Consider the following 52,262-nt stretch of genomic DNA (forward strand, 5'->3'; position numbering starts at 1 on the left):
TCGTGATTAGACACGAAACACTGTGTAAGGCGGCCTATAACAAAATTGGTCGTTTTGACCGAATAAATTTCCATATTCTTAACCTACCTTTCCCCATAGTAACATGGATAAAATTTCATTTTTCGCTGATGATGGACATGAGGACTACGACGAATTGTTGGAGGAAATCGATAGAACTACAGGATCCTCCGCCACGGTAACTACTGCCACCACTGATTCGACTATTATAGTTCAGGAAGCTATGGACACATCTGAAAATGATGCAGTTCCTCGATCTCCGATGCCGGTACCTAGGCCCACCAAATCGCTCGATGCTCCTGCTGTCACTAAAGCGGCACTGGTTGCATCTGATCCAGTGATTTATCGCAGCAAATTGTGCGACGGCAGACATCCACTTCGCTTTTGCGACAAATTTTTAGAGCTGCCTATAGATAAGCGACACAGGGCAGTCGTACTGCATGGTTACTGCATACGATGTCTGGCACGGTCCCACCTGGCGAAAGATTGCCGCAGTAGAAGCACTTGTTGCATGTGCAATGAACAACATCATACATTGCTTAGTAAATTCTAATACGCCCATCCCTGTCCGCGGAATGATCAACCAATGTGCCAGGCAAAGTCAAATATGTACATCCTTGGTACATAGTCTTCGACTGCCATGTTCGAAAGTGGATGGTATTTCGTTTTGCAGATTTACCATTCACTCAACGTATGATTCCGAACAATCCGTCGCAGTGACAGTTCGAGTTTGTGACATGGCGCAGGTTTACGCCCCTCCTGAAGCGGTACCGGAAAAAATTAAAGATTCCTATCTTGGCCTCCCTCTAGCGGATCCTCAATTTTATCAAGTTGGACGGGTGGCATTAATATTGGGTCCGGAGCTGTATTCAAAGATTATGACCAGCCGTGTCCAGACCTTCCCCGGATTACCGATGGCTCAGTACTCCATATTTGGATGGGTACTATCTGGGGTGTGCAGTACCTAAAAGGATCCCTAATGATCCTATATTCCGCGGGGTCCCTAATGGCCCGATCGTTTCGCGGGTCCCTAATGGCCCAATCGTTGCCCAAAAATATGGCTCATACGTCTTAGTTTTATGGAACCATTTAAAAAATGAAATACAAAAACGGAAAGAAAATAATAATAAATATAATGAATTAAAAAAAAAAACAAAAAAAATATAAATAAAAAAACAAAAAATATATATTATATGGTGATACTTATATTATAAATGTATCTTTTCGGTTTCAACATCCCGATAATGTTGAAAGGTGGGCGCCAAATGTTTAAGTTAGACATTAATTTTGGTAAAAATAAAGGTCGTTAAAATCTGCCCACACCGTAATATTACATCCTTGTGATAATTACATTGCAGATTTTAACGATAATTTTTCGTTAAGTTTATGACGTTTCCCACCTCTCATCATCTTATTATTCTCACACTCTTTTTTTTGGGATCGTTGAACGCCAGCAGCTTTTTTGTAAGCATACGCAGATCGTGCGAACTTTCAGGTAAAATTGTTACCATTTATTTTCATTTAATAAATATTTAGCTATTTGACTAATTGTCGAATAGAAATATAACAAACCAAAAAACTATTGTGTTATTATTGATTGGTTTCCCTTGTTTTATTTTTATTTACATTGACGTAAACAATAGTTATATATTCAGGAATATAATCACTTATATAAACAACCGTTATATCAGTGATAATTTATAAATTATTGTATTGTTGTATCTTTTTCTATAATATTTCATCCTAAAGCTAAATTTTATTTAAAAATATTTTATTGATAATAAAATATTTAAGTTTTAAAATTAAATTTATGATTTTGAAGAAAGCAATAAGCATATATTTAATTATTAATAGGCAAAATCCATTCATTCATAATAACGGAAATAGTTTTTGAGAAAAAAAATCAAGAAGTAGTAAAGTTGGGAAAATTACCAAAAAAAATTCAGTTATATTAGAACTGATTTACCTAATTTCAATAAATCAACAATCCGTTATATACCCAATTAATCACCATTGTGTTTTAGTTCCTTTTTTCTACATTCTTCATTGCTCGAAATAAACATGTGGTCGAATTGGGTCGAATTTTCGTACATGGCATTGGAGATGTATAGTACAGTACCTTTGCAATGACATTCACAAGATGCTATCAAGTCATGCCACTAAATAATTAGGTGCAACTCGAATATTCGAGTTGAATCAATAAGGATTTTATTCAGTATTTTATATAACAATCCGACTCTGTTATATCTTTGAACAGCCGTAAAATAAAGGCCTTAAATTATAACATGGATGATACGATTTCGTACATTTTGGAAGATAATATTTAATATTTAGATGTATGTTCTGAAAATTTGATGACTGATTAATCAATAATGTATGTAGTTACTAAAATATATGAAATATGTTGTTTTTAATGAAAATAACAATACAAATATAGTGGTAAATTGTCAAATGGTATAGAATAGTTATATATTAAGGAATATAATTACTTATTAAGGGTCCTTTGTATGGTAAGAGTTCTAAAACGTCAACTAACGACTAAATTGCAACACTTATTACTGCCTTCGCCGTTGTTAATATGAACTCGCGACAGAGTGCGTCGTTGGTTTATTTGTAGTAATTATACTACCCCCGTAGCTAACAATTCATTCCGATTTTTTTAGAAATTTCCAGATTTTTCTAAAATTTTCTTAGAAATTAGACCGATTTTCCTACAAATTTCCTTTAGAATTTCTGCACTTTTTCCTGTGCATTTTGACGAAAATCGTATGAACTTCGAAAGAAAATATCCCAAACGGAGAGTAGACTCTCTGTATTTGTAGCATATTCTCTCCCACATCAATAAATGGTGGTGGGTTTTATTGTTGTTGTGATGTTCATACGAACTAAAATGGACTATTTCTCTTTCGTTGTAAACAATTAAAACAAAATAAAAAATCAGTGTAGCGGTTTTGCATTCTTTTATATTTTTAGTTGTTTTTCAGAAGAGGAAGTAAAAGCGTGCATGGATTCAAGTGTTTACAAATAAAAAGTGATTTTAAATTCTGTAGAAGATCCGATAAAAAATTATATAGGTAAGACAAATGGAAATTCAAACAAACTTCAAGATCTTATTCTATTTTTACATATTTCATTTTTAATATAGGTATGGTATGGCTGCAAGAACAATATACATTATTTCTTTAATTCGGTCAAACAGTGTAAAGGTAAAAGAAAAGAAAAATTGAAATACGCCCGTAAATTTTTAATTACTAATTTATTGTTATTTTTAAATTATATAGGTATTTTTTGTGGCAAAATTGTTCACAAAAAAATTAAATAAATAAAATAAATTGAAAAATTTAAAGAAATAAAAAACATTTTTCCCAAGAACTTTTTTGAGAAGATCTTAATTTTTTAATCAGAATTCGGTATTATTTCTGCCAGAAAATCTAAAGTTTTTACCAAATTTCACAAGAATTTTCTTCCGAATTCGAACCGATTTCTCTCAGAAAATATAAATTTCCCTCAGACTTTCCCAATAATTTCTATCCGAATTCGGAAACTTTAATATTTTGTCAGAATTCCATCCGATTTCGTTGATCTCGTCCATACGGCATCAGAATCGGCAATTTGTTCAGAGATTCGGAACGAAATTGCACAAACTTGTTTGCTGGGTAATTCCATACTTCCAACTAACGACCCTGTAGGAAGAACTACGACCCTGAGATCAGAACACAGCCACACAAAAGCGGGGTATCTATTTTATAAGTACTAGGTGTTGGAGATCCTTTGCCTAAACACCTGCATATTTTCAATTTTGTATAACGAGTTACCCAGTCTCCGTACTACTCTCCATTTAACAAACTTTCGGAAGAGCTTAGTATTAAGTTGTCTCGAACCGTCGCTAAGTACAAAATTTCGCCACAGGATTTCCTGACCTGCCTTATTGCTGCCTTTTCATAAGAATCATGTAATTTCTCTTTAATCGCGTTTCGAACAACATCAATCATGTCGTGTTTCGGTGTGACTTCAACAGAACTGTCTTCGAGTATACCTAGTTTATCTGCCAAGTTGTAGGTGCTTGCATGAATAACCGTCGAAGTGTGCTTCGGTGAACACTCCATGGCCGATTAACTTCGGTCCCAATTCTTTTGATCTTCGTACACATAGGACCTTAATGCGACTATTTATTCAGAAAATTGATGAAATCGGCTGAATTGAACTGTTTTTCATCATCTGAATGGACTGTTTGCGGTACACCAAATTTCTCGCTTTCAAGAAATTAATAACGTTCTTAGAGTTAGCTTTCGCTAAAGGCTTCAATAAAACAAATTTAGTTAAATGATCCAACACAATAAACACATAGGCGTTACCTAACTTTGACCGCTTGAAAGGTCGGATGAAGTCAATAAATATTTTCTGCCATGGTCTATGTGTGACGGAGCTTTAGTTTCTTTGCACAAAATGCATGAAGTAATAACGACTCGGACTTGTTTTACCATTTTGAGCCAGAAAAAATATTGTTTTCATCCACAAACATATTGATCTCATACATATGTAAGCGCAATGTATCGGCGGCAACATTTTGAGAACCCTTGCGGTGTTGGATGTCGAAGTTGAATACTTGGAGTTTCAAACTTCATCTCGCCAACCGACCACTGAGATCATTCTGTTACCACGGTAAAATGCATCAATTCAATGAAGGGTCTGAACTTTTTGATTGCACTTACAACGGTTAAGCATTCTCGCTCAGTTACGCTATAATTTCTTTCACTCTTGGATAATTCAGCGGAATGAAAGGCGATGGGACGTTCCAGACCTTCAGCGTCTAGTTGGTACAACACTGCAGCTATATCTAGGTTGGAGGCGTCGATTGTTCATAAAATGGTTAATGGTTAGATTCGCTCTGGACAACATCTCGCTCAACGGATTGACAAGAGTCTCAAAATCTGGAGTTTCAACCAAAACGTCGTCAATGTACAGGAACACTTTTTTCTTCAGGTCCGGCGAGATCACTTTATCCATTAACCGACATAACCGCTGAGCGCTTTGCCAGTTAACTAATAATGTAGTCTCCCCGGCACCGTGAACGCAGTTTTCGGACGGCTGGCTACTGCCACAGGGACCTGCCAAAACGCATCTTGCAAATCAATACTCGAAATGAAGTACGTGTCCTGTAAACGTCTAGAAGTGCATCAATAAACGGTAGCGGATAAACAGCTTTAATAATGACCTCGTTCAATTTACGCGCGTCTAAGCAGAGCCTGTTCTTTTCGCCTCTACGTACGAGTGTGGCTGGCAGATTAAATGGTGATGTAGGGTAGACTGGGGCACCTTCAGCACTTTTTGTTCAGAGTTCTATATCTCAGTACTTATTCAGCATATATAAACATTTTATTGCTGATTATTGTCCTCTGATAATTATAAAAACTAGTACCAAAAATATATAATAAATTAGTATTATTTAAACATTTTTACAGTTTTGTAAAAAAAGTCAAATTCGCCGAATGTGCCCCTACCCGGGGTAGCTTCGGCATTTGATGGGGCACATTCGGCAAACATAGTCATATCCTGTTAATTAGCATCGCTATCAGTGTGGTTGACATTAAGGTCCTCTAAATGTTCCATTTTGTTTTAATATGCGACTCAAAGTTTGAATTTTAAGGATATATTTTCTAGCGGCGGGTGTTGCCATCTCAAGGTCACACACCATCAGAAATAGTTTTTTTCTATCGCATTTTGCTCAATGCAAGCACGTTTGGTCTTATATATGTAATTTCAAACCACAATAAGGATTATTTTTAAAGACAAATGTGCACCACTTTAATATAATGTACCCCGAAGGGTTACATTATATTTGAAATTATTTTTATAAAAATACTCATTGTAATTAACTACATTTTAATAATACTGCCTAAAAAATTGAAATGTTTTATACACGAAATACTAACGAAATGGAATGGAAATATTACAAAAACATATGTAAAAATTCAAAAAACCGTGCATCTAAATAAGTTTATTAGCTAGAGATATCAAACTTTGCAACAGTTATTTATTTTGATATTCGTATGTATTGAAGCTAGTGATGTACGGTGAGAACTTCATATCGAAAACGTGAATGCCGAATATGCCCCGATGCCGAAGGTGCCCAGTCTCCCCTACTGGGTTTTATTACACCTAAGCTGACCATACGATCCAGTTCTTGGTATATGAGACATTCGACAGCTGGATAAAAGCATTGTTTAACAGGAGCCGCATCTATTGTATGAATGAAATGCTCTTCCAGATCGGTCTTACCAAGTCCATATTTTTGAAATCCTTAAAACATTGATTGGCTTTCTCAAATATTGCTAATTGATCTGGAGATAAAATGTGCATATCGAAGTTTTAAACATCTGAACTGGCCTCTAAACTGCTAATGAGTTTAGGCGCGACACTAAACTCTTTCCAAAAATCAACACCGCAGTACATGGAATTCTCTAGCCCGGGAATCAAGTAGACCTTCATGATCTTCGTCAGACCGTCGTAGGAGAGTTCAACTTCTACTTTACCAGAAAAAGAAACTCGTTGGCTACACTTATGGACGGGTTTAACCTAAATCATCAACAAGAGAAAAACAATTTTTGCCTAAACAGGTGACAGACCTGTCTTACCAAGACCATATTTTCGAAATCCTTAAAACATTGATTGGCTTTCTCAAATATTGCTAATTGATCTGGAGACAAAATGTGCATATCGAAGTTTTAAACATCTGAACTGGCCTCTAAACTGCTAATGAGTTTAGGCGCGACACTAAACTCTTTCCAAAAATCAACACCGCAGTACATGGAATTCTCTAGCCCGGGAATCAAGTAGACCTCCATGATCTTCGTCAGACCGTCGTAGGAGAGTTCAACTTCTACTTTACCAGAAAAAGAAACTCGTTGGCTACACTTATGGACGGGTTTAACCTAAATCATCAACAAGAGAAAAACAATTTTTGCCTAAACAGGTGACAGACGCTCCACTGTCAAACAGTGCTAAAACGGAGACACCATTAACTAACACTTAAGAATTCTTTTGGGAACAACATTTGTTTTGACCGAAATCTCTAATAAAAAAACGCTCACGAGCTTTTAAATAATTCGCCATGCGAATGTGAAACGGCAATTTAAAATCTGGTTAAGATTTAGTAGTGGAAAATCTGGGTAATGAAAATGGGTCAGCATCGTTTGAAATTTGTGGATTTATCTTCTGAACATAGTCAGTCAACTGTTTGCGTTGAACGCGATTCTGTTTTTTGGGTATATACTGGTGTACTATTCTGTTTACATTGTCTGCACTGTGAAGCAGCGACACCGGGTGAACCACAGCGAAAACAGAACAACGAACGAGGTGAGCTAAGAAATTGCTTGAATACGTGACCATTGTCACCGCAGTTCCAGCAACGTGACGACTCACTTTTAGGAATAACTTTTGTCTTCGGACGAATATGTAACTCATCTATACCTTCCACGATATCATCGCAACCATCATCAAAAATTGCATTGACCATACGAGTAGGTGCATTAATCCTGGATCTTTGAGAAAATTCCCTGTCCAAGAACTTTTCTGCTTTCTTACACTCACTTAGAAGTGTTTCAACAGTGAATATATCAGAGCTAAAAATCAAACGTGGACGTTTGGGTTTCAATCCTGCGTTAATTATAAAAATGATCTGATAATCCTCAAAGGGACTTCTCAATTGAGTACGTAAATCTGTCATAGCATCTATGAATTGTGCGGAGGTTTCTTCCCGACCTTGATTACGATCTATAAACTGACGCATTACATCTATGTTCGTGTGATATCTTTGAAACTCACGTTCGATGCAAAGTTTGAAATTTTTAATGTTCATGTTTGGGTAAAGACGGATCTGAGCCCAGTACCATTGACTTCATGGACGTATGCAGGGGGGCGGCCCGGGGGCCTGGCCACCCCGAAATGAATTATTTTCACAGTGATGTTATGTTTGCAACAGCGAATTTTTTCATTTTGTACTATCTTGGTACAGCCATAACTTATACGATATCCCACTTCTTCATAGACATTCGAAATCAATAATCAATAAATATTATTATATACATAACACAAGAAAAGGTAAAATATGTAAAGGGTTACGTTGCAGTCAGCAAAACAATAACGAATACCTAAAGCAACAACAAGCTTGCATTTCTTCAACAACTCTACTAAACACAGCACAAAAATAAAATCGACACATATGATGTCGCTAATTCTTAACGATTATAAATTTATACATCGTAGATATCGAAAAGTTAAAAAACTTGAAGGATTGTGGACATGGCAATATTCATTGCCAATTGAATATTGCCATGCCCACAATCCTTCAAGTCAATTAAATACTATCATTTAAGATGACTTACATGAAAATAATCTATTTGATTTACACTATTTCGTAATTGAATGTCTAAGTCGTACATGAAAATAATCTATTTGATTTACACTATTTCGCAATTGAATGTCCTAAGTATAAGAACTATTTCAAGACTAAAATATTGAAAACCTAAATATAAACAAAATTTTCGCAAAAATGTAAATTCTATCATGAATTATGTCGTATACACAATGAATCAATGACAGACAAAATATTTTTCTATGAGATTGTGTTTAAGAAAATGTATTGTATGAGTACATTTGATGTTGCAATTGAAAGATATGATAATACAAACCTTATCAAGACACACATACTATATATAAACTCATCATAAATTCATGGAAGAAATCCAGTCAAAATGGCTTAACGTTGTTTAAACGTTGCTTCACGTTGGGCGCCATTTATTATTATGTTAGATGTAAATACGATTGTGTTCGTATATGTTGCCTTATTGTCATATCAAGGTATTGGCGATATGATTGATCGACGAAAGAACTCTTATTTTGCTTCAGCTCACTCAGCGGCTCACACTCCTCTACATACACAATAACATTTTGTACCATGTCATTATAAAATTAAAAGAAAACATATATGTTTGTTGAGCTTTAAACTATCGTTGTTGTTGGGTCCCAGCTGTTGTTGGGTACCCGTATGCCCTCACTATGGATTCTGCATTTGAATCCCCTATGGGCCTCACACAATTGAGAACACCCAAAAGTTCTGCATGACTAACGTTAACATCTTTACTTTACCTTTTGTACTTTACAATTAGCCTGACATGTTTCTTTAATTCAAGATATACAAACGTTTATTGTTTTTAAGTCGTATAATTGACATTATTAAAAAATCAATTATAATTAAATGCAAATATAATTAATGACAGGTATCCATCCATAAGGTGGCAAAATAAATCAGATAATAATGCACAATTTATTTGTATAAATTTGTACCATTGTGTACGACTAATAATATAAAGTTGTTATTATATGTAAAAAGTAATAATGAAAAAAGTAAATATTTTGGATAAGTCTATACAAATGAGATGGTTATGATTATCAACTATAAACTTACGAACTAAGTTTACAATAACAATAAGAGTGTAAGAAAAAACCAGTGAGCGGAGCAGTATAGTCGGACGGGGCCGACCATGCGATAGCCTACACAACTACCACGAACTCTAACTTTCTGAGGATGTTTATTCCGAGTCATAAACTTCCGATTAGAGGTTAACAACACCTCTTCCTTACTATTTTCTAATATTAAGTACAGTCCTTCTAATTACTTGTCCAGATTACCTTCACGGTGGGTGTGTTGTGATTTTCGGATTATACTCTACTCGAAAACACACAAAAAATTATGTTTTCAGTCCATTTCATCCCAAAATTATAATCTGATCATCACCGAAAATATTGACCATAACTGGAACTTCATGAAAAATTTCAAAGCCATCAGCGCGATATTTCTCCCTCTAATGTGGTAATGGGTTACTAAATAATATCTGATAATATCTGTAAATATTTGACTGTAACTCCCACATCTGAGTAGATACATCGCTATATTTGGTATCAATTTAAAGGCCAACCACTCCTATTGGATATGCTATCAACTCCTGGGTTCTACATCCTCCAGGAGTAAATATATATGCCATAGAATACAAGTCAGGGTCCATTTGACCCGCTAAATATTGACCAATCTTTATCAAAACACATAAATATTGATATTAAATTATTAATAATTCACCCAGCTTTTACTTTGGATACCTTCCACCATTTGAGTATCCAAAGAAAATATGCGACTACAAAATACCAAATTACAGAGAATTCGGTTGAAAACGGACTCAAGAACCCCAACATACCGAAAATTGGAGGTGTTTTACATCTGAGCCTATATTTATAATTTTTAGTGAAGAATTTCGGTACCCTTATATGGGGGCTATGCCTAAACGTGGACCGATATAGACCATCTTCGAACTTGACCTGCCTGCAGACAAAAGACGACTCTATGCAACATTTTGGCGATCTATCTCAATTCCTTAAGAAGATAGCGTGTTTACATTGGGGTGATTATATTTGGGGTTATAGTTATATGAGGGCTATGGCTAAATAATGACCGACATATGTCAATTTCGAACCCAATATTTCTGTTTTCAATTCCTTAAGAAGATAGCGTGTTTACATTGGGGTGATTATATTTGGAGTTATATTTATATGAGGGCTATGGCTAATTAATGACCGACATATGTGAATTTCGAACCCAATATTTTTGTTTTGTGTCTCAATTTTTCTCTTCCTTTTCCTAATTATATGGCGGAGATGCCTAAATGCTGGCCGATATATTCTATATCGGCAGATTTGTTACAGCGATGCAACAGACAACGTGATTATATCAGACGGACGGACAGACATGGCTAGATCGTCTTAGAATTTTACCCTGTTCCTTTTTATACGACTGCTATTTGTATCGTTGGTCATTTCTCTCTTTATCATTGTGCCCGACTCTCCCAGGTTAAGATTACGGTGTTGGGAAATTTGCCTTGGAGGGCTTGGGTATAAAGACAACCCCGAAATGTGTACCCAATCCTTATGATTTAATGAATACTACTAGCATGGTTATAAATCGTCAGAATCTTTTTATAATAGATGTTTAAAGCATCATTTATCATTGACTGTTAAATCTTAGGGTTCTCGGATCTGACCTCTCTTATTACCGTTGCATCATCAGTTATCACTGTGCTCGGTGGGAAGTGGGATTTCATGAAGCGGGCTTTTTTTATATCCTATTATACATCAGATCTACCATTGTTTAGGTTTGATTATGAAGTTTTGATGGAAACTTCTTTATTTTTGATACGTCGTTTACGCTGTCTACCTGTTCACCGAAGATTTTCCAGGAGTTGTGTTTGGCAGTTTTTGTCATATACTAAAGATGTTTTCCTTCTTGAATGATAAAACTTTCTTTGATGGACTTTGTTATGACACCAAAAAAATTGTACAATCGTGATTGTACACAGCTTAATTACAATTTCGACACACTCAAGAAAAATTCACAACTTGAAAATTTATTTGCACGAACATTTTAGTACTTTGTCGGTTGAATTCGATTATGCAAATGCACTACCAAAGTTGTTCCTCAGTTTCATTCTCCTTTTTTCGCTAAACTCTAGTGCTGCCAACCGACACATATTAAGCTGATCGAATTTTTAGGTCAATCATATGATCAAAAGTACAACTCTGTTTTGGAGTGACCCTTAAATGGGGGAGGGCTAAACAGGGTGACATAACAAAGTCCTTAAAAAGTCCTTCGAGTCTACTGGACGCCTTGCGCGTTGATATAATAAGCTTTGTTTTTGGCCATTTACTGCCAGTCCAACTTTGGCAGACTTCTCTATTCGTGCTCACGTTCACGTTTTTCTTGTTCTTTCTGAAAATACGTTACTCCTTACTTCTCTCATCTGCTGGAGTGAATCTGGAGACGAGGTCTTTTATTCTCCTATTAACCAAAAATCCGCAGCCAAATTCATGTATCGTTTCATGGCAGCTATAATACAGGGCGTAATCATATGTTTAACTTACGTCAGTCCCTTTCCTCTAAGGCAATAATATCGGATCGGGGTCGTTTATACGTTTGCGGGGGTCGTCAACATTGGGGTGTTTGATTTTCTTTTTGTTGCTTTTTGATAGTAGGAGGGGTTTGCCGAGTGTGGGCAACTAACCAACGCCTCAACCCATTTTTTATAGTTCTTATGAGTGAACTCGCACCACTCGCACATATCAGCTCACTATTTCAACGGATGAAATAAAGCCAATCAGAGCCGTTGCTTGGTATCTATCATCCCCTACGTCACCAATCAACTTAACAACCCCATATGGAAATAGCAACAACGCCCGGAGCTTCCGATCCAAATTCCTCGAATGGTAAGGTTTTTTATTACGAATTACCACTAAAACGTCCGTCTGTATATCGTGTCCCGGAAGTTTCCTTTTATAAAATATTTGGAAACATTCTTCAAACTCACATTAATTTACTAAGGGCTAAGGACTGTAGTTAATAGGACACAGGAGCCAAAAATGTCATAATCTGAAACTAATGAAAAGCTGCATCATTTTGATTTTTTTTTAAGACAATGCGTCTAATGTCGACCGTCCCTATTTCTAAGAACATGCTTAAAATATGTCACTGCCGCCTTGATATATGTTTTCCTAATTACTAAAAACAAACATCTAACATCCTTTTTAGTACATAATTGCAATGTTGAAAATGTATTTAAGCTCTTATTGAAATCTTTGATTTGAACAGTTTTTTATCACTAGAGTCAAACAATTTGTTTTTCTCAATTATAAAGGATTTAAAGAATAAAATTGTAGAATTAGGAAGGAGAATGAAAAAGCGTATAAATTTTTAACATACATCCGATTTTCGAAGAGATTTTGCAGATCTGATGTGTACAATAGGGTGGCGTATGGGATGATAGATACCATGCTATGGCTCTGATTGGCTTTAACATGGCGAAATCCAAGCTTATCTTGGTACCTCATTCATCTCAATTGTGGGCCATAAGACCTCTAAAACATGGGTTGAGGCGTCGTGTTAGTTGCTCACACTCGGAAAACCCCTCCTACTATGAAAAAGCAAAGAAAAAAGAAAACCAATCCACCCTAATGCTGATGACCCCCGCAAAGGAGCACGATCTGCGAATCTGCACTTGGAATGTGCGCACGTTGCATAGAAAAGGCGCAGTTCTCGCTTTGGCGGATGTATTCAAGAAGTACAGAGCCGATATTATTGCCTTATAGGAAATGCGATGGAAAGGGACAGGCGTAAGTAAATCAGAAATGCCATGAAACGAGACATAAATTTGGCTGCGGATTTATGGTTAACAGGAGAATAAAAGACCTCGTCACTCCAGTAGATGAGTGAATTGCTATAATCCGAAGTTCTTCTATATCAATCTTATTTGCGCCCATGCTCCGACTGAAGACAAAGATGAGCAGATCAAAGACATATCTTACGAGCGCCTAGAAACAGCAAATGATCGCTGCCCTGGCCATGACATTAAAATTTTGCCAAGAGATTTTAATGCAAAAATCGAAAGTGGAAATATCTTTGGTCCCACCGACGCAAAATTGTGCCTTAATGAAGAAACATTCGACAACGGCATGAGGTTGATTGACTTTGCTGCAGCAAAAAACCATGGTAGTTGGTAGCACCAGGTTCAAGCATTTATATATACATAAGGCCATCGGGATTTCTCCTGATCAAGCAACGAGGCATCAAATTGATCATGTTGTGATAAACGGAAGGCATTCATCCAGTATATTAGACGTTAGATCGATCCGAGGAGCGAATATCGATTCGGACCACTACCTTATAGCAGCAAAGGTTGGCACTAGTCTTAATGTTGCAGCAAAAGTGCGATATAACACAAGACCAAGAAACCCATGGTACGATCCCAACAAACTGCAGCAAAAGCACGGTTTTCGGTACCCAAGTACCGAAAACCGTGGTTCGATCAGGAGTGTCGTAATGTTACTGACATGAAAGAGCAAGAAAAACGTGAGCGTGAGCTAATCGAGATGTACAGGACTCAGAATGAGGTCCGAAAATTCTACCAATTGATAAAACACCAAACCCAAGGCTTTGGTGCAGGCACATCCTCCTGTAGAGATAAACAAGGAAACCTGGTGACAGATACAGACAGCGTGCTGAGGATCTGGAAGGATCATTTTGAAAAAAACTTCTGATATCAAATAGTAGCATTGAAGTGGATACCCCAGAACCAAAAATATGTGACGGTATAGAGTGTATACCACCTAGCCATGATGAAGCCAGAATAGCAAACAATCGGCTGAAGAATAATAAAGCAGCAGGTGCCGATGGGTTACAAGCCGAACTATTCAAGACTGGTGGTCAGATGCTGGTAAGGAGCATGCACCAGATTATTAGTACAATTTGACTTGAAGAATGCATGCCCAATGATTGTAACCTCAGCATCCTGTGTACCGTGCACAAAAAGGGGACAAGACGATATGTGCCAACTATAGAGAAATAAGTCTCCTTCCCATCGCATATAAAGTGCTATCCAGCGTACTGTGTGAACGACTGAAGCCAATGGTCAATGACATCATCGGAACATACCAATGTGGCTTCAGACCTGGCAAATCCACCATTGACCAGATTTTCACTCTGCGCCAAATCCTGGAATAAAAACCCACGAAAAACACATCGACACATTCCACCTATTTGCCGACTATAAAGCCGCATTCCCCTGCTCTATCCGTTCAGAGGTGTATAAAGCCATGTCGGCGTTTGGCATTCCTGCAAAATTATTTCGGCTATTCAGGATAACTTTAACAGGCACAAGACCAGCAGTTAAAGTCGGAAAGGACCTCTCGGAGCCCTTCAATACCGAACGAGGATTCAGACAAGGTGATAGTTTGTCGTGTGACCTGTTTAAAATCCTGCTGGAAAAGGTCATACGAGATGGAAATTTGAACAGAAATGGCACTCTGTACACCAAACAGCATATGTTACTTGCCTACGCCGACGACATCGACATAATGGGTTGAAAATTGCGAGCGGTAACAGCCACCTTTGAACAAATTGAGAAGGAATCTGCAAAGTTGGTCTGGCAGTAAACGGCGAGAAGACTAAGCTGATGGATTCAACCCGCAAGACAGTCCAGTAGACTCGGACCAACTGTGGAACTTGAGAACTACAGCTTCGAGGTAGTTAAAAATAAAACGAATGACATCAGTTTGAAAAAATCGGAGAAGGATTGTGATGGCCAACAGATGCTACTATGGTCTAAATAATCAGTTTAGAAACAAGGCCACCTCCCGTCAGACCAAACTCACACTTTACAAGACGCTGATACTACCCGTGCTGTTATATGGATCTGAAGCATGGATACTTGAGCAAGCAGATGAGGCAGCTCTTGGGGTGTTTAAACGAAAAAATTTCCGATAGATCTACGGGCCGGTCTGCGTCGAATGAAACACGAGCTTCACAATTTATACGCGGACATCGACAAAGTCTGTCGTATTGAGCTGCAGCGACTACGTTGGCTGGGCCATGTTGTGCGAAAGGCATATAAAAGAGAGCCTACTGATGGTTGCCGTAGAAGGGGAAGGCCACGAATTACATGAAAATACCAAGTAGAAAACAACATCTTGGAACTTGGTCTCTCAAATTTGAGGAGATGCGCACAAGACCGACGCGCTTGGAAATATTTTTTAAGCTTGGCTTAGGGAACAACCGTTCTTTAACAAGCTAGCTAAGTAAGTAAGTAATGTGTACAATAAGGACAAACACAATTGGCACGCATGTCTTTACTCATTGTGGTCACAAAAATATATAACTTTACACATTTTAGTGTATTGCGAATATATTAAATGTTTTCCATATTAAAAAATATTAATTCAAATCAGATTTCAGATTTTTTTAATTTTATTTAATTTAATCTTTAAGTGGAATTAAAAATATTCTGTTGCAAAACTAAATTTATTTAAAGAAAAAATAATCAACAGTGTCAATAATATGTAAAACAGAGATAAAAAGGAATGTAGTTTATAGCGCAATTTTGCGATGGACGAAAATCCAATTAGAAGTGATCCCTTGTTGCAAAATGGCGCTCTTTCTTGTTTACTACTTGGAACTTACATGTGCTAGTGATGTACAAATTCTAATTACAGGGGGAATTTTGAACTTAACTTTTAAAATTGGAATATAATTCTTAATTAAACAAATCGTTCCAAACTGAATAGTTTTCAAAGAAATTACAAAATAAATGAATTATAAAATACTTGGGTAAATACCCGCGCCACATTTCTCAGTCAATTTGACTGTAATTTGGAACAGAGAGTTCTCAATTTATTTGGGCGTATATCCACTATTTACTATAGCCCCCATATAATTTTGTAATTTGTATAGTGAATTCAAGATATACTTACTAAAAATGGTCAACTTGGGTCCATGTTGTCCTTACCAAAATTTATGGGCGTATGTCCAAGATTTCTTATGGCCCCATATAATTTTGTAATTTGTATACTGAATGTAAAATATACTAACTAAAAATGGTCAACTTTTGTCAACTTTTATGTGCTCCATTTGGCGTGGAAACAGAAACTAGAACCAGGTACCGTTATATGGGGCTACAAGAAATCGTGGACCTATGCTGATAAATGTTTGCTTCAACATTTTGAACTCAATTTTAGCTTATTTGATTGCAAAATGTGACTAATGTATAAAAATGCCTTAAATCGGAAAGTACGTTTATTAGTGGTTATATTAAAAGATAAACATAGAGACCCATTTTCGATACCAATAGTAGTTTTGACATGAAAATAATTTGAGCCAAATTTTAACGAAAGAATTGCCAACGAAAATTTCAAACTGTTGTCGGATGTAATTAATAATTAACAGTTAATGTACATTTCCCGAGAGAGACTTACTACTGGTCACGTCCCCAGGTGGCGGATAGGGGGGAGGAGGATGATCATACTAAAACCAGTGTATGCTGTAGATAATGGAATAGTTTGATCACTCACCTTCAGGGCTTCTGTCCCCGCGGACCAACACTAACTGTGGGTGTGTTCCCCTAAAACTAAAAACAAAAGATGGAAAAAAGAAAGGAAAAGGAAATAAAGTTACGGTGCAAAGCCTGAATAACTCAGTACCGGCTGGTGTCGTTGGTCTGCCCACGAGTGAGTGAGCATCTGTAGTCGAAGGTATAGCTATAAGCACTCTGCCTTCGGGCAACACCAATTCGGAGTTGAGGAACCACAGGAGAATAGCAATCTCGACCAAACATTTAGACAGGAGGGACTCAACATCGAATTCTGAGTCTGAACATGATAACCATACAAAAACAACTATCTAGGTGAGCCTCAAGAGAAAAGAGGCTGACAAGATGATAGAGGAGGTGAGATGATAGAGCAGTTGCCTAGGGCACAAGGGCGGAAAGGCCCAGAATGAACCGGATAAACCAAAAAAGGTGAGATGAATTTCTGAGGAAATGGCGAAGAGATAAAGCCTCCGGATAAGCAGGCGAACGCCATAAAGAAAAAGAGCTTCTCGTCGACCGATAGTAAAAGAAAACCCAGTCAAACCAACGAGACTGCCACGAGAATCCAGTGAAGAAGGTAGACGAAGCTGGTTCTGATATCAGGAAGACGAGTGCTTCCACAAAGACAGAGAATCCCAAAAGGACCAACCGGTATTTGCGAAAGAGGAAGATGACAGCAACAGATGGTAACGAGCCGCAGTCTTATGCCAAGGTTGCTCTGCTATGCAGTGATCGACGGGAATAGCGCGTCCGGTAAACTCAAGAAGGAGACCCATAAGGACGTGCTAAATGCAGTCAACAGCAAGATCATGGAGAACCTACGACAAGGAGGGGACTCTATTGAACTGAGGAAAAAATACATTCCTCAACTACAAAAGGCTACAGTCTATGTTAGAGGTTTGGGCAGCGATTTCGACAACGCATGCTCGAGCCTACAGAACAAGACATTGCAGGTGAAGAAATGGGAAGTCTTCTGCAGGGAGGAGAACGAGGAAGGACTCTCCTTGTGTTAGGCTTGGACGTGTCTTCAATGGCAAGTCTGGCTAAGACCAAAGGCAACGCGCATTAAGGATTGGAGACGATGAAGCCACAGATAAAAGCGAGGGGAAAACACCCAAAAACAAAGAGGAGGGAGCCGAGAAGAAGATCGCGGACTCCCAAGAAAACCGGTTACTGGAGGACAACTGATAAAAGTCATCCATATTAACCTCTATCGGAGCGAGACGGCAACCCTGGCCCTGATGGAAAAATAATAAAAGGTAAAATACACATCGGATTACCAACTCTATTATGCAAATACGGGTTCTCGGCCGAGAACCTGTATAATATATCTTCTTCCCAGAGTTGCCAACATCCTACGCCACCGTACTGAAGCGGGGGAATGGTAACTTTAGCTGGCATCATTATATCTCTCGTTCGACTGGCCGATACCACCACCAACGGCGGAGCTGCAGCGTCTGGTAAAGAAATCACATAATATTGCGTGGGGTGACAAAATACTAAAAAACGGGGCCAGGCCCTTATAGATTATTTGAATACTAACGATTTAATAACCCTTAACGTAGGCAATAAACCTACCTTTGTTAACAGAATTGGAGAGGAGGTATAAGATATAACAATATGTTCAGAGAACTTAATAGATGAGGTCCAGGAATGAAGAATCTCAGAAGAGTACTCCTTTTCTGACCACAAATATATTATGTTCAAAATCCTACGACCACCATCGAAACCCATACACTTCCGATAGAATCATGATAGAATCAATTGAGGTAACATTGAAGTTCCTAATGAATGCTCACGTCCCATCGAACACAACGACAATGGACGATGCAATGGCAGATAGGAAAGAAATATAAGAGGAACCTATAATTGACAAGTCAATGATGTTGAACGCCTTAAAAAGTTTCTCACCATTGAAAGCAGCAGGACCGGATAACGTTTTCCCCGCGTTCTACAATAAGAGGCGGTATTTTTATCACTACATCTAGCCGCAATCTTTAATGTATGCTTAAGGTTAAAGTACACACCGAAAACCTGGCAGAAAGTCTTCATACCCAAGCCCTACAGGCAAACTACGAAACACCAAATAATACAGGCCAATAAGCCTAACTTCATTCCTACTCAGAACCATGGAACGTACAATCGACACCATGATAAAGAGCAGTATACACAATTATACGCTGAAATATAAACAACATGTGTATGCAAAGGGGAGAGTGGAAACCGCTTTACAGAGGTAGTACACTATATTGAGGGCACCTTGGCTAAGAAAATGTATACCTTAGCAGTAGGCATTGACACTGAAGGAGTCTTGAATACGCTTATCCAATACTTAAATACTTTCCAGCTTGACCGGGCAATAAAAGACTGGGTTAACTAAATGCTAAGAAATAGATGGATTAGCTGTAGCATACAGGACATAACAATCAGAGACAATGTAGGTCAGGGAACAACACAGAGAGGGATTTTGTCACCGCTCCATAAATGGACTCTTAAGGAACTTAACAGATGACGGATTTGAATTTATGCAGATGACGTTATAATGCCTCTTAGGGAAATAATCCTAACTTACTATGCTGGTAAGCCAATGCGTACAACAACAACTAGGGCTTTGGAGACAATGCTATAGACATCCCAATAAAATGTGAAGTGGCGGTTGCAGCTTTAAGACTCAAAGCAATGGACGAGTGGATTGACACCGGACACAACACACCGCACAAAAACCTATTAAAGGCAACTACTGAGTCAACAATTAATACCTTTGATTCAGACAGCATACCTGAAACGAGAATAGTAACACGGTGCGAAACTATAATACCAGATGGGAAACAATGGAATAGTGGAACACTAGTTCACTACACAGTTGGCTCTCGACATGGAGGAAAAACTGGACTGGAAGAACCGGGTACCGAAAATTTCTCTTCGTCTGCGAACGATCCTGCAGGCGGAGTTTGAAGCTATAACAGAGTGTCTTAACTGGTTAAGTTTAAACCAAGGACAAAATATAATAACGGATAGCAAACAAGCTATAAAGACAATATCTTCCAAAACTGTACTGGAATGATTTCTTACAACAAGGACCTGTACGAATTATATGGAATCAAGGGCAACGAGATAGCAAATCAACTAGCCAGGAGTGCAATTCCCAAAATATATGTGAATACCGCCAAACTCTTTAGCGAAACACGCCAAGAAATGAGGGAATAGGCGAATGAGACCCGCAAAACCCTTTGGGATAATGAGGAAACAGAAAACATGATCAAAATCTTACGGGGTGACCCAAGTGAAAACAAAACTAAGCAAATCCTAACGCTAAACAAAAAAGAAATGAGCCGACTGACGGGTATTCTTATGGAACACTCAGCCTGAAGGCACATCTACTCAAGATTGGATACGAAGGTAGCAGAATATTTCCTGTGCCATTGCCCAGCATTTACATGCCTTGGGAAATGACACTCTGCACGGATTAACCGATCTGAGGGGTGTGAATGGAGAAGACTGAAGGAGTTCTCAAAAAACATGGAATTCCTAGATTCATAGGGGAATTAAAGCCAAATGTTTTTAATCTAAACTATCACTAATTCTAACTTTCAGCGCATTTCTAGAGCACACAAGAGACCTCAATTGGCTTATGTGTATGTCCTTCTCATGGGGTGGTATTATTCACCCATCTTTTCAACCTAACCAAATGTACACGTGCGGTAATATTACGACTAAAATAGACGAGTCGATAAGCTCTTCCGATAGTGGTGGCACAAAAAGCTGAATGTATTTTGAATGAATATTCACAAGAAGCGAATTTTTATAATTAGCACAGAAAATTTGAAGATATATTCACTTAAGGGAACCCCCCCCCCCCCCCCATCCACGATTTTATTTTTTCAAGATTTTCAATGGGCTGGTAAATGAATACAAATGCTTGTTAAGGTTTGTGACTTTGCACATATATAACTGAAGATTTAAAAGAGAAGAAAAATAATTTACAACAAATTTTTGTTATTGTTTTGTTGTTGTTTTTTGTAGTTAAAAAAAGTCCTTATCTTTGAGGCCGCAGTTCTTGTCAATAGATTGGACCTCGATAAAGTGGCCAAAAAAAAAACAAAACATCTATAGCCAGCGGGAGGACAAACAAAAGATAGCAACAGCAAATAGCATGACAGAAAAATAGGTTATTGTCCGTCTGAAATCAATTGGTTTATTGGGCACTTTTCTATGGTATTTTGTGCCAGAAGAGATCCCACCCCTCCATGGTATTCCTAATCTCCATTTTTATCAGGGAATACCCCATACTTTCCCCACCTGTTTTGAATCTACGTTTTCTTACCCATTGTTATTTTAGTTGTCCATATCACAAGACTTTTTGTTTAATTTTTAAAGCCAAAACGTTATAATATTTTTATTCATTAAAAGTCTTTCATTGGTTTTCGAATTTACATTGAGGTAGCAAATAGTTCATGGGGTTTTTGAAATTCATCTCAAACAATCAAATATACAGTTTAGTTAAAAAAAATCAAACCAAAAAAATCAATCAAAATTTATATCAAATAGAATATTAGGTAATCGACAATGTGCACGCCAAACATTTACTCCTCTTCTTCTTCTTCTTTCTTTTCAGGACTTTCTAAGGGCTTGGACGCTGAAGGTGGCTTTTGTGTTGGATGCTGGATTCTCCCAATATGTAATGCAAGTAGGTAAGTATGTTTATAGTATTAGCGTATAATTATATTCCGAATTATTATATATTAAATTTTCTTTTTTTTTCTTTATTATCGCCTAAGGACAAACAAAGGAAGTGGTCGCCTATAAAAACCAACGACAAACGCTAGGACACAACGAAGGATGGTCACCTAACCCAGAGTTGAGCTCAATTCGGAGTCCTAACCACCTGCACCTCAACGACAAGGTAAGTACAAGTTAATATAATAACACCTTTGTTTACCCTTTTTTATACTTTTAATGCTTCTTCTTCTTTCTTTACATGAAAAAAAAACAACCCGGAATTTAACTATCTGCTGGTCGTCCGTCTGTCTGTCCGGAGTTTCAGTGTCTTATGTCTATTGGTTGAATATACCAGCGCATGCCGGATTGGCTATGCGTTAAATCAGCGCCTCCCTCGTTGGACTTGGACGGCGAAGTGTGTGACTCCCTTTGGATTTATGTAGATTTAGTTGTAGTGATACTTCGTTTTATTTCAAATATTTGCATCGATTTGTTTGTTCAATATTTTTAAATTTTGTATGTTTTTCTTTTTGTATTTAAAAAAAATGCGTAGGTGTTTTTTTCCTTTTTTTATATTTATATGTATCGATCAATAAAGTTTAAATGTCGATTTTCAAATTTAAATTTGTTTTCTTGCTGTTCGGGGAGATCACACGTCCAGTCATCTTCGCAGGTGTATTTAAAAAGGACAGTTTTCCTATCATTTTTTCCCAGGAAATTTCTCCTACCCTCTTATTAGTTTTTCTTTTATCCCCCTTTATGACGTTTGCCAACTGTTATACACAACAGCTGTTTTGTGCGTGCTATCAATTTTTCTTCTTCTTTAAAATTTAACCCTACAAGGCGCACACCACAAACCCCACTATCCTGCCGATATCCTTATCCAAGGATAGGAGGGAAAAATGTGCGACATTAAGTGATAAAAATCGATGTAAAAATATGTATTTGTTTGGGCACTAAACTAAAAAAATAAAAATGTTTAAAGTTAAAAATTAGATATAGTGAATAATAAAAAAAAGTGGCATCCGGATTTTCAAATAAATTAATTGTGTTGTGTGAAAAAGTGGTACCAAAAAGTAAAGAAAATGTGAATGAAAAAATATCAATGAAAAGCCTCTAGTGTTGTTGTGTGTGTGAGTGAATGGCCCTTGTAAAATAAATCCTTACTAAAAAAAGTAATATATGAAAATACTCTAAAGAAAAAAAATCAATTGTGAATAATGGCCAAATCAATATGCAGAAAAAAAAATAAAAATTACAATATATATATAATAAAAATAATAATTAATCTAACCTAAAATAAATTTTCGATTCCTATGTGTGTGTGTGTAACAAGTGGTTGTACAAATTATGCATTTTCACTCATGAATCAAAATGAAACAACGTGATTTTGGCGGAAATATAATAAAGTTCGAAAAGATGCCACAATGAATTCGACGTATAAGGCAAAGAAAGAAAGAAAAAATATTCCGCCAAAGAGAAAAGAAAATGCAAAAAGAAAATAAATATAAAGAAAGAAGAATCCAATTGGAATAGAAAGATAATATCAAAACAAAATCAAAATTGTGAGAGAAAAATAAATATTCATAATTATAAATTGAAGTTGAAGAAAAAAAAAATTCAAAATAAATAGAAATTAAAAAAAGAGTATATCAAAGAAAGTGTTAAAAGGTGGCTTTATGATAAAATAAAAGAAATAAATATATAAAGCGAGTGCATGCTACCATTCGTGAGAAGTACAACAAAAGTATCGCCAAATAATCAATCAAACCAATGCTTCACCAATAAATAAAAATACAAAAAATCCTTGCTTCATTCCAAATAAAAGAAACATCGCTATAATGATCTTCGAAAGTGGTTAAAAGGTGGAATGATAAAGTTGCAAGGATAGTGATATGTGTTAAATGCTTCCACCATACAAAAAAAATATATATTCTATGAAAATAAATCTTACGACACACAAAACCCTAAGTTAGGAAGATTTGGTGTGTTAGCATTAGTGTGTTCTGTGGTTCAAGCTTTCCAGCAGTGGTTTTAGTAGATTCCAGAATAAGAATGATTGAAGTGATTTTGCAACCATATTCCATTTGGATAAAATCAAAAATTTCTTCTAATGAAAAAGTTTAGGTATTTGGATCTAGATATTAAAGGTTTCTCATAACATACTACGAGGCTTAGTGTCTAACCTCAGATATTAGACATAAAATCCGATTGTAAACCAATAAAAATAAAAATAGTGATGTGTTATAAAATCAAATTATTACTTTTAAACAAAAACCAAAACGAATTTCCAAAAGGATGACGGGGTTTTGAAGGCGTGGCGCATGCTGCTGCCCAGAAATGTGTGGTAAAGGCATATTGCGGAAGATTGGTTTTGCTTAAAGACCAGCTCTGCTTTCACCAGAAATGGATAAGGTAAGATTTTGTTTTTAATGTGTATTCATATTCCTTTTTTTTCATTTGGCCTATTGTGAACATGCGCCCCTGTAAATAAGAATTATTCACAATCTGAATAATAAATTACAATGAAACCTCACGTCTTTAACTTAATAAAAACTCTGAACTACCACTTCTGCATTTACCTACGATTATCCTGGAAATCAATCTACTTTCTGCCTCTCATACTTCCTCATTACCAACGAACAATATTCGTTTTTAGATTCGACTTACTTCTTTTACTCACTTTATAAGTGTACCATCTACTCGCATCACAGCTCTCGTCAAAACATCAGATACGTTGGTATTTCAGATGCGCCTAGGTGTATTTGAACTTGTTCTCCCGTTTTCCAGACTCTAGTGTCATAAGACGAATGAGGGACGGATCTGCGACCACGTGTACAACAGTTCCTCCGCCCGTGTCACTAGTTACAAACGGCACCATTTATATTGGTAAAAGAGGTTCTGCACTAAAGGTCAAAGACATGTCACAACGTGGCGGCTCCTGGAGCGCAAAATTCTATACTATTTAAATAATAAGCCTTTCTCTAGAGTCGACAAATCCGGGATGCTTTCTGCGTTCTCTGATTCTCGAATTTTGTCGTCTGCTGCTGATACCAGAAGATTGGCCACTTATAGTGTGAGAAAAAGTTAATGAGCTGTACATGTCTTCCATTACGCATCACACTTGAATTGATCCTTTTGGAAAAACAAAAGAACAAAAACGTTAACCAGGCAAACCATAATACTTCACACACAACACACCGAATTTCCAAAATTTTAAAAAGCCAAGGTAAAATAATTAATATTAGGTTCCGAATAAATTCTAGACTGAATGGTTCATAAGAAGTTAGTCACTAAGGTTTTAAGTCACGTACATGATAAACTCCTAAGCTTTTTCCTTTCAGATCTTCTATCTCATACAAACAGTTGCCTACTGCCCGCACAATCCGACACTTCACAAACTTCTTACATAGTTTGGCATTAATGTTTTTGCTGAAATCGCTTAACTGGTGGTTCCTGTGATAAACCTCCTGACCCGGTACAAACCTAACTTTCCGTGTACGTATATTATATTTTCGAGCGCGATCTAGATAGTTTTTGTGCAGATTCTTCTTTAATTCATTTCTCACCAGCTCTAGTTTTGAGGACTTCGGAAGAGCACTAAAATCTGGATCGCTCATACACTCTAGCTGTTTTGCCAGTCTATACACACTCCCATGGGTAACCATATTTGTACCAAACAAAGCGAAATAGGGTGTCATACCTATCGATGAATGAACCGAAGATCGAAGAGCGCATTCAATCGAGGATAAATTCTGATCCCAGTCCCGTTGGTCGTCTTGCAGGTAGGATCTAATCGCAGACAAGATCGATTGATTTACTCGTTCTGATTGGTTTGCTTGTGGCGAATATAGCCCAGTCTTGAAGTGCTTTACGCCATATGATTCTAGGAAACTTATGAAATCCTTTCCAACAAACTGCTGTCCATTGTCGGACATCAATACTTCCGGCACTCCAAACTTGTGGAAAACTTCGTCCATCAAAAACTTAATAACATTCCGAGCAGTCGCCTTTGGCATTGGCTTCAATAACACGTACTTCGTGAAATGGTCAAGTACGATAAAAATGTAGGAATTGTTGGACTTCGACCGAACATATGGACCTAAAAAGTCAACGTACACTTTCTGAAACGGTCGCTCGAAAGACACATTGGCCTGTATGGGTTGTTGCATATTTTTGTAATTTGCCTTCGCCTCTTTGCAGATCCCACACCTTCTCACATACTCCCTTATCTGCAAATTCATATTCGGCCAATAATACAGCTGCTTAAGTCGCTTCAGTGTTTTATGGTAGCCTCCATGCGCAGCTGTGGGTGTGTTATGGGCCTTAATAATCGCTGAAGATGTCAAACCTGCTGGCACCCACAGCTTCCATACAAAATCCTCATGGGGAATATCAACGGTGATGGGAATAGTCTTTTTGTAAATATAACCATCTCTTACTATAAGATCGGGTAATGATTCTTTATTTTGCTTAATGGTTTCCACCTTTGCTAAGTACTCCTCACTCCTGAATTCTTCCGACAGCAAATCTACCACACTCTCCATTTGCTCTAACAACTCCTCTAAATTGTATCTGGATAGGACATCCGGAACGACGTTCTGACTTCCTCGCCGATGTTCGATCTTAAACGAGTGGCTTTGCAAAAGCAAACTCCATCTGACTAACCTTCCACTCAACTCTTTATTTGTCATCAGCCATTTAAGCGCCGAATGGTCTGTGATGACCGTGAAAGGCATCAGTTCAATATACGGTCGAAATTTTGTAATTGCCATCACTACCGCCAGACATTCTCGTTCGGTTACTGAGTAATTCTTCTGGGCCGGTGTTAGTTTTTGCGACATGTAGGCTACAGGATGCTCCCCTCCGTCATCGTCCTTCTGAAACAAAACCCCGCCAATCCCCAAATCCGAAGCATCGCATTGCACATAGAAGTGCCTACCGAAATCTGGGTGTTGCAACACTGGACTTTGTGTTAAGGCCTCTTTTAACTTATTGAATGCTTCCTGGGCTTCCTTCCCAAACTCAAACGATCGTCCTTTCTTTAGGGTTGCAAAAATCGGTACCGCTATGGTGGCATAATCGGCGATAAAACGGCGATACCAGCCGGTCATCCCTGTAAATCTGCGAACTTGTCGTGCGTTTTTCGGGTAGGTGAAGTCCACTATGGCAGCCACTTTCTGCGGATCCACCTTTAATTGACCTCCACCAACTATATAGCCCAGATAGCGTAGCTCCCGGAAACAAAATTTTGACTTGCTCACGTTTATCGTTAGGTTAGCTTTCTTTAGATGGTGCGCCACCTGCACCAAAAGGTCGATATGTGTTTGGAAATCAGGGGCAACAATGAGCAAGTCGTCTAGGTACACGAACACCCTTTCACGCATATGTCCAGGAATGACCTTATCCATCAACCGACATAACCTTTGGGCCGCATTACACAGCCCAAAAGGCATGACGGTAAAATGATATAAGGGCCTTCCTGGGACAGTGAAAGCCGTCTTTTCCCTGCTCTTTACTTCGAGCGGGATCTGCCAGAAGGCATCCTTTAAATCCACACTCGAAATAAAATGTGTGTCTCCTAACCGGCTGAGCAAACCCTCGATGTTCGGGAGAGGATAGGCATCCTTGACCGTAAGAGCATTAAGCTTTCTAGCGTCCAGACATAGCCTGTTCTTGGTACCTTTGCGCACCAAAGTTACAGGACTATTCCAAGGACTCTGGCTCGGCTCAATGACCTTCATGTCCAGCATCCTATCCAACTCCGCAAACATGAGAGTCTGAACTGCAGGCGAGACGGGATAGTGCCTCTGCTTAACAGGCTCTGCCTCTGCGGTATCGATGGTGTGTGTCTCCAGCTCGGTCTTACCCAGCCCTAGCACCGCAAACGACGGAAATTGCTCGACAACGTTCTGTAATATCTTCTGATCTTCCTCTGTCAAAATGTGGGCGGTTGGATCAATTGGCTCCGCTTCAGTTTCATCTTCGATCGACAGGCATTCCACCGCGGCTAACAACTCAAATGCGCGCATAAAATCAATCCCAAGATAAAGAACCCTGCCTAAAGTTGGGACTAGGAAAAATTCGACCTCTTTCTCGATTTTCTTCAACTTGATTTTGCTCCTAATTCTACCAACTACCTGGTGAGGTGTACCATCTGCCGTTTTAATATGTGACCTATAAGGGAAAATGGATATTCCTTCTTTATCTGCCAACTCAAGCGCACCTTTTCCTAAACAAGTGACAGTAGCCCCGCTATCCAAAAGGCCTTCAACTTCTGTGTTCCCTATTTTTATCCGGGCATACAGTCGAGTGTCTTCACCTTCATAAAGCGTCGCCTCTGCTATCTGATGTCTAAGCCTTCTCCTTGCTCTGAATCTCTTCCTGGCCTTTACAATCCGATCTCGTCTACTACTAGTGTTAAGAATCAACTTAGTTACCTTACTGTTCGAAGTTCTCCCCCCTTGTACTTCATTAATTTCATTATTTAACGCATCTTGTTTGCCTTCATGGCGCTTACAGTCTACCTTATTCCTATAACTAATATCTTCTATATCTTCATTGCCTTCATGACCCTTACAATTCACTTCATTCCTATAGCTTATAACTACTATGTTTTCATTGCCTTCATGGCCCTTACAATTCACTTTATCTTCGTCTCCTTCATCAAAAATCCTTTTCCTAGCCGCCTCGTACTCTTTCAGACGTATATGCCAAGGTTTAATTTCCCTACTTCTACCTACGGGTTTCTCTTCCATCACTACACTATCGCTACTCATTCTCTCAAGAATTCTGACCTGCGCCCTCCCATGCTCTTCATGCCTCATTTCTGGGGTTGCGATTGAGCCGGACGAGGCACCCCCTTCATCGATCCGGACTGCTGGTTTCCCTGGCACTGCGGACAACGGGGCTTGGTCACATTTTCTAAGCCACAACCATAGCAGAAAAGATTGCGTGTATTGGACGGACATTCAACAAATCCATGTCCTTTCTCTTTGCAATTCCAGCAAATATAATTGGCTTGCCTGGAGATTGCCTCCACTTCCCATTCGTTAGGTCCTTCGGACTCTAGGGCGTGAACTCGCTGATTATAGTGCTGCTTGTATGCCTGCGAGGCCTGCCTTTGATTTGCCAACAGTTGTTCCGCCTTTCGGCACTCTTCCCGAAAATGTTGCAGCCCATAGATCTTCATGGGGAACACCAACGATGCCATCGATGGTTTCAAATTATTCTTTAGCATCTCCACTAACATGCTTTCCTCCATCGGCACTCTTTGCTGGCAGTGTAGGCGGAGCATGGCGTTATAAAACTCTTCAAATGGTTCTTGAGAGCCTTGGCGGCGATCCATCATCCGACGCTGCACATCAAAGTCACTTTCAAACTGGCGGAATTGTGACAAAAATGCCTGTTTGATGTCTTGGAGGCTATTCAAACGACCTAATCGACGCTGCATCCAGAACCAATCTTCCGCCGGCCCTTCTAACAACTGAGGGAACTTGATTACCACCTCCTCATCGCGGTAGCCGTAGTCTTCCTTTAAGCGCTCCAAACGAAACATGAAGTCTTCGGCGGTGATTGACTTTGACGTACCGTCGAATCGCAGTCTCCATTTGTCCATCTCGCTGCGTCTCGGGCTGTAGACGGGGTACTGAAAAGTTGTCGGTTGTTCTCCCCAATACTGCCAACCGCCATTTGGCTGTTGCGGAAGATACGGTGGATGATTTGGCGGAAGCCTACTCGACTGGCTGGCTGGTTGTCCGTAATGCTGGTTTTGTGGCTGGCTTGCCGGTTGGCCATAGGGCTGGCTTGCTGGTTGACCACACGGTTGGTTATGTGACTGCCTTGCCGGTTGGCCATAGGGCTGGCTTGCTGGTTGGCCATAAGGCTGATTATGTAGCTGGCTTGGTAGCTGCCTATCATGCTGGCTCTGTGGCTGACTTGAATACACTCCACCCTGGGTATTTCGATGATGAGAAAGAACCGTCGTTCCCTTCTGTACCTGGGCGGTAGGTGCTGAGAGATTAGCTGGCTGCCCCGACCCAGGATTTACGGCGGGCATCGCTCTGCTCTCTGTACCGATTTGGTTCCTGTCACTGCCGTTTAAATTCGTTCCCATCTCTGCCAAACTCTTCTGCACCAGTTGCGGTACCAACACGCACAATTTCTCATTGAGCAGACGTATCAACTCCATCTGGCCCACTTCTATGGCTGAACTAATGACCTCTCGCAGCTGAGGATCGGCAGCTTGGACACCCATCCGTTCCTGTTGCCACTGAGCATTTTCTCTTCTCCTTTCCTGGTGGATATTTTGAGCGGTTACACTGCTGAAATTTGGCGTACCAATAGTGTCTTCCCCAGACGAAAATGACCCCTCTACCGATTGAGCTGGGCTCGATATGGCCGACATCATACCACCACCTTGACGCGTGGTGGTCAGCGCGCAGGTTGTCATTGTTGTTACCGCTGTTGTCGTAGTTGCCGTCGAGGTAGTATCGGTACCAGTAGCTGTCGTCGTAACCGTAGACATTATGGAGCAATTAGGGCCTCTATCCTCAGATTCATACGATTTCGACCTTGTATTCACCATTTAAACCTAGCTAGTATTTAACCACACTACCTCTGTAAACTTTTTACTATCTTCCTTCTCTCTTCTATCTTAAGATTGTATCTCGATTGACAACTAAACTTTAAATATAATAATTTCTTCACTGATTTTCTTTATTTTTCTTCTAGGTAAATTATACGGAATGCCGAAACAATTATCTATAGGGATTCGAAAACGTAGATCTTTCACAGGTGGGTAAAAATAAACCAATCAACATCATAACTACAATGAGCTAAAATATTTACTCAATCTCCAATTCATAAACATTTCTTTTTTTCAGATTGCTCGTTGCCTTAAAATGAACAAAAACAGGGATCAGCTTGCTACCTAACAGACACTTACTCAAGGACACTGGATTACACATATCAAATGCGCACCTATCCAGGACTCCCAAGTTTGGACATGCATCATTTATATTGCCTTAGACGGACGGACAGGTAAGCAAACCAATTTGGTCTATTTAAATTAAATACCGAAACTAATGCTGGTTGTTTCCTCTTTTCAGACTCGTCGCTACCGATCTACTGATGTAAACACAGCCTAATAAACCGTGACTTACGAATCTTCCAATCGGAAACAACCTCACCACCTTCCCAACCCCATCCTACCCCCGTCAGGGCGGATACCTTGCCCCAACAGCGCGACTTACGATAAATCTAATGCCGTGACTAAGGTGTCCGACCCTACAGACGTAGGACAGCGTAAGGAGAAGCAAACAAAAATATGAAGTTGGACACCTGATTTCTCAGGCCCCATGTTGCGGGCGCCATTTTTGTCCTGTCCTATGGACCTTTATCGTCTGGAGTAGGAACTAATCTACTGACGGCGTTGGCTGGCTGACAGCTTGCTCCGGCAACAGCTCAGTCTTTGGGGCCGCAGTTCTTGTCAATAGATTAGACCTCGATAAAGTGGACAAAAAAAAAAAAACAAAACATCTATAGCCAGCGGGAGGACAAACAAAAGATAGCAACAGCAAATAGCATGACAGTAAAATAGGTTCTTGTCCGTCTGAAATCAATTGGTTTATTGGGCACTTTTCTATGGTATTAGGTGCCAGGAGAGATCCCACCCCACCATGGTATTCCTATTCTCCATTTTTTATCAGGGAATACCCCATACTTTCCCCACCTGTTTTCAATCTACGTTTTCTTACCCATTCTTAGTTTAGTTGTCCATATCACAAGACTTTTTGTTTAATTTTTAAAGCCAAAACGTTATAATATTTTTATTCATTAAAAGCCTTTCATTGGGTTTCGAATTTACATTGAGGTAGCCAATAGTTCATGGGGTTTTTGTAATTCATTTCAAATATCATCGAATATACAGTTTAGTTAAAAAAAATCAAACCAAAAAAAAAAATCAATCAAAATTTATATCAAATAGAATATTAGGTAGTCGACAATGTGCACGCCAAACATTTACTCCTCTTCTTCTTCTTTCTTTTCAGGACTTTCTAAGGGCTTGGACGCTGAAGGTGGCTTTTGTGTTGGATGCTGGATTCTCCCAATATGTAATGCAAGTAGGTAAGTTATGTTTATAGTATTAGCGTATAATTATATTCCGAATTATTATATATTAAATTTTCTTTTTTTATTATTCTTTATTATAGCCTAAGGACAAACAAAGGAAGTGGTCGCCTATAAAAACCAACGACAAACGCTAGGACAACAACGGAGGATGGTCACCTAACCCAGAGTTGAGCTCAATTCGGAGTCCTAACCACCTGCACCTCAACGACAAGGTAAGTACAATTTAATATTATTTCACCTTTGTTTACCCTTTTTTATCCTTTTAATGCTTCTTCTTTCTTTGCATGGAAACAAAATCAACCCGGAATTTAACTATCTGCTGGTCGTCCGTCTGTCTGTCCGGAGTTTCAGTGTCTTAGGTCTATTGGGTGAATATACCAGCGCATGCCGGATTGGCTATGCGTTAAATCAGCGCCTCCCTCGTTGGACTTGGACGGCGCAGTGTGTGACTCCCTTTGGATTTATGTAGATTTAGTTGTCGTAGTGATACTTCGTTTTATTTCAAATACTTGCATCTATTTGTTTGTTCAATATTTTTAAGTTTTGTATGTTTTTCTTTTTGTATTTAAAAAAAATGCATAGATGTTTTTTTTCTTCCTTTTTTTTATATATATATAAGTATCGATCAATAAAAATGTCGATTTTCAAATTTAAATTTGACTTCTTGCTGTTCGGGGAGATCACACGTCCAGTCTTCTTCGCAGGTGTATTTAAAAAGGACAGTTTTCCTATCATTTTTTTTCCAGGAAATTTCTCCTACCCTCTTATTAATTTTCTTTTATCCCCCTTTATGACGTTTGCCAACTGTTATACACAACAGCAGTTTTGTGCGTGCTATCAATTTTTCTTCTTCTTCTTCTTCTTTTAAATTTAACCCTACAAGGCGCACACCACAAAACATGAATGAAAATCTATCAAATTTATATTTCTATCTATTCCACATCTTTCCTATAATTGAGCCATTGCCATATATATGTGTAACACTTATGAAAATGCTGGGAATAGCGAGTTATTCCTTGAAGAAAGATTTGCTTCCTCAAGCTTTCCCAGCAGGCAGATTGAGTAAACTGAAAACAGGAGCACATTTAATAAAGAACAATTTTAAATTGTATGCGTTCCCAATTTTCCTGTTGGGTGATTTTTAAAAACATAATTTGTCAAATTCATATTGACACTAGTATTACGTTGGAATCAAATCAGCTGTGATTTGCTGTTACCTTTTATAATTGTACCATGATTAAAACAAAATTTTACTTACTTCTTCATACGATTATTTAAAAATAGAAAGCATCATCTGGTCTTCCTCTTCGAATAAATATATAGAACAAACATGCTTGGTTTTTTTACGAAAAAAAAACTGTCTGTTGAGACTAGTTCCATTAGTCAATACAGATATTATTGTGATTTGACTTCCATTATGACAACGTAAACGAAGTCCAAAAACGTTAGTTTTAATAATTAGCAGCTGACTTCGCTAGTTGGCTATAATCTGCATCTCCAAATTGTTTACGTTAGACTTGAGAAAAAACAGCCGACTTTCGCTAGCTGGGTGACCTTATTAAAAGATCTTGGTAAACAAAAAATTTGGTCCAATAATTTGGTCCGATAAGGACAGATGATTTCATCCGAGCTGTCAAAATGCTTTCAATTTTGTCTTAATCGTGTTTCATTGTCCCTGGCTTTTCGGTGGACTGCATATTTCAATGTACGCCGAGCTGATGGTAGTCTTAATAGACCAATATCTATTAATAAGGTAACCCATCTAGCAAAAGTCAGCTGTGCTTTCTCGGGTCTTACGTTTTCTAATGTCAAAAATTTGGACTTTGTTTACGTTTTTATAATGGGTGTCAATACACAATGATGGCTTTTGACAGCAGAAGACTATTTGATCTTCACATAGAAATTCCTCTAGGCATTTATACATAGAAAGAAACTCCCCCATCTTATTGACTCACCTGTGTTTGTTTCTTGGTCAGACAATGATTCTTTGCCGCCAGACGATCATTGGCACACTCTTTCCACGTGAGAACATCGACCAACCACAAAATGACCCTATTTGCCCTAGGGAGACCAGCTGGAAATCAGCTGCCACATAAGTTTGCTGTCAAAATCCATTATTGTGAATTGACACCCATTATAAAAACGTAAAAAAAGTCCAAATTTTTGACATTAGACATGTGGAAAAACAGCTGACATACGCTAGCTGGATGACCTTATTAATCGAACTTGTTACCTCCCAAATTTTATAATCACCCCTATTCCGTATGTCGTCGTCGTTGTCGACGACGTTTCTCTTTCGACATCACTTCGCATCGACATCGACATCACTTCGACACTGATTTGGTATTCTGTAACACTCATGCGACGATGTCGACTATTTATCGATAATATCAATAAAAACAAAAATTTTGTTGCATATTTTTGGGCAAAAATGTGTTTGTATACTTCACCGCACTGTGGCACAGGGCATTATGTCTTGGTAAATGTGTTTGCAACGACCAAAAAGAAACGAGATAGACCCATAGTTACTTTTTAGTATATAGTATGTACATAGAATTATTTTTAGTCGATTTATGCATGTCCCTCCATTCATGTATTATTTTAAACAAGTTACATGCCACCATTATGATCCGAACGGGATGAAATTTGGAAAAAATCCATCCAATTGGGATGAAATTTTATTTCCACATAGACGAGTCCTATTGACATTGGTCAAAATCGGTTTAGATTTATATATAGATCCCATATATTTTTCTTTATTTACACTTTATTTTGCATTAAGTATTGAATAGATTCTAGAATGATGTATCCTGTTCTTGTCCGGTCGTTTTTTTTTTAATTTCAAAAAAAAAAATGTTCAAACGCTTTAGTCGTCAACAAAAACTATGACGAATAAATCTTCGACATCGTCGTCGTCACACATTGTTACGGAATACCAAAAATGTTTCAATAGTTATCGATAAATGTCGACAACGACATAGGGAATACCAATTTGCAAAAGACGACTCTCTTCGACGTCGTTTCGTGTCGACGACGACATACAGAATAGGGGTGAATATATTTAGGAATGTCATGCGGGTTCAACGCACGTTTGCTAGGTTTTGATAATGAAAGTCAATTCACAATAATGGCGTTTGACAGCAGGCTTGAGGGGCACCTGATCTCCCGGGACGACCTTATTTATAGGCCTTGTTAATAGACGAGGAGCTCAAGATCTATTATTTATAGGCCTTGGACGAGCTGATAAGTGACTTTCAAGAAAAGCTGATCGAGCTGAAATGAGTATTTATTTTATACTAGAAGTAATGAGTCTTTACAGACGAGCTTAATGATGATAGATAAGCTGAAGGGAATCTTAATAGGCGAGTTTAAGACCGTCTTTATAGACGAGCTTATGGTTGACTTTTTAAGCCAGAAAGCAAAGATGTCCAATATAGATAGAATACGCCTGGAACGATTATCATATATTTTTTGATGGGGTTTTTTTCACCCTTTAGGCCGCAATAATATGGGACCACTCAATAGGCTGCCTAGATCGTGCAATTTAATTACTTTAGACTATTTTTGTGGGCGCTATCTTAAATATCGGGTCTATGCAGACAAGCCCGCTTCAATTGACGCATTGAAGGAAGACAACATTAAAGCATTTATACGGGAGATCTCAGCCCATCTTACCTTCAAATTTATATTAGATTTTAATTGGAAAGACCTTAAAGAATAATATAAGGGTATACATCACAAATACCAAAGGTATCCGAAAGAGTACATTACATGTCTGGTTATTTTTTACAACAACCCAAGTTAGAAAATAAGAAATAAGAGATCGTCTATCCTATCCTTATATTCCAATAAATGCTGAACTATCACCTCGTGTAGACTTTCTTTATAATTATCTGCTAATTTCTGTAGTTTTATATATAGGGTTTTCAATGCTTTTATTAGTATCCCTTAAACATGCATTAATTAGCATTACAAAAAAAGTGTTAAAAAATTAAAACAATATTATGTGCGCTTACAAATATAATTCATTACAAAAATGTTTCGTTTCTTTTCTGGCATATAAAATGAGGCATTATGTTTGTTTGCAATGTTATTGATTTGATGATTTTTGATATCGAATCCAATATAAAATCTAATAAAAAACGAAATCTTCTGTCTTTATTTTACGGCAGGCTTGTGGCTACATAATTATTGTTCATTGTGTTGATTGATTGTTGTTTGGTTGGTTGATTTCCATCGTTTTCGATTATTTTGTAACAATTGTTTTTTTAAATACTCTCAGAGTTTTATTTCCACCCAAATTTATTCTTCCCATCTATGATGGACTTCAGGTGTTAAGTTGATAATTTTTACATGGACTGCCTGGAATTTTTCATATTTAGGCGGTATGGCGCACAAACGATATTTAACTTCATCACCCTCCATAGGCACATATTCACCTTCAATGCTGAAATGGAAAAAATTGTTTATAGGAGTTAAATATTACATTAAACAAATGTATGTATTGTTATGGCATGGTCGGGTCTTTTTTATCGTCCATCTCCCTGCCGCGCAAACGTCTATTTCTGTTTTCATTTACTTACTCTGATATATGACAAAATATATCTTCACCACCATCTTTGGGGGTAATGAAACCATGACCTTTAGTACGACTAAATGATTTTACAACACCGGTGACAATAGGATTTTCCATAGCACGAGCAGATCTGAAAATGAAATAAAAATAAATTGAAATATTTGTTTAGTAAAAAATAAGATATCACATTAAATTAGTATAGTTTAATAAAGACTAAAGGTCTTTCCTAATAGACCAATCCAAAAATACCTTCTTCTAATAGGAGGCCAAAAGACTTCTCAAAGAAGGCGAAGGACATCGTATAGATGATTCATAAGACTTATGATTGAAGCTGCATAATGTATACTCATAGAAGACCAAAAGTTTTTTAAAAGATTATTTTTTCAAAGGCCTCCAAAGAGTTGATTTTTTAAAGAATAATTTCCCAAAGGTCCCCATGGGTGGATTTTTAAAGATTTTTTTAATCACTTCCTTGGAAAGCTTGGAAATTCTGTAAGATGTCCCTTAATGCCTTTTTATAGAAACTCCATAAGGTATTCTTATAGAAGAGCAGACCAGTTGTCACATATAAGATCGCATCTTTTTATTTTCATAGTGCAAAGGGCGGATTTTCATAAAGAAAATTATCAATGAAGACCCGCAAAGCACATCGTATTTTTTGACTACTCTACACAACGGCTTTTCTAATAGCCATAATAAGTGGTCATGTCATATCATCTATGGATCTACATTTCTACGGATCTCCACAACGCCTTTTCTAACAGTAATGGTTAGAGGAGGATATGCCTGTTATATTTGTGGCTACATATTTGCTTTTGTTTTCTCATACTTTCAACTTTCATTGAATGTCCACTCGAATTAATTGTTTTGATAATTATTATTTAAACGAATATGTATGCCTGTGTGTGATTGTGCATAGTTTGGCAATCAAGTGCCGAAAATTTAAATCATCTTCACATTGTGGCTGACTGCCTGGCATTGTTGTTGTTGATGAGGGGGTGTTGTTTTTTTATAATTCTTGTTATTGTTTTTTGTGAACAAAAAACAAATTGATAATAAACAAAAAACACATATATCCCACCATAGTAATGTAAACAAAAAAGAATACAGATTCCAATTGGAATCTTGTTGTGTGACATTGCAAAAAACTCAATATAAAGAAAAAAAATTAAATTCATATCGTTTTGTGTGCGTTTTTTTAATGCTTGACAAAAAATTAAAAGTTTTGGATATTCGCAGCACACTAACGCCCTCCCCAAACCCTCCTTTCCACACTTATGTTTGAAATTTACTTCGGTCCACAATGAACCTTATTGAAAAAGCATGTGGTAATTTTCCAATTATTATGATTAAATTTCAAGGTTGAGACTTTTTCTATGAAAGTAATTTAATAATTTAAGACAATAATATTAAAAATATATAATTAAAAAGTTAAAAAAAGACTTACGTAGAAGCTGTCCTTGTCCGTTTTGTAATAATTGGACTTGGTAGCTGCAAGGAATTCGGACTACCGGTGCTGTTGTCCCGGCTCAAGGGTGGCCTACCCATGCCGGGTGTTAGTTTGTCGGGAGTTGCCGGTGCCTCAGATGACATTTCGATAACTTCTCGAAAAAACAACAAAAAAAAAATAAATAAACGAAATTTATTAGCAATAAAGATCCGCAAATAACTAAGTTATATATAAACACATAACCAGTTTAATGTTTTACCTTATAAAAAAATATTCCCTAAATTTATATCGAAGGAGAATGGCGTTTCACACAATCACTGCTTTTTCGTTGATTGGAATTTTTTCCTTATTTTGGATTTGTACCTTTTTCCAATTTTGGAGATCGTTGTCGTGCAGGAAAATATAAAATCTGCTGGAATTTCTTCTTAATTTTCTTGGGATTTTTCCTTACTTTTATATAAAATAATAATATCCTTCAACAGTAGAATTTTAACGCAACAATGCCAATGATTGATGCAATTTCTTTTTTTTTTTGGCTTTGCAATTTTTTTCGTTTGGCTGGGTTATTACTTCTCAGTGAATTGATAAATTTGCCATCTGAGATGTTAACATTTGAATGTCGATAAATTGGTTCAATTTGCGTGTGTGTGTTCTTCCACACAAAAAAGGGTCTGTTCCAGAACATGCAAGAATGTAGAATTTTTTACTGCGATTACATTTTTTCCTTTATGATTTTGGGAAATGTGACAGCCACCTTTGGGCTGGGTATGAATACCCACACATAATTATGCATTGGCCACATTTGAAAACTATCGCTCAGTCGATTATATTTTTTGGGTCACAAAAAAACCACAAACAAATTACAATGAATTTTATTTATTTGGTTGAACTTATCGCTTCCATCAAGAAGTTGTAAAAAGGTAAAAGCAAAACAAAATAATAAAAACATCTGTTCGTGTCTACCAGTGTTGTAAAGGGATTCAATTTCATGTTGCGAAGTTACACCATGGTGTAACTACCAATGACTTTCAAACTGTGCCTGATCATAAATTGTACGATCAATCCTCAAACCAAATATGTACAATTTATCGAATGAATCAAATTTTGATTTTTTTTTATTGAATAATAAAAATAATAATGAATACAATTTATAATGTAGTAAACTACTTGAATACTATTTCGGTATACACAATATACATGTTTACTGCTGAAAACATTCTTACAAGTGATGTAAATTAGCGCCATCTGGAGATTGAACCCAGAACAAAGGATGAAAAATATCGAGATCCACCATGGTTGATATTTGAGTGACAGTATATCACTATATTTCCACCATGTGTATTCTGACCTTCATTGAAAGTGACATTGAAGTTACGATTTAGAAAGTCATAGACTGTCAGAGTGAAGGTGATATACTAAAAACCACCACGAAGTACATAATAGCCGTTAAATAAATACAAAAATTCTGTAAAATAAATGGTGAACCAGTGAAATTATATACTGATTTTAATTAAAATCAATTAAAAATACCATCTAAGAGTAGTCATAGCTGACGTTGACAAAATATTTTTGATATTAAAAAAAAATTTACACTCGGGTAAGAATTGTAATAAGTTCGTTAAATATATATATATATTCCTTAAAACGTATTATTTCATCCTTCTTAAAGGATATTGTGGTGAAACCAGGATATCTTTTTATCAGGAACAAGCAGTCCTCAGGTTGGTATATATATATTGCAAACCAACTTCACCTGTGGATGGTGAAACCACTTTATCCCGGGATTCTCAATAAATGAGAAAGCTTCTATTATCTAATTCAAAAACCAAGGAAAACCAGATTAAAAGGCTACATTTTTTTTGATAAAAAAAAAAATTGATACGAGTGAGTACGACAGTCAAAAAAATATAAAATTATGAAAAAGCATTCTGCATAAAAACATATATATATTAAATGAGAAAAAAATAATATTTGTATTCAAATTGATATGTTTAAAAAAATATAACCAAATTCTACACACCTCACGTGTTCAAAAAAAAAAAAAATAACTGTACAAACAAGAAAAATTGTTCGTAAAACTATTTAAAATAAATTGTCGAAAATCTAAAGCGGAGTTTTAGGCGCTTATGATTTTCAATAAAAATTATCCCTGTATAAAAGGTTTTCTTCACAAAATATGTAACATGACACAAAATTTTACTTTCATTTTAAATCAATCTAAATAAAAATCACATAATGTCCTAAAAAAAAAAACTCAATAATTTGCCAAAACAATATTTTTTTATGAATAATATTTATTAAGAGTAAAATTAGTAAAAATATAAAAACTGAAAGAAATTATATATATAAATTTATACAAATCAAAAAAATTTAGGATTAATTTGAATTATTAAATATAATATAAAAAAAGCATGTAAAAATAAAATATATATAAAATTAAAAAAAATTATAAATATTAAAATTATTAAATAAATTAAATATTAAATAAATTAAGGTAAAATTACTATGATCAAAACATTATTATAAATAATGTGTAGTATATTTGCTAAAGATTAATAATATATGAACATTTTAAATAATTTAAAAATGGAAATTTAAATTTTTATTTAAAATGGGTTGAGTAATTTATTAGGGTAGTGATAATCGTTTTTGGGGTGTTTCTACAGAATTTTTGGCGACAGAAACACCAAGGTATACTGAAAAATGTATATGAGGGGTGGGCAAAGCCAAAGAGGTGTAACATCAGAACCTCATTCAAACTGGAATTCTACCTTGTGTTTATTTTAAATTGAAAGGCTAAGGCAGATATATGTGTACATCCATTTCCTCTTATTTTATTGTTTTCCCTCTTTTTCTTAATACAAACTATGATGACAGTTACAAAATAATCAGAGGTACACAAATTTAAGTGTGCTGTCAAGTGGATAAAGAACTCCCCTATCCGGCGAGCTAAGCCGCAGCCTACCAACATGTACCTACTCCACTTAACCCAGGCAGTCACATTTATGGCGCCCAACTATAGAGCAATTTAAATTTTTGAATTTTCCAACATAGCCCAAACTTTGGAACAGATTGTATTCTACACATCGGTATCCCGGAAGGCATTTTCATAGCCATGCCGTGTTGTACAGGTGCTCAGGTACAATCAATTCCACAAGTCTACAATCGAACGAGATGAATAAGCAATCATAAAAATAAAGAAACATAATCAGAGGCTATACAGCTTGGTATTATACGTTCTTTTTTCTTTTGAAAGCAGAAATCATTGACTTCGGAAGTTTTTTATAACAATTAATGTATTTTTGTCCCAAATTGTATACTTATATTTGCCTTCAAAATACTCTAGCCAAAACAAAGAAACAAATAACATCCAATTTAAAATAAATACTTTATTTTATATGTTTATAAATAATGTAAACATAATTTAAAATATTTCAAAAACAATTCAATTTTTCTGTGATTTTAAATTTCTAACTATAATTAGAAATTAGTAAAATTTTGAAAATCCATTAAATTGTTTTACAGAATTCTTAGATAAACATACTTATTATAAAAAAATCACTACCTGATAAAATATATTCAACCTAAATATTAAAAAAAAATTAACATAAAAAGAATAAAACAAATTATTATCGAACAATAAAAATTATTATTAAAGTATTGTCATACAATGTTCATTATTTAAAAAATATATATATTAGAGATATTAAATTTATCTAGAAATATTATAAAAAAAATTCTATAATCAATTTATATTAAAAAACGAAAAACAAAAGCACATTTATATTGTCTTGAATTATTATTATAATCTATTTTTATTAATAATATAATATAAATATTGAATGAATTGAAAATATATAATTATAAATACATATATGTGATTTTGTTAAAATAAATTGAATTATAAATAACAATACGAAAAAAATACAATCAAAAAAATTATATAAATAAGAAACAATACATGTAAACTACATATATATATACACATTTATTATTTAATTTAAATTTATAAAAAAAATTTTCCCCAAAAATATAATTACTTAAAAACACTATATATTTATATTAAGAAAATAAAAATAAATGTGGATATATATATAATAAATTAAAATATTAAAATTCAATCAAAATTAGACAAATAAGTAAACAGAAAAATACACAACTCGAATATTATAAAATACATAAGTTATAAAAAAAAATACCAGAAATATTTACCTGAAAGAAAAAAATACGTTATTAATATTTAAAAATACAAAAAAAAACAATTATTATATTAATATATATACGTAAACATATCAAACAATTATACAAATATTAAGTCATAACTTCTAATATAGTCATTTAACTTCAAATATTATAATACTACATTTCAACAATTTTTTTTTATCCTTTTATCTGTTTTCTTGCATGATATACATATAATTTTCTAACTTGAAATCATTATGGCCAACAAAAACCCAAGTCAAACCAGAACTTCTAGCAGATTGGCAAACAAAAATACACCTATTGCGAGCGGCACTAATATTGATGTTGCAAGCACATCTAATGCTGCAATACTAACTAACGCCAATCTCATAAATCCCAATACTTTAACCAATATTACAACTTCTAATACACCTATCAGCAATCGTAACAATATGAATATTTCTAATACTTCAGCACAAGGTGCAGATAGAACTGTGGTTGAAGCAGGTATTCCACCACTTATGTCAATCATTACATCTTTACCTACTGGTGTACATACATCATCACCTGAAACTAGTACATCAATTACAAGACCACCATACAGTAGTTTAACAGGCCAGGAAACAACAAGAAATACTGACATAAACACGGCTATGCCAAGTTCTAATAATAATATAAATTTAGAAGTACCAATAAATAGCAACGATGGTCCAAGTCTCAGAGAATTTATTAGCGCATCTGTAAGAATTGCTCAATCTGAAGCAATGAAAAATATGGAAGATCGTCTTGCATTAATGATACCTCAAGTAGTGAGAAACTCAATTGACTCACTAAGAAATATGTCATTAAATATTACTCCTGATCCAATAAGACCGGAGATATTTTCTCAAAATGCGCAACAGCAGAACACACATTTTCAACAACAACCTAATCAACATTACAATCCACAAACAATTAGGGAACCATATTCTCAGAATTTTCCTCTTGGTTATAAATCAATAACACCACTACAACTTCAAAAGTGGGGATTGAAATTTGATGGTTCTTCTAAGTCCATCAGTGTGGAAGAATTCGTATTTAGGGTCGAGTCTTTAAGGTTAGACTATAACTGTCCTTTAGACATTTTCGTGAAAGGATTTCACCATTTACTCACTGGTAGAGCATCAGAGTGGCTTTGGTTATTTAGACAACAAAACCCAGTATGCGAATGGGATCATTTAAAATACCACTTCATAAAAAAATTTCGAAATTTCGAAAGTGATTTCGAAATACAACGAAAAATTATAGAGCGTCGACAGCTTCCATCGGAAACTGCTGACATCTACATATCGGAAATTGTTCGTCTCAAAAATCAAATGAGAATACCTATACCCGAATTTGAGATTGTGAGAATCATAAAAGACAATCTCAAAGACGGATTAGTTCAACTAATTTATGCCAAAAACATAGATTCAATCGATGACCTCCTTGAGGAATGCAAAAGAGCTGAAGTTACAATGTCTAAACGTCTATCTTTTCGACAACAACAGCAACATAATTATAGACGAATTCATGAACTAGAACATGACTTAAATGAGACATTCGAAAATGCACTAGATGTAGAAGCTCTACATAACAACAAAACAACAACAACTAAGATCCTATCTTGTTGGAACTGCAAACAATCAGGCCATACTTTTATGGATTGCGAATTGGACCAACGTAACATATTCTGTTACAGATGTGGGTTCGATGGGGTCACATCACCAAAATGCCCTAGATGTTTGGGAAACCAAATGAAGAACATGGGAAAAACTGGGACCTCATGTTCTCAACAGAATGTAAACCAGTAAACAAAATTGAAAATATATTAGAAGCAAACCCTATTCTACTAAAAACCACAAATCATCAATTAAGACAGCATACACCAAAATTAAAAATCCTTGTTCCATATGAACAACGATTGGAACAATACAATAAAATTAGGTCTGAAATATTTAAAGATTTTGTACCTACGATAAGCAAAAAAGTACTTAAAGCTAGGAAATCTTACACCAAACGAAAAAAAGAAAGACAGGAGATAGCATCTGCCTGCATAGAAGTAGCTAACGACATCAGACCATACATGGATGTCAAGTTAAATGGAATTGATTTCACAGGTCTCATGGATAGTGGTGCATCGGTCAGTTGTTTAGGCAAAAACTGCCTAGAAAATGCCAAAATGATGAATACACCTATCCTTAATTTTAAATCATCGATTAAAACAGCAGACGGTAAACATCAAGAAATAATAGGCAAAATAAATGTTGAATTGAAATGCGGAAATAAGACGAAAGAATTGACATTGTATCTAGTACCAAACTTAAAACAAAGTTTGATACTAGGATATGATTTCTGGAAAAAATTAAACATTAAAATATCTGTCGAACCGGATGTAAATGAATTGGACAATGACGTCATGAACATAGAAACTAAAAAGACACATGAACTATCATATGAGGAAAATGTACAATTAGAAAATGCGAAACTATCCTTTAGATGTTATACAAAACATGGGTTGGGAAAAACTCATCTCGAAAAACATACCATTGACGTCGGAAATGCTATTCCGAAAAAAATGAGATATTTTCCAGTCAGTCCAGCGGTTCAAAAACTAATGTATGATGAATTGGATCGCATGATAGAATTAGATGTTATAGAAGTCGCAACAAATGCAGAGTGGAATAATAGAGTGACGCTAGTTATCAAGCCGAATAAAAACCGATTATGTCTTGACGCAAGGGAATTGAATAAAGTAACTCGAAAAGACGCATATCCATTGCCAAACATTGATGGTTTATTGGCTAGACTAGGAGATACACATTTCATAACCGCCATCGATCTAAAGGACGCATTTTGGCAAATTCCTCTGGAGGAATCAAGTCGCCCCTTAACAGCGTTCACAGTCCAAGGTAGACCTCACTACCAATTTAAGGTAATGCCTTTTGGACTGTGTAATGCAGCTCAAAGGATGTGTCGACTTATGGACAAAGTGATTCCTTCAGAGTTGAAAGACCGAGTGTTTGTGTACCTAGATGATCTCCTGATAGTGTCGCAGAATTTTAAGGATCATGTGCAAATGCTTAAGGTAGTAGGAGAAAGGTTAACTAACGCGGGATTGACAATTAATATGGAAAAATCCAAATTTTGCTACAAAGAATTAAAATACCTAGGGTACATTGTCGGAGCAGGTAAACTCAAACCTGACCCTGGAAAAATTGAAGCAATTGTCAATATAAAACCTCCTAAATCTCAAAAAGATGTGAGAAAATTCTTAGGAACGGTAGGATGGTATCGTAGATTCATCCATGAATTTTCCACTCTGACAGCTCCTTTGACAGATACTTTAAGAAAATGTCCAAAATTCATCATGACTCCAGAAGCTCTAGAGTCATTCGAAAAATTGAAAATATGTCTAACTTCCAGTCCGATATTGTGGAGTCCTGATTTTACTAGACCATTCTTCGTACAATGTGACGCTTCAAACGTCGGAGTTGGTGCTGTTCTTTTTCAGAAAGATGATGAAAATGGAGAACATCCAATTGAATATTTTTCCAAGAAACTGAACAGTGCCCAACGAAACTATTCAACGACGGAAAAAGAATGTCTGGCAGTCATACTCGCAATAGAAAGATTTAGACAGTATATTGAGCTCATGGATTTTACTGTAATAACAGACCATTCCAGTTTACAATGGCTTATGCGCCAAAAAGATTTAAACGGAAGACTAGCAAGATGGAGTTTACAACTCCAAAGCTACAGCTTTACAATCGAGCATCGTAAAGGCACGAAAAACGTTGTACCTGATATGCTATCACGTATGGACATGGATGAAATCACCGTAGAAAATACTCCATTTATTGATTTCAATTCAAATGAGTTCAAAAATCCAAAATATTTAAGTCTTATTGATACCATTGAGCAAAACAGAAACCGTCTACCTGACCTAAAAGTGTGCGATGGAATCGTGTACAAGAGGGTAAAATTTAATAGAATAGATGTTGAAAGTGAAGACGACTGTTGGAAGATATGGCTTCCAGATAATTTAACAACAGAAATAATAGCAAAATCTCATAACAACAACACTTGTCATGCTGGTATATCAAAGACATTGTATGATATCAGGCAATATTTCTATTGGCCAACAATGGCTTATGAAATCAAACAATATATTAACAATTGTGAAATTTGTAAAGAAAATAAACACCCTAAACAGATATTAAGACCACCGATGGGTAATGAAGTTGTAACCCAAAGGCCTTTTCAGAAGATTTATATCGACTTCTTAGGTCCATATCCAAGAACGAAATCTGGAAAAGCCTACATTTTTATCGTTTTAGACCATAAAACCAAATTTGTGGTACTAAAGGCAATGACAAAGGCTACGGTTACACAAGTCATAAAATTTTTAGTAGAAGAGATTTTTTATAAATTCGGTGTACCAGAATTTATTCATTCCGATAACGGAAGACAATTTACATCCGATATGTTTAAAGATACACTAAACTTATTTGGAATCAAACATATACGAACTGCAATACACGCACCACAAGCAAATGCAAGTGAGCGAGTGAACCAAACCATTCTTAGCAGTATAAGAAGTTATATAAACTCAGACCAATCTAAATGGGATGAAAAGTTACCCAAAATCGAGTGTGCCTTGCGATCGACGTTACACGCCTCAACAGGTACATCTCCATATTTTGCCTTAACAGGCTACAATATGATAACACACGCAGACGCGTATGGAATTCTCAGAAAACTAAACGCATTAGAAGATGGTAGTCTGGATATTTTACCTGCATCAGACAGAATGCAAATTTTGCATAAGAATATTAATAAAAATCTGCATGAGGCTTATGAACGTAATAAACGCTCATATGATAGAAGAAGCAGAATTGTAACCTACAAACCAGGACAAGAAGTCTATAGGAAAAATTTTGTACAAAGCAATTTTGCCAAAGGAATAAATGCAAAATTCTGTAAACCGTGGCTTAAATGCAGAATAAGAAAAGCCATTGGAAATTGCTATTACGAAGTGGAAAACCTAAAGGGCCAACTCATTGGTACCATTCATGCACAACACCTCAAACAATAGATTAGTAACTACATTGCCATCTATGGTTAGTAAATAATAGTTACTCTCACCAAATTCACAAAATGCCAGTTGATGCAATGTTGTTAAAACAAAAATCCATGACATCCATAGGTCGTCATTGTGTTCGGCAAACAAGATATAACACCATCTGAAAAAGAAAGAATGGTATCTCATTAAATTATATTCAAAAACCAAAATAAAATAATTTCATTTTTGATACAAAAGTGGACAATCTTATTCCATTGAAAGTAAACCCATTTTACTACAACCCATATACCTGAAAAGGGTAAAAAAATATATGTTAAAATACGTAAACAATAACAATCGTATTGGAAACCAACTTACACGAAATATTTCATTGCATCTTTAGCTGAATGCATGCATTTATGATATGCACATATTGCAGCAAATGCAAAACTCTGTCTGAGTAATTTCCACATCAGATTTTTATTGTCCTGTCACACACAGACATCCTTTTTTTTTTGCTACGACGGACTTTCAGTTTTTATTTATGTTGTTATAAACCTTTCAAGACAGGTAGTTCTGGGTATTTCCAATCCCATACAAACATTGGCATGTATTTCAAGAAGGTGAATCATTTCAATAATAATTGTAGCCTGAAATATATAAAATAATATTTATGAATATGTTTTATACAATAATTATTTGTAATTACCTGATGGTTGTATTCATACTGACTCCCAAATCATTTTCCCTACACAGGTTCCGAAAAATGATCTGGCTTTGTGACAGCCACCTTTGGGCTGGGTATGAATACCCACACATAATTATGCATTGGCCACATTTGAAAACTATCGCTCAGTCGATTATATTTTTTGGGTCACAAAAAAACCACAAACAAATTACAATGAATTTTATTTATTTGGTTGAACTTATCGCTTCCATCAAGAAGTTGTAAAAAGGTAAAAGCAAAACAAAATAATAAAAACATCTGTTCGTGTCTACCAGTGTTGTAAAGGGATTCAATTTCATGTTGCGAAGTTACACCATGGTGTAACTACCAATGACTTTCAAACTGTGCCTGATCATAAATTGTACGATCAATCCTCAAACCAAATATGTACAATTTATCGAATGAATCAAATTTTGATTTTTTTTATTAAATAATAAAAATAATAATGAATACAATTTATAATGTAGTAAACTACTTGAATACTATTTTGGTATACACAATATACATGTTTACTGCTGAAAACATTCTTACAAGTGATGTAAATTAGCGCCATCTGGAGATTGAACCCAGAACAAAGGATGAAAAATATCGAGATCCACCATGGTTGATATTTGAGTGACAGTATATCACTATATTTCCACCATGTGCATTCTGACCTTCATTGAAAGTGACATTGAAGTTACGATTTAGAAAGTCATAGACTGTCAGAGTGAAGGTGATATACTAAAAACCACCACGAAGTACATAATAGCCGTTAAATAAATACAAAAATTCTGTAAAATAAATGGTGAACCAGTGAAATTATATACTGATTTTAATTAAAATCAATTAAAAATACCATCTAAGAGTAGTCATAGCTGACGTTGACAAAATATTTTTGATATTAAAAAAAATTTTACACTCGGGTAAGAATTGTAATAAGTTCGTTAAATATATATATATATATATATTCCTTAAAACGTATTATTTCATCCTTCTTAAAGGATATTGTGGTGAAACCAGGATATCTTTTTATCAGGAACAAGCAGTCCTCAGGTTGGTATATATATATTGCAAACCAACTTCACCTGTGGATGGTGAAACCACTTTATCCCGGGATTCTCAATAAATGAGAAAGCTTCTATTATCTAATTCAAAAACCAAGGAAAACCAGATTAAAAGGCTACATTTTTTTTGATAAAAAAAAAAATTGATACGAGTGAGTACGACAGTCAAAAAAATATAAAATTATGAAAAAGCAATCTGCATAAAAACATATATGTATTAAATGAGAAAAAAAATAATATTTGTATTCAAATTGATATGTTTAAAAACATATAACCAAATTCTACACACCTCACGTGTTCAAAAAAAAAAAAAATAACTGTACAAACAAGAAAAATTGTTCGTAAAACTATTTAAAATAAATTGTCGAAAATCTAAAGCGGAGTTTTAGGCGCATGTGATTTTCAATAAAAATTATCCCTGTATAAAAGGTTTTCTTCACAAAATATGTAACATGACACAAAATTTTACTTTCATTTTAAATCAATCTAAATAAAAATCACATAATGTCCTAAAAAAAAACTCAATAATTTGCCAAAACAATATTTTTTTATGAATAATAATTATTAAGAGTAAAATTAGTAAAAATATAAAAACTGAAAGAAATTATATATATAAATTTATACAAATCAAAAAAATTTAGGATTAATTTGAATTATTAAATATAATATAAAAAAAGCATGTAAAAATAAAATATATATAAAATTAAAAAAAATTATAAATATTAAAATTATTAAATAAATTAAATATTAAATAAATTAAGGTAAAATTACTATGATCAAAACATTATTATAAATAATGTGTAGTATATTTGCTAAAGATTAATAATATATGAACATTTTAAATAACTTAAAAATGGAAATTTAAATTTTTATTTAAAATGGGTTGAGTAATTTATTAGGGTAGTGATAATCGTTTTTGGGGTGTTTCTACAGAATTTTTGGCGACAGAAACACCAAGGTATACTGAAAAATGTATATGAGGGGTGGGCAAAGCCAAAGAGGTGTAACATCAGGACCTCATTCAAACTGGAATTCTACCTTGTGTTTATTTTAAATTGAAAGGCTAAGGCAGATATATGTGTACATCCATTTCCTCTTATTTTATTGTTTTCCCTCTTTTTCTTAATACAAACTATGATGACAGTTACAAAATAATCAGAGGTACACAAATTTAAGTGTGCTGTCAAGTGGATAAAGAACTCCCCTATCCGGCGAGCTAAGCCGCAGCCTACCAACATGTACCTACTCCACTTAACCCAGGCAGTCACAGAAACATGGTAAAAATTAGTAGATTCTTGCAGTACGGGAACAGACCAAAAATTTGCAAAACTTGTTAAATGTATGCATGGTACAATCATAAAAGGTAACAGCAAAACCCAGCTGATTTGATACCAACGTAATACTAGTGTCAAGATCAATAAATAAGGTCACTCAAGTAGCAATCGAAATCGGAAAACAGCTGTTTTTTCTCAAGTCTGATGTCAAAATTTTCGACTTTGTTTACGTTTTCATAATGGAAGTCAATTCAAATTAATACATTTCAACAGCAAACTTGAGTGGCACAGATATCCAGCAGGTCTCATCCAAGGAGACCTTTTTTATAGGCCATGACTAGTGTCTATATGAATATGGGAAAGTCTGAGGAAGCAAATATTTTTTCATGAAATAACTCAAATTTCCCATCATTGTAATATGTGTTACACGTATAAGTGGCAATGGCAACAAATTTCCATGTGGTTGTTGTATCTATTCTATTATTATACCTTGGGGATATTCATGGGATTTATAGTTTTTGGTCTGCAAAAATCTACTAATTTTTACTATTTTTTCCGATATCATAAAGAAAAAAAGGCTAGCACAGTAAAAAAATACCACATTCTTGCAGGTTCTGGAACTGACTCACTCACTGATCAGTTTTAGAGGAATTTTTTTTCGATTAAATGGAGACACATACGATATCTGAGTCAGATTTTAATTTGTAAGCAGTTTTCTTTTATTCTTTTACATTCAAAAATGCCAACTTAATATGCTATGCCGGGAATTCTCGTATGTGTCTCCTCTTTACTGACTGTCCAACAATCATGAATATGTTCTTGAATGTCTGATCGTGCTAAAAGTCATCCAGGATGCGAAACACATATGTTATTGTGATGTGTTATAAGATAAAAATTTGGACTTTGTTTACTTTTTCATGAGGTATGTTCCCGTACTGCAAGAATCTACTACTTTTTCTACGATAACAAATTTTCCTTTATGATATCGAAGAAAATTGTAAAATCTAGTAGATTATTGCAGTACGGAAACAGAACAAATAAGGTGAAATAATTTACAATAATGGATTTTGACAGCAAACTTGAGAAGCAGCTGACATGTGTGTATGTGTCGTTTGTTTAAGCGCTAACGTTGAAGTTTAAAATATAAAAATAAGCCAACATGGATTGAACATTAAAGAAATTGATAAAATGCATAATTCTAATTTAATACAATTAAACGGAGTACGGCGAACGATTAAAATACGTTATTTCTCTCGAATGCTCACGGCGAGAATTCGATTGTTTTCAATCTATCGCGAATGTTACAATGAATGAACAAACACTTGTAATGTCTCGCGAATGTTCTTATTGTACGAAAAATTTATGAACCATAAGATTTCGCAGCAAGCGTCGTCGATTCGATATTGGGCACCTACGTCACAAAGAAAATTTTTAATTTTTTGACAACTCTATTGTCTTCGACTGTCCTCCCGCTTGTTAACACATGGTTTGATTTACTATTTCGGGCTAGAACAAATTTATTTTGCAGCAATTAGGGGAAGACTCAATTTAGTACAAACTATTGGTCTGTTCCCGTACTGCAAGAATCTACTAGTTTTTACTATTTTTGTCGATATCATAAAGGAGATTTTGTTATCGTAGTAAAAAGTAGTAGATTCATGCAATACGGGAACAGACCATATATTGCAAGTTTGGGAACACAACTAATATATACCGATTAGGGGAAATCGATTTTCGTATCCCTATTTTGCAAAGAGAATCAATCAGCTGATTGACATGGCGTTGATATTGCCGTTATCCATCGCCTTCATTCGTAAGTGTGGTTTTATATTTGTCGGGATCGGGATCGGTGTTGAGAGTTTCTCTCTCTTGAGAGAGTAATTAGAGTTGCGCTATTTTTAATTTTGTAACAAGCGTACTTTTTGTTCACAAAAGGTACGAATTGACATAAACGTACCAAAACAAAAATTAGATTTTTTATTATTTGTGAATACATTTACGCTTAAATTATAACATATATTATTTATGCAAATAACTGGTATAAATATTGGCCAATATTTCTCGATAATTATTATTTATTATCATTTGAAGTAGA

The 52,262-nt window shown here is 35.8% G+C and overlaps 2 protein-coding genes and 2 long non-coding RNA genes across 5 annotated transcripts; 1 reads left to right on the top strand and 3 right to left on the bottom strand.

Annotated features, from left to right (window-relative positions):
• Positions 1 to 27,958: 27,958 nt before the first annotated feature.
• Positions 27,959 to 29,340, bottom strand: LOC133327543 (uncharacterized). The gene is made up of 2 exons (XM_061536063.1): positions 28,283 to 29,340; positions 27,959 to 28,222 (listed from the first exon to the last, which is right to left on the bottom strand). The coding sequence occupies exon 1, from the start codon at positions 29,311 to 29,313 to the stop codon at positions 28,519 to 28,521; it is 795 nt and encodes a 264-aa protein (XP_061392047.1). The 5' UTR covers positions 29,314 to 29,340; the 3' UTR covers positions 27,959 to 28,222; positions 28,283 to 28,518.
• Positions 29,341 to 30,395: 1,055 nt separating this feature from the next.
• On the top strand, positions 30,396 to 31,219 carry LOC133327537 (uncharacterized). Its single transcript, XR_009754259.1, has 3 exons — positions 30,396 to 30,491; positions 30,581 to 30,737; positions 30,806 to 31,219. It is a non-coding gene; the product is annotated as an uncharacterized LOC133327537 (long non-coding RNA).
• Positions 31,220 to 36,129: 4,910 nt separating this feature from the next.
• Positions 36,130 to 37,998, bottom strand: LOC133327485 (cold shock domain-containing protein CG9705). The gene is made up of 3 exons (XM_061536004.1): positions 37,853 to 37,998; positions 36,413 to 36,535; positions 36,130 to 36,276 (listed from the first exon to the last, which is right to left on the bottom strand). Exons 1-3 carry the CDS (start codon positions 37,996 to 37,998, stop codon positions 36,132 to 36,134), a joined length of 414 nt encoding a protein of 137 aa, XP_061391988.1. The 3' UTR covers positions 36,130 to 36,131.
• Positions 37,999 to 41,855: 3,857 nt separating this feature from the next.
• LOC133327463 (uncharacterized) lies at positions 41,856 to 48,138 on the bottom strand. Of its 2 annotated transcripts, none has more exons than XR_009754257.1 (4): positions 47,830 to 48,138; positions 47,501 to 47,770; positions 47,213 to 47,430; positions 41,856 to 42,067 (listed from the first exon to the last, which is right to left on the bottom strand). It is a non-coding gene; the product is annotated as an uncharacterized LOC133327463 (long non-coding RNA). The 2 variants fall into 2 exon arrangements; XR_009754256.1 differs by having other exon boundaries at positions 47,495 to 47,770.
• Positions 48,139 to 52,262: the final 4,124 nt, after the last annotated feature.

Source organism: Musca vetustissima, unplaced genomic scaffold, assembly GCF_032173495.1.
Source record: "Musca vetustissima isolate MV318-11 ecotype Yass unplaced genomic scaffold, APGP_CSIRO_Mvet_v1 utg18923, whole genome shotgun sequence".
Taxonomy (NCBI): Eukaryota; Metazoa; Arthropoda; class Insecta; order Diptera; family Muscidae; genus Musca; species Musca vetustissima.

What these genes read in the sequence shown, in the direction of transcription:
- LOC133327543 (XM_061536063.1), bottom strand. Translation starts at nt 29,313, where the DNA reads ATGGACAAATGGAGACTGCGATTCGACGGTACGTCAAAGTCAATCACC.
- LOC133327485 (XM_061536004.1), bottom strand. Translation starts at nt 37,998, where the DNA reads ATGTCATCTGAGGCACCGGCAACTCCCGACAAACTAACACCCGGCATG. An exon ending in CGGACAAGGACAGCTTCTAC is followed by an intron (nt 36,536 to 37,852) that starts GTAAGTCTTTTT and finishes TTTCATTTTCAG; the next exon opens with ATCTGCTCGTGCTATGGAAA. An exon ending in ATATTTTGTCATATATCAGA is followed by an intron (nt 36,277 to 36,412) that starts GTAAGTAAATGA and finishes TTTCCATTTCAG; the next exon opens with CATTGAAGGTGAATATGTGC.